The sequence below is a fragment of the Panicum virgatum genome, chromosome 3K, assembly GCF_016808335.1.
Source record: "Panicum virgatum strain AP13 chromosome 3K, P.virgatum_v5, whole genome shotgun sequence".
Classification (NCBI taxonomy): Eukaryota; Viridiplantae; Streptophyta; class Magnoliopsida; order Poales; family Poaceae; genus Panicum; species Panicum virgatum.
The window spans coordinates 57,908,288-57,978,153 of NC_053138.1; the positions used below are offsets into that span (position 1 = coordinate 57,908,288).

At 44.8% G+C, this 69,866-nt stretch overlaps 4 protein-coding genes, 2 long non-coding RNA genes and 1 other non-coding gene across 13 annotated transcripts in view; 2 read left to right on the plus strand and 5 right to left on the minus strand.

Annotated features, from left to right (window-relative positions):
- Window positions 1-2,270: 2,270 nt before the first annotated feature.
- On the minus strand, window positions 2,271-4,795 carry LOC120701573. The gene is made up of 5 exons (XR_005686160.1): window positions 4,660-4,795; window positions 3,880-3,994; window positions 3,483-3,576; window positions 3,109-3,186; window positions 2,271-2,776 (listed from the first exon to the last, which is right to left on the minus strand). It is a non-coding gene; the product is annotated as an uncharacterized LOC120701573 (long non-coding RNA).
- A 26,277-nt stretch (window positions 4,796-31,072) lies between these two features.
- Window positions 31,073-34,856, plus strand: LOC120699875. 4 transcript variants are annotated; one of them, XM_039983971.1, is made up of 6 exons: window positions 31,073-31,183; window positions 31,262-31,432; window positions 32,708-32,896; window positions 33,004-33,227; window positions 33,591-34,192; window positions 34,444-34,856. In XM_039983971.1, exons 2-6 carry the CDS (start codon window positions 31,267-31,269, stop codon window positions 34,448-34,450), a joined length of 1,188 nt encoding a protein of 395 aa, XP_039839905.1. In that variant the 5' UTR covers window positions 31,073-31,183; window positions 31,262-31,266; the 3' UTR covers window positions 34,451-34,856. The 4 variants fall into 4 exon arrangements, with proteins under 4 accessions (XP_039839905.1, XP_039839907.1, XP_039839906.1 ...); XM_039983972.1 differs by having other exon boundaries at window positions 31,124-31,432; window positions 33,591-33,951; window positions 34,036-34,192; XM_039983973.1 differs by having other exon boundaries at window positions 31,123-31,432; window positions 32,795-32,896.
- Window positions 34,857-42,248: 7,392 nt separating this feature from the next.
- On the plus strand, window positions 42,249-45,995 carry LOC120699877. The gene is made up of 5 exons (XR_005685688.1): window positions 42,249-42,397; window positions 43,922-44,110; window positions 44,218-44,441; window positions 44,787-45,395; window positions 45,643-45,995. It is a non-coding gene; the product is annotated as an uncharacterized LOC120699877 (long non-coding RNA).
- Window positions 45,996-47,874: 1,879 nt separating this feature from the next.
- LOC120699878 lies at window positions 47,875-52,048 on the minus strand. 2 transcript variants are annotated; one of them, XM_039983974.1, is made up of 5 exons: window positions 51,519-52,048; window positions 50,240-51,153; window positions 49,085-49,291; window positions 48,855-48,988; window positions 47,875-48,775 (listed from the first exon to the last, which is right to left on the minus strand). In XM_039983974.1, exons 2-5 carry the CDS (start codon window positions 51,066-51,068, stop codon window positions 48,023-48,025), a joined length of 1,923 nt encoding a protein of 640 aa, XP_039839908.1. In that variant the 5' UTR covers window positions 51,069-51,153; window positions 51,519-52,048; the 3' UTR covers window positions 47,875-48,022. The 2 variants fall into 2 exon arrangements, with proteins under 2 accessions (XP_039839908.1, XP_039839909.1); XM_039983975.1 differs by lacking the exon at window positions 51,519-52,048 and adding an exon at window positions 51,286-51,488 and having other exon boundaries at window positions 48,023-48,775.
- Window positions 52,049-54,100: 2,052 nt separating this feature from the next.
- LOC120699879 (probable inactive purple acid phosphatase 1) lies at window positions 54,101-68,685 on the minus strand. 2 transcript variants are annotated; one of them, XM_039983976.1, is made up of 12 exons: window positions 68,459-68,685; window positions 68,284-68,375; window positions 68,121-68,187; window positions 67,910-68,032; window positions 67,717-67,809; window positions 56,182-56,311; window positions 55,989-56,070; window positions 55,744-55,876; window positions 55,438-55,643; window positions 55,223-55,348; window positions 54,781-55,090; window positions 54,101-54,609 (listed from the first exon to the last, which is right to left on the minus strand). In XM_039983976.1, exons 1-12 carry the CDS (start codon window positions 68,627-68,629, stop codon window positions 54,304-54,306), a joined length of 1,839 nt encoding a protein of 612 aa, XP_039839910.1. In that variant the 5' UTR covers window positions 68,630-68,685; the 3' UTR covers window positions 54,101-54,303. The 2 variants fall into 2 exon arrangements, with proteins under 2 accessions (XP_039839910.1, XP_039839911.1); XM_039983977.1 differs by lacking the exons at window positions 67,717-67,809; window positions 67,910-68,032; window positions 68,121-68,187; window positions 68,284-68,375; window positions 68,459-68,685 and adding exons at window positions 56,537-56,629; window positions 56,736-56,858; window positions 56,950-57,016; window positions 57,182-57,273; window positions 57,350-57,806 and having other exon boundaries at window positions 54,127-54,609.
- A 356-nt stretch (window positions 68,686-69,041) lies between these two features.
- TRNAK-CUU lies at window positions 69,042-69,114 on the minus strand. The gene has a single exon. It is a non-coding gene; the product is annotated as a tRNA-Lys (tRNA).
- Window positions 69,115-69,296: 182 nt separating this feature from the next.
- The window catches only part of LOC120699880 (diacylglycerol kinase 1-like), a 4,675-nt gene continuing 4,105 nt past the window's right edge, over window positions 69,297-69,866 (minus strand). For both annotated transcript variants that reach the window (XR_005685690.1, XM_039983978.1), the window contains exons 7-8: window positions 69,864-69,866; window positions 69,297-69,781 (exon numbers count right to left, since the gene is read on the minus strand). The exon at window positions 69,864-69,866 is cut by the window's right edge. Coding sequence is in view for 1 of the 2 variants with exons in the window: in XM_039983978.1 (XP_039839912.1) it covers window positions 69,632-69,781; window positions 69,864-69,866 (153 nt within the window). In the remaining variant the exon portion in view is untranslated. The remainder of the gene's footprint in view (window positions 69,782-69,863) is intronic.

Below are 69,866 nucleotides of genomic sequence, written 5' to 3' on the forward strand. Positions count from 1 at the left end.
TTATGTATGTTTCTGAATTAAAGGTAATATCAGAAACTCCATTTATCAGTCTATGATGAAGCATGGAAAGATTATTACCTGTCGCTCACTCCCATGTATTTGTAATATTAAGCACACTTGATGTATGTTGATTATATTCCCCTCCGAGTCGATTTGCTATTGTAGGTGTCAGTGAACTATGTATTGTTTTCAGTACATCCTCAATTTGTTATATATTGTAATATCAGAAATGTATTTGATTAATCAGCATTGCTTATGTATTGCTTATTTTTGGTTTTCCAATTTTCTTGTGCAAATTAAGGAACAAAGGTTTACTTGTATGTAGTGTACCTGTTATCTTGGATATCAGTCCTGCTATGTGCTGTTTTAGTCTATGTAGCGTCTTGTGCAAACACTCGAGCCACAACCATTATTTGCTCTCGTTCTGTTAAGAGCTACATCTCCAGTTAGTATGTTCTTTGAGCATCTCCAAGAGACACTCCAAAAAAAAAAGCTAAATTTTCATTTAACTAAGATTAACTCTCTATATTGTGACAGAGACTAACTATCCATTTATTTAACTCTCTCCTCCAAACACACTGACATGTGGGTCTCACCCAAATCTTTCTCCCTCACCTTGCCCGCTCTGCTCCGTGCTCCCTCCTCACCCAAGTCTTTCTCCCTCACCTTGCCTGCTCTGCTCCGTGCTCCCTCCTCTGCTCTGTCGCAGGCATGGGTGGATCCAGGGGGGGTGCAGGGGGAGATCAAGCCCCCCTACCCCCTCACAAACCATGGATACCCCCCTAAGCCCCCCCTATTATTTTGAGAGGAAGAAAGGAAGAAGAAGGGGAGAGGAAGAAGAAAGAAGGGGAGAAGAAGAAGAAGAGAGGGGGGGGGAGGAGGAAGAAGAGCCCCCCTAGACTAGAAGTCTGGATTCGCCACTGGTCGCAGGTCCCCGTCGCGGCCCCCACCTCCCGCCGCCGTCGCGAGCATGCACCTCCCGCCGTCGTCGAGCGCGGAGTCGGGGGCCCCGTTGTTGGCGCCCGAAGAGGACGAGCAAGGGGAGGGCACGGGAGCAAGCCGCCACTGCCGGCACGATGCAACATCGGGCATCTCGTCCTCCCGACAGCGGGCGAGGTGCGGTGCGCTGGCGGGGCGAGGCGCTGGGCGAGGTGCGATGTGGCGGCGGGGTGGTGGCGCCGAGGCGAGGCGCTAGGCGAGGTGCAGTGGCGGGATGACGGGGCTAGGTGCGGCGCTGAGCGAGGACCTACGCGTGAGTCTGGAAGAGGAGATGGCGAACAGGACTGGCTAGGCTATTTTGCCTAGCGAGAGGAAGGAAATAGTTAGCAAGATAGCTAGCCGAGCAAAATAGTAATCCGTTAGATTCAGATTTTGGTGAAATTTTTCTTTTTTTATCTAACTCATCTGGAATACAGAGCCTGTAGGAATTGCTCTGACATGTTGCTCAATTTTTAATGATTTATCCATTTTAACCGTCAAATAATTGTTTAACATATGATATGGTACTGAGATGCGCTCGAAGAAGTTCCTGCGTTCCTGCCAAACGGCTGGCCTCGTGCTAACTCCAGAGGTCGTCGGGGACGCGATCGGTGGTTCCTGCCATCTGTTTGCTTCCTTCCTCTTTTAGTGTCACGCTAATCGTCATCAGTGCTTCTTATGGTCGATCTCGGACACCGCTTCCAAGACAAATATCCTATACATAAAAAATTGAAAAAAAAATTAGAAACAAACTTTTTTGACAAAATTTGAAATAGAGATTGGAAAAATGTCCCCGGACAAAAATTTACAAGAAAAAGTTGTGAACAAAAATTTTTAAAACAAAACGTTGTAGGCAAAATGTTTGTGGAAAAAATAAGAATTTTTTTTGAAGATCGGAAACAAATTCTTTGAAAGAAAAATGATGAACAAAATTTGGGAAAAAGTTGGTGCAAACTTTTACTGGAAGAAAAGATGGGGAATAAAAGTTATCCTCGTAGAAAGAAAACTAAAAAGGAAGAAAAAATGGGGAATAAAAGTTATCCTCATAGAAAGAAAACTAAAAAGGAAAAACAATTGGCGCAGCTCGCCGTTGCTCCCACAAGGTGAGGTCGACGACCCTTGTGGGAGCAACGTTTTTCCAATTGTGGGAGCCCCCCCTCCCCCCCTCCCCCGCTTTTCGCCACACTAGAACATTCGGCGCGTGATGCGCGCTCTACTATTTGAACAATAAAATGTAAGCAGCCATACCGTAGTAAAAAGTGGCAATTAAACTATATGCATGGTAAGATGAATTCAATCAAAACCAACGCATCCGATAGCAAGTACATCATCAACCTGTTAACATAGATATTTATCCTAACATTTGAATCAAAAATATAAAAGCACATCCAAGCATCATGCTAGTCTAGCCATCAGGTGTCTGTCCAGCATCTGAATAATGAATATTGAGCACCAAGCTTTCATGTCCATTAGGTGTCTGGCCGACATCTCAATCAGCAACATCACAGTACATCCGATCAACATGGTTACATCCAAGCACCAACTTATCCTATCATCAGGTGTCTGTCCGGCATTTGCAGTGTCAATATTAGAGCATATCCAAGCACCTTAAATCTACATGCACCAACAAGTATGCATAGCTACTAAATAATCTAGCTGGTAGCTTTGAATATAATATGAACTGAAACAAAAAAACTAATCACCATGCTACATGGTTTTACAGGCGGAGGTTGATGCAGACTCCAAATCCCATGCATCGGACTCTTCTTGTCGGAGATGAAAGGCACACAAAAGCCGGCTAGGAAAGCAGGGAAACAGTTTTTTTTAGGAAACCATCACAAATTTTCATTAGACCATAAGGTTAAACCAAATATGTATACAACATAATATATAACTCTTTTCATTTATGATAAAATACTTCTATAGATATTTTCGTGTCAATGTCCAACTGTACTTATATTTGTGACTGGAGCAAGGACTTTTTAGTCCATAGTACAAAGATGCAAAAGAATGTCTTGTTCATGCACCAACTTTAATAACATTCACAAGATTTTCTAGTGGACAAAAGAATTACAGAAGCTGTAGGTATAGTAATCCATATAGTGTTTGACCACTTAAATATAGCCTCACCAGAATATTGTAGTGGTCAGTCATCATCGCAATTAGCCCTGCTGCAGTCGACGATCCCTCCGGTAGAGACAAATAGGCCTGGGCATACACACATGTTAATCTAGCAAAAGGAAGTGTGTATATGAAAATAGTTGTGAAATTAGCAGACAAACATGAATACACGTCAAATTAAGCATTGCTACCTTTGCAATCCATTGCACTGATCTAGGGAAATTTAGGTTATCAAATGAAAATTCGAGTGGTTATATGATGTAAAAGGCCCAATTCTTACTTTTACTTTATTCATGCTGTTAAGAGCCTCCACCATGTCAGATGCCCTATCACGGATAGCACCAGCAATCTTGAAAGTGAAATGGGAAATCAGTGCCGCTTACTTTTACTTTGGGCGCCCTGCAGCGGGCCGTGGCCTGCCGGGCCGCTGCCTCCTCGCGCTATATGGCCGCTGCCCAGCAAAGTGTGTGAAGGAGTCTGCATCGAAATTCAGTTAGAACTATTAAGCAAGGAAACATGCTAGATGACATCAAAAGGAAAACCAAGTTAAAATGTATGGCACACATGACCAACCTGTGTTCTCAACAGATACAGAAGGTATAGGAATTAGAACATGATAAGTTGCAAGGATAGAACATTTCAGAAGCATATTTCTGGAGACTTGCAAGACCAGACACCACTGCTTTCAGATTATCAGATATGGCTGGTCACATGCTTCATACTGCAAGCAACGGGATGCTAATCGCATTAAGTCAGTTCCATCAGAGTTGGGTACATGACCTTCCAAGCAAGAATTCAGGAGCACCAGGAGACACTTGCAAACCATCTCCTCCACTGGTTCCTGTAGCCACCTATACATGGCCATCATCGATCATCGATCCCCTTTTGCTCTTGACTACATATAAGAAAAAAAACATGAATTAATTAGGTGGTGGTTTTATATCTTTAGAGAATTTACTGTACTTCTCTAAGAACTTTTCGGTAAGTAAAAAACACCCAAGTGCTTGTTCACATTCATCTGGACATTTCTGCAATGTTGGCTTATGCATCCCTTGTAGCTTTATTGAGCTTGAGCTTGAAAGGATCTAAAGGAATCGCATAGTTTACATGTTTCTTGGAATTCCACTGAAACTCTGCCTTCTTCCTATTGTGGCAATTGAACATCCAATGATCCATTGATGATTTCATTAAATGAAGAAATGATCGATAATTTATCTGGTAGAAATGACCACTCTGATTGAACTGAAGAAACAAAAAGAGACAAAGCGGGACTAACAATCCAAATTATTTGTGGAGTTTAGATATGTTGAACAAACAAAATGTCCACTAAGCCTTATCCTTCTCTAACTGGATCAGTACATCGAGACAATGCAGGTAAGCAAGGATAAGGTGCCATGGACTTATTTAGCTACAATTGCAAATAAGAAAGCAACTACCTCTATTACAAAAATTGCAGTTTCTAGTAGCTACATGCGACATATGAGGCATATAGAAAATAGCAGAGTCGGAACAAGCCATATACAAACAGAGAAGATGAGCGGGAAGAGATGGAGGCCGCACCGTGCATCTGTCGGATGTTCGCCGCCGGTGAATTGCTCGATGAACAACGGGCAGAGCGCGGCCGAGGCGGGACGACAACGCGATGGAGGTGATCTTGCGCGTCACGTCCAGCTGTGGGAACAGATCCGGCGGCGGCACCGCCTCCGCCTCGCCCAGCACCGTAGCCGGCGGCGTGGCCTCCTCCCCTTCCTTCTCCATGGCGATGCGCCCCTCCCTGTGCAGATCGAGCTAGAGTCAAAGCCGGAGCTCGAGAAGGCGACGCGACCCTCCACACCGGTTCCCGAGGAGCCGGCAAACGCTGTGGTCGACGGGGAGGCGGCGTGCGCCTCTTCGCCGCCGGCGTCCGAGGCGAGCGGGGGCCACGACCGGCGGGAGGCTCCAAGGCCGGAGCAGCAGCAGCAGCAGTAGTAGGAGGAGGAGGCGGCCTTTGAGGATGCTCTCACCGATGAGCAGCTGCAGGAGGTAGGCCGCGACCCGCCGTATCGACGCCGACCCGTGCTGCGCGGAGGAGTGAGGGGTGGGGAGGGGAGCCGGAGAGGAGAGGGGAGGCGGCGGTGCCCGGCGGGGAGCATGGGAGGAGAGGGAGGCGGCGGCGGGGAGGAGCGGGGAGCTGGGGAGGAGAGAGAGAGGCAATGTATGGTTTCTACCGTAAAAGTTTCGCGAGAAGAGAATCTTACTTATATGCATAATTACTAAATGTAGTCTATTTGAAGAATCTTTTCAGGGATGGGTATAACTTTTTACGATGAATCTAATAATGGTAATTAATTCATAATTTGCTAAAGTGATGATACAGTAGCCATCCTCTAATCGTGCGGTCAAAGGTCTCATTAGATTGGTCTCACGAATTTACCAGGAGTCCTGTAGGTGGTTTTGTAATTAGACTTTATTTAATACTCTAAATTAGTGGTCAAAGGTGCAAAAAGTTTTCGCGAAATTTTTTTCGCCGCAAACCAAACATGGCCACAGAGAGAGAGCGGGTTTAGGGTTCGGGGCGGTGGGAGGGGATTACCGCAAAAACACTTTGCGAGGGTTTTCATAAAACGACAAGATTCTTGATTTTTCTCTTGTTTATGTCGAAATAAACTTGAGCTGGAGGGTCTATGTGTAAAATATTTGAACTACGTGTAAAATATTTGAACATTGGTAAGGGCAAGATAGATTTAGTTGTGATTTACATAAAATAGGAGGGCGCTTTCGAAAAATTCCCAAAGCAGCGGCTGTGCACCACGTGCAGCCTTTTTCGCGTGGGATGCGATGGTGAGAGCACAGAGCAGTAGATTTTAACCATTCCTCCGATGTGCGCTTCCTTCTGTCGCCATACTCTCGTGTGTGGAGATAAAAGAAGGGAGGAGAAAGGAAGGGGAAAGAGAGGAAAGGGGAAAGAGGCGCCGGATAAATGATGGGCCTACGGGACTCACCACCCAATGGCCCATCTTTCTTAGGCTGACGCCGTTGCTCACGATGCCGCAGCCGGTCCGCCGTGCTCCTGCCAGCCTCTCCCACTGCTCGTGGCCGCCGGCGATTGAGCCGCCAACCAACCTCTGCGCCAGGGGCAGAGGACCCGGTATGGCGAGGTGTGTGAAAGAGCATCTAGGCCCCTAGTGGGTTTTGGTGGATTGATTAACACCACGATTAAAGGACTAACCATCTTGTTGAGTATATGAGTAGAAATTAATCATCATATCAATTATCTATGTGAAGAGATGGATTAATGGTCAACAAGAAAAGGCTCATACAATAAGACATGTGTTATGCTATAATCAAATAAGAAAATATTGACAAGCAAAGGTATTGTGAATGAGACAAAGTTATATGCTTTTGCATAGTCTCAAATTTGGAGAAGCTTGTTATAAGAAATGTATATGATGTATGTTGATCTAGCAAGCATGGAAAGTAAAAAGGAGTATGGTCTAATTCATATGTGAGGTATCAAAATTGAAGGCTTGTTGATGATCAAATCAATTGAAGAAATAGTTTTCATTCTAATGGCACAAGTCAATGTGAGTTCAAGAGGGCTCTTCTAAATAAATGGATGAGATCGAAAGGCGAGTTTCAAGAGGTTACGTAAGTGGCGGTTTGGCGTGAGCAAAGAAATCAATAATGATCAAGTCCAAGAATTCTAAGAGACAGAGAGAATTTCATATTGAAAGGTGTCATTCATTGGTGAAGAAAATGACTTGTGAATCAAAGTTGGATTTCATTGTTGATTTAAATGTGATACAAGCACATATGAAGCTCTATGTGATGCAAGGATGAAGAGTTGGAATTCAAAAAAGCGTTTCGAGGGACTAAGCTTGGAGAAGGACAATTGGGTTGCGCGGAAGGAACAATGCTAGGGCGAAGAAATGTTCTTTGGATTCAACTTGAGAAATCTTGGTCACGTATGGTGTTCATATTGGCAAAGTATCAAACCTATCTAGAATCATATTGTGAAGGTGGTGATTTGAACTAGAAGTGGATTTCATTCAAAGATAAAGGTTAAAGTCATTAGCTCAAGGAAGATATGCTCAAAGTAAAGGAGCAAAGTTGGATGCAATCCTCAGATTGAGTTTGATCAACGCACGGCATGAGAGACAAATGAGAAGCTCAATGAGTTGAAATGTAACTTATCTTTGATCTTGAGTATAGGTATGTTGTACTATCAAGAGGGATACATCACAATGGTCTTTGGTTTAGTCTCAGTGCTCAAGTAACCTAAGAAAGTTGAGAGAGACACAAAAAGCCTCACGTGCACATTTTGATCTGTCTGCCAGGCCAACCCGGAAGTTTCGGGTTTGGTAATCCGAAAGTTACTGATTTGGTACGCATGGCACTAACGGCTAGTTGGTTTGCAAATCTAGAGATTCCAGGTTGTCGAATCCGGAAGTTCCGGGTTCTAGTGGTTACTAACGGCTAGTTTTTTTTTGGAACCGCCTATTTATACCCTTTCACCCCCTCCTTGGTGGGCTGCTGTTCCAGGCATTGTTCTATTACTTGTTGGTCGTCCTAAGAAGCTTGGGAGCCATAGTTGAGCTCTCCCCAATTTCTCTTTGTGAGATTGTGTGATTCTTGTAATATCCTTGAGTTGGATTTGAGAGATAGATTGCTAGAGAGCACAAAAGAGCACAACAAACCTTGAGCACTTGAGTTTAGCCGAAATCGTGTGTTTCGCATTTGTTACTCTTGGAGCGTGACTCTTAGATGGCTAGGTGTTGCCTGTGAGTACCTAACGGTTGTGGCATATCTCGGGAAGTTTGTACTACCTCTGCATCAAGAAAGAACCCTTGGTAACTCGGGTTACTAAGGCAAGGCTAGATAGCTCAAGAAGAAGGTGTTCTTCTTGGGTGCCTCAACGGAGACTAGGATTCACAAGTGGTGAACGTGGTGAATCTGAACTTGAAACAAATCCTTGTGTCTCCGTTGTTCTACTTTTCACTGCACTCTTTGTGACTTTTGAGTTTTGGTTGATCTATTTGGTTTGTAGCATATTTGTGTGCAGGAACTTTGTAGATCTGCCCAAGGAGCTTCATTGAGCATACTCTACATTTGAGGTTTGAACTTGTATCCATTTACTCGCACTAGAATTATTGTGTTCACTCTACTCTGAGTGAACTCGGAAGTTTTGGGTTGCAAAACTCGGATGTTCCGAGTTCACCTGCTGTCTTGCCCAAATCCGGAAGTTCCGGATTTGAAAACCCTGAAGTTTCGGGTTTGGCAAACAGTGAATTTAATCCACTGTATTTGAGTAAAAATTTGTAGGTGCACCTATTCATCCTCCCTCTAGACGACATCACAGTCCTTTCAGTGTGGCACTCGCCATATTTTAATCTGGCAGCAAACACTCAAAGACGTCAATATTTATGCCATGGCTGCTGGCCTGCTGGCATTGCAGCTTCCGATCTGAAGATACACGAGCAAAGAATGCTGCCGGACAAACTGTTTTGGGGCCACAATCTCACTATCTTGTCTCTTCCCATTAATTCCACGCGCTTGTACTCCCTTATTCCAGCCGGTGACGTGAACAAACTAACCAGTCTACAACATAAATTATTGTCAATAGATAATGCAATTCGCATAACACAAGGAGGAGGAGGAGACCAGCGTGTATCTGGTCAACACACCGGTACGCTAGAATGCGCGGATCGCAACGATCAATCAGCAGCGGGCTTCAGACGGCGACCGGTCAGACCGGCCGCTCCAACCGGTCAGACCGGTTGAAGGCAGAAACACGCGAAGACCTAGAACCTCAAACTCAAGAGGGACCCCATCGGAACTTGAAGATCTAGGGTTGCCTTGAGGTCGGCAGGCCACTCAAGACGCCCTTGAACGCCGTAGAGACGAGCAAAGAACAGCAAAGGGGTTGGAAAAGTTAGGGTTTGAGAGATTGAGTAAAGAGAGTAATTTTTGATTCGATTGTGGTTAGAAACCCTCAATCAGCCGCAGCCTTTATATTTATAGGCCGGGGAGGGCGTACCCCTTCCAAATCGGATTACAATAGGACTCTTAGCACAAAACCCTAACCCTACTCAGATTATAGGCCCAGACCGGTCTGACCGGTCGACCCAACCGGTCAGATCGGTCGGCCTCGATTAGTGCCAATTTTGACCTCCAACATATGCCCCCCTGCCTTTTTGGTGAGCTATGCAAGCCAAAAAGCAAGTACCTAAATATGCTCTAAGAATACAGAATTACAAATCCAGCACTGGCCTAAAAATAATGCTAAGGGCGATATCCAAATACCGGCCGTCTTCATCTTCAAGCGTCTTGCGAAACACTTGGGTAATATTTCTTCAAGTATCTTCCATTCAGCGCCATGTGTAGACATTCTCCTTGCGGCGTCTCCACCATATAAGAATTTCCGAATATAACCTTGACAATCTTGTATGGACCTTCCCAAGCCGGCGACCACTTGGCAAACTTATTGCCCTTTGTCCCAAGAGCCAGAATTGTCTTCCAAACCAGCTCACCAACTTGAAAAGATTTAGGTCTTACCTTCTTGTTGTAAGCTCTAGCCACCCGAAGTTTGTCCTTCTCAATTTTTTTTCAAAGCTTGCAACCGCTTGTCACTTATTTCATCAATATTATGCATCATCAAGTCATGATAATTAACCGCGGAAAGGTCATTTTGTTTAGCCAATCTATAAGCGTCCAGATTCACCTCAACGGGTAAAACGACCTCTTGACCATAAATAAGCTTAAAAGGAGTAACTTTAGTAGCACCATGTCTAGATATGCGATGTGCCCATAATGCTTCAGATAGAATCTCATGCCACCTCCTAAGATTTTCTTCTATCTTCTTCTTGATGAGCTTTATCAAGATCTTGTTGCTAGACTCGGCTTGACCATTGGCCTGAGCATAATATAGAGATGAATTGAGTATCTTAATTTTGTAAGATTCGACAAATTCTCGTACCTCCTTCGAAATAAATGATGAACCTTGATCCGTTGTCAAAGTTTGAGGAATACCGAATCTATGAATGATATGCTCTGTAATGAACTCAATTACCTCTCTATGTGTCATATTCAAAGATACCGCTTCGGTCCACTTGGTAAAATAATCCGTCGCCACCAACACGAAGCGATGCCCCTTTGAAGAAGGAGGGTTAATTTGACCAATGAAATCCAAAACCCAGCCTCTGAATGGCCAAAGTTTAATGATAGGATACAATAACGCAGCGGGCACCAACTGAATATCACCAAACCACTGGCATTCTTCACATCCTTTATAATATCTGAAGCAATCCGAAATCATACTTGGCCAATAAAAACCGGCTCTCCTAAGCAGCCACTTCATTTTAGGAGCCGATTGATGTGTACCAAAGATGCCTTCATGCACTTCTCCCATAGCAACACGAGCCTGATCGGTACCCAATCACTCGAGAAGATCATCATCGGCGGTTCGACGATAAAGCTCATCGTCAACCAAAATATATTTAAACGCCAAGCGCCGAATATTTCTCTCTGCACCACGACCAGGATCCTTTAAATATGATATGATAGGCACCCTCCAATCTCGCACTTCGGCCTCAACCTTTTAGGTAGAAATCTCAGCCGAACTGCTGCTCCCACCACCCTCAGCGGTCAGACCGACCGGTTCGTTCAGAACAAGTGACTCGGCTTTAATTCGCATCGGCTTTCTAATGTTGAAATATTTTTTTGTCACATTATAGCTTGATGCTTGTTGAGCCAGAGCATTAGCCTCTTCATTATCTTCTCTTGGAATATGTCGAATCACAAATTCATCAAAGTAAGAGATAATATCAAGGCACTTATCAAGATATGCATTAAAAGCCCCATTGTAACATTGGCATACCTTGGATACTTGCTGCACCACCAGAAGTGAATCTCCAAAGGCTTCAACATGTTTCACGCCCATGAATTGCAAAAACTCCAAGCCAAATAGAAGTGCTTCATACTCGACTTGATTGTTCGTGCAAAATTCCTCCAATCGGTTTGATAGCTCAAAATCAGCACCACTTGGAGAAATAAGAACATTACTAATGCCAACTCCCCTCCAATCATCACAAACCGATACATCACAACTCCCCTCCAATCATCACAAACCGATCCATCAAAGTATAACTTCCATTGTGTGCAAGTGATATAGCCGACTTCCAAATCATGCTCATCATTAATTCAATGTTCAACAATAAAGTCTGCAACAATTTGGCCTTTTACGGATTTCAAAAATTCATAGGCCAAATCATACTCCACAAGTGCATAAGCCCTTTTGCCGATTCTCCCACTTAAAATCAGCTTTTGTAACATATGCATAATAACATCGGTTTGATAAGTTACTATGCATGTACTAGATAACAAATAATGCCTCAACTTGGTACAAGCATACTATAAAGATAAGCACAACTTTTCAATAAATGTATACCTGGTTTTCGCATCAATGAGCCGTCGGCTTAAATAAGTGATAATATACTCCTTTCTTTCGGTTTCTTGAGTCAAAACAGCACCAACAGTTTTATCTTCTGCAACCACATAAAGTCCGAAAGGAACCCCTCTCCTAGATGCCTTAAGCACCGGCGGCAAAGACAAATAATTTTTAATCTTCTCAAATGACTCTTGCTGCTCTGCCCCCCCCCCAAGTAAATTCGGCTTCATCTTTTAACCGAAGAATAGGAGTAAAAGAATCAATCTTCCCGGACAAATTAAATATAAATCTTCTCAAGTAATTCTCCTTGCCCAAGAATTTCTGCAAATCTTTCTTACAAGTTGGAGCCTCAACACGCTTCATGGCTTCAACTCACTTTGGATCAATCTCTATGCCTTTCTCATGAATAATAAAGCCCAAGAACTTCCCAGCTGATACTCCAAAAGCACATTTAAGTGGATTCATCTTCAAACCATACTGACGCATCCTCTCATGAGCCAATCTTAAATCAGCCAAATGATTACCCAAACCGGCCGATTTAATCATAATATCATCAATATAGACCTCCAATATAACACCAAGTAAATCATGGAAGATCAAATTCATAGCTCTTTGATAAGTAGCACCGGCATTTTTCATACCAAAAGTCATAACAACCCACTCAAATAAGCTGACAAATCCCGGACATCTAAAGGCCGTTTTAGACATATCTTCTTCGGCCATAAATATTTATTTGTAACCGGCGTTACCATCAAGAAAACTAATAACACGATGTCCAAAAGCTTTATTAATCAACATATCGGCAATAGGCATAGGATATTCATCTTTAGGAGTAGCCTTATTAAGATTTCTGAAATCAATGCACACTCTAATCTTACCCGAATCTTTCTTCTCGACGGGCACAATATTAGAGATCCACTCCGCAAACCGATAAGACCGAATAAATCCAGCTTCTAACAAGCAATTAATTTCTTCCTTAATTCGGTCATTCATAGCAAGATTAAATCGCCAAGCAGGTTGCTTATAAGGTCTAAAACTGGCTTTAATCGGCAGCCGATGCTCAACCGAATCACGACTCAAACCAGGCATTTCAGAATAACTCCATGCAAAACAATCCACATACTCTTTTAATAACTTTATTAAGTCGGCTTTATATTCAACCGATAAATTTGCATTTACAAAACTCGGGCTAGGAACACTACCATCTCCAATATCTACCTTTTCCAAAGGATCAGCCAATGTAAACCCCTGGCCTAACTTATCTATGTCTACAGTGTTTTCAATGGCCTCGCATATATCGTTCATCCGCGACCGATAATGCTCAATCCTCTCCATCAACCAGTCTGCGTCAGACCGATCTGACCGGTTAAACTGACTGGTCTGACCGGTCGGCATTGCGTGCCGATCTGAGGACCGGTCTGACCGGTCTCGCCTGAGCCGCTTGCTGCACTTATTTTATTTGCAATAATGCAGCCGATTCTCCATCGGCTTTAGAGTAGTAGGCACGAAACCATCCTTGGTGCAACTGACCAGCTCGAAATAAGACAGATCCAACCCCGAGAGACACTTGATATCATCATGCACGCCAAGAGTGTTGGAATCGGCGGTTGCAATGAAGGATGAAGTGTCACCATGGACTATTTCGATCTCATCGCCGATCCACTGAATGAGAATTTGATGCAAGGTAGAAGGGACATATTGATTGGCATGAATCCAATCTCGTCCAAGTATCAAGTTGGAATTACCTTGCACCTCGGAGACGAAGAAGGCTGTTGCTAGCGTCTTGCTCCCCACGGTTAACTCCATGGAAGCCACCCCTTTAGCACCAATAGGGTCGTCTCCACCCACGCCGCTAACCATCATGTTCGTCTTGATCAACTCTTCATCAGTCCCTCCAAGCTTCTTTTACAATAAATAGGGCATCAAATTTACAATTGCCCCTCCATCAACAAGTATACGGGAAATCGGCCTTCCATTAATATGACCCCTCATGAAAAGGGCCTTCAAGTGATTGTCCAATTCCTTTGGCTTCTGGAATATGGCCTCTCGCGGCCCGAAATCCAGATGAGCTGCTTCCTTCTCCTCCGAAACGGCGTAGTATTCTTCGGAGAAATGCACAACATTTATTTCCATATTGCTTTGCGCTGGAGAAGCCTCGTAGTCCACTAGTTCCTCATCTCCCATAGCTGCAGAAACTGCTGGAACCTCATCACGCGAAGCCGAAGTATTAACTTCGGCCATCTGCTCGACAACAGGCTCCACCGGTTTGACCGGTTGCGCCTGGCGGTCAGACCGGTCCTCCGCACCGGTTAGACCGGTCACGTGGGGTGGTTCAACCGGCCTTGTTGACTGCACCACAGGCTTGGCTCGCCACTCTTTTCCTTGAGGAACCATTGGCCGATACTTATTGAAATGTTCATCCCTGAGCTTTTTGGCCTCTCGCTCTTTCTGCTCCTGGCGCCTCAAGCGCTGCAATCTCCTTTTTTGTGAGTGACTTAAACCCGGCGGGCACCACCTAAGTTGATGATACTTTCTTGCCGAGCCACTGCTGCTGGCTTCATGATCATTGGCCAACACCCGATTTGCCAAACACCATCGGCTTCTTTCCAACATCCCTAATGACCACATTCACATCGCCGACTTTCACAATCTCGTTGGCGGTGGCCTTCCCAGAGTCAACTTGCATGGGCTGATCCTCACCTTCCTTCTTGACATGATATTCCTACTTCGGAGGATGAGATTGGACTGGCCTCTGTTGAGACCGGTCGGGCAGGACCGGTCTGACCGGTGCAGCATGCTGCTGCTGACTAGATTGGCGTGGGCCCAATCGGTCATGCACCGGCATTCTAGAGCCTTTCCCTTGATAGTGTGGAGGATATGGCATGTGGAAGCACTTCATCCAGACTCCTTTGTGTTCCCACATCGGATTTGTAGCATTTGTTGCCGGAGGCATCCAAGGCATGGTAGCATATGCCTTTTGTGGTGGGAATACAGTAACAACATCACCTCTACGCTTGCTAGGTCATTCCCTCATTGGAGAACCACCTTGACGCGGGGGTGACCAAGATCTCTTTCTTAGCGGCTGATCTTGTTGAACGGTCTTGGTGTACTTGTTCAAAAGCTGGCCAAAGGTGGGTTTCTTAGCAACCATCTTCCCCTGAATCTTTGGCACGTTCTGCTTCCAAGTACTCTCTTCCTAGCGCTTGGGCTTGAAAGTCCTTGGTCGGCCCTGGGACTGACTGGTCTGACCGGTCGGTGACACCTGTCAGACCGGTCGGTCCTGGATAGCAGGCCGACTTGCAGCAGCGGAAGAACTTTCTTGCCCCCCGGGCACTTGAGCTTTGACAATAATTTTTATTAGCTCCTTGCCATCAGGAGCATTCTCCAGAACCACCTCCCTGGCCAGAATCTTGTCATTGACATTCTTCGGCCTTGTTTCACCAAACAACACATTCTTGTCTTGCGCTCCTTCGGCTTGTTCTGGCCGAAGCAGCACCTTTGCATTGCTCAGATCAATAGTATGTGTGTTGGTGTGAATAGAAAACGGTGTCTTGTCAACTTTCATCTCAGGAAAGATCAATCGTCCTTCATTCATGGCCGATTGAACCGGACGACGGAAAATATTGCAATCGTTAGTTGCATGAGAATGAGAATTATGAAATTTACAATATGCACACCGCTTTAACTCTTCAAGCGGTGGTATAACATGATTAATCTTAATATGCCCCAAATGCAACAACTCATCAAAAATACGATCACATTTGGAAACATCAAATGTAAATTTCATTTCTTTCTAACCCTTTTGAGTCAGCTTAAGCGATGCACAAGAGCAAGGTTTGGCCGATGATGGCCAAAAAAATTCAGCGGTGCAGGCTTCATTATCCTCATCGGCCGAAGAATCGGAATCATATTCAACAACATGAGTATTAGACCGATGAGACTTATATGCATCTTTTGAATTTTTAATTTTATACTTTTGGTTCATTGCCCGAAGTTGCAAAGCATTAAGATTAAAGTAATCAAACCCTTCGAGCTTCTTTTTCAAATATGAGCGCAAACCATTAAGAGCAACATCTACCAAATCCTTATCAGAAATAGACAAATTGAAGCATTGGTTTTTCACTTCTTTAAATCTCTTGAAGTAATCGGATACCAATTCATCTCTAGTTTGTTTGACCAATGTCAAGTTTGTCAACTTCGCTTCATTATCCCCACTATAAAAATGATCATGAAATTTTTGTTCTAATTCGTTCCTAGAGCGGACCGAATTTGGGGGTAACGCAGAAAACCAAGAAAAAGCCGTTCCAGTTAATGATAAAGAAAATAAACGAACTCGCAAAGAGTTACTAGAACTAGCTTCACCCAATTGAGCAATAAATTGACTTATGTGCTCCCAAGTTGACTGATTATCGTCCCCACTAAATTTAATAAAATTAGGAACGCGCCACCCCGTAGGATAAGGAACCAAATCGTAAGCATCTGTTGACGCTCCTTAGCGCCCCCTATTTATATACCGCAAGCGCACGGTTTCGTGTAGCTTTTCCCTCAGAGTATTCCCCCAAGGTTTATCAATCCACGGAACCAAAGAGACAAGAAACAATCTACTAGCATAGAGATTCCTTTGTGTTGAGATGGTGAAAACGAATCTAATCTACTAAAAACGACAAACACTGAAGGTAGCGAGAGAAAGTTAGAGATAACCAATCTAGATCACCTAGATCATGCATATGTTGTAGTTCCAGCTAGATGAAGTGAAGTAAGGTAGATGTGAATCTCAATGAAAAGCCTCTTTAAACCCAAAATCTCCAATCCGATCCCTCAATACTCCGCCTACTCTGTGGAGACGGCCTGTCACGACGCCCCCCTTTTGAACGAAATACCCTGAAGCAAGTCGAACCCCCTTTGGTAGTTCCACCATGAACCTCTAGCCACCATGACTACAAGATCATGCTAAGCGATCTATCTCGATAATAGATCTAGGATGAAGCAAACCCAAAGAAAAGAACGAAATCGAAAGAGAGAACATGGTCGCTAAACATTCGGAATCACAAATAACTTCACCATGAATGATAGTACATCACAAGATCACAACCGGGGCCCTACCTTGATCTTGATGATCCTAGCTCCAGAACTCCAACGTGGTCTTCCTTGCAAGGTTCCCACGTCGGCTAGGGCAAACCCTAGACAACTAGCACGACCCTCGGCTCTCCGAGAGGTGTCCCTCTATCTTCTCTGCTCTTTGACATCGTCTCCCGAATTGATCTCTGCGTGAACCTTGGGGAGGGGTCTTTAAATAGCCTCTGGGAACCCTCGGTCAAAGGGGAGGTCGAACCGACCTAAAAAAGGGCTGGGCCGGCCGGCCCAATGAGCCTAGGCCAGCCGGCCTGGCTCTTTCCTTCGCCGGCTCGTGTTCATCTTTCTCCCCAAGTCTCCTGGGATCTTCTAGAGTTTATGTCTTTCACGATTGCACCCCATTAGACGTCGTTATCTTCGAGATTTCTTCGAGGAGAATGATAGGATGGAAAATCCTTCCTTAAATATCTCTTTGCTTTGCTTAGCCCCGAAGTATCTTGATCTTATCTTGTGGGCTTTGTCTTTTGGGCTTCATTGGAGGGTGGATGTGCATGAGCGGGCCTCTAATCGTCATGGACTTCGATCCTTTGTTCGGGCTTTGGCCTTTGTCTTTCTTCGTGTCATCGCGTGATCGTGGGCCTCGCCATTTCATGCTTCAAAATTAGTCAAAAACCTGCAAAAACGAAGTACCTCCAAAATATATGTGCAAACGCGAAAACGACCAATAATTGGGCCGAGGTTAGGATGGTTAGTGATTCTGATATTAAATTCATGCCATTATCAAAGTTAAACAGTGGATAAAATGGATACTTAAGGAGCGCCAACATTCCCCCCATGCTTAAACCTTGCTCGTCCTCGAGGAAGTCTTTGATAAAAATCAGCGCTGCCTTTCAGTGTCCAATCCCTGCACTTGATCATACACAAGAAAACATAATGCTCCCAAAAAATTTTTTTGCAGTACAAGTTGTAACCAGCTTTTTCAATGTGGAAGGTAGATACAAGTTAAATGCTTCCCCACAATTATTAAGCACATGCTCTCGAAATTAAACAAGTCTCAGAATTAAGAAAGTAAGTTCCATAAGTAATGGTAAACCAAGATCAATAATGTAAACCTCATTGCAATTTGCTCACGGAAACTCTCAGCTCATCTTGTCTCTCAAACTTGCTAGAACTTTCTCCTTTCTTTCTCTCATATGTATGTGTGAGGCTTTATCTGGAGCTCTGGAAAGGTTAGTCCTAACAAAAGATATTATAATCAAGATATTATCAAAACAAGAAATACTTCTTATGGATTTACCGAGACTCGTCAAAAAGACCATTGGAAAAATAATTTTTATTATGGAGAGGGAGAGAATGGAACACACACTTTAGATGGTGGACATGTGCAAATTGCAACGGTTGATCCCAAGGCACAACTGAAGTCCTTGTTATCGGAATGCACATGGTTGGAATAATTGAGTATAGAGTAATCTTCAAAGTACCTGGAGTTTAATGAAGCTAAAGGAACCGAGAAGCTTTTCATCATCATTCATTTTTTTTCCCTTTTTTTTCTTTCTTTCTTTTTGCTCCTCAGAACCGTTGGCAACACAATGCACTTACTCCACCTCCCCCCCATGCTTGAACGTTTGCTTGTCCTCAAGCAATGAAGTGATGATAACTTGATGGAGTGAGTGCACAAAACTTCTATCAATTCTCTGGACATAACTTTGGAATTCAAGGGAGCATCTCCTCGTGAAAGATTGAAGCCAACAGAGGAGGAAAAGGGGCAGGCCGGCCAGCCTAGGGGTGTTGGGCCAGCCGGCCTACTGCCTGTAGGCCTCCACTTCTTCTGATTTTTCTGCTGCGAACTCTTTGATGCTTCCCAAGCTTATGTTTTACTGAATTTTGCTCTTGATTCCACTGTTTTGCTGTCGAAATAAATATATACTCAATATATAGGTTGTGGTCAAGGAGGTGTTTCACAAAAAGATGTTTTTGGTTAAGGGTGGATATCTAGCGAGGTTTGCGATGTTCCCGGTATAGAAACTCACAATGCATGGATAGAATGGCTAGCAAAAGAGAGGTACGCAAAAATACGGAATGGTCAGCTTCTTAGTCTCGTACCAAAGAAGATAAATCCTGAATTAATGCACCTGAAAATAATTCTTGCTCTATGGTTTGTTATGATATATCATTTAGGCTTGTAGAAGGGTAGAGCAATTGCAAAAGATATCATTGACAAGGTTAGCTCAGAATTAAATCCGAAATAAATTTTCCTTGACAAGCTTAAGTAAGAGAGCAAGAATAAAAGATATGGGTCTTAATTTATCATAACCTCCACAATTGAATTAGCCATCATTTAATTAATTTTTCAGATCATGTTAGAGAGAGAGCATTAGTTTAATCATGCATAAACCAAGCACACGAAAGTAGACAAAGCGGCAACGATCATCATATTTTAACATGGCACAAACTTTCTATCATCATTACTAACCATAACATTAAAGCATGGGTGATGCATTTATTTATCATGGTGATGAAAGCAAAAGAAAACAATTTGCACACATGCTGAAAAATAAAAATAGAAAAATTGCTACGCACACACAAGCTTGCACACATGCTGAAAATAAATGAAAAGAAATAGAAAAATCCAAACCACACGTGCGAGCATTTTATTCATGGTCTTGCCGTCGATCAATCTCCTTGATTGGTTCTTGCATTGTATCCTTGGTCATAATACTGCTGAAATGCTCCTCTATTAAATTGTTCCGGTGGCGCCAGGCCTAGAAGTCCCATTTGATATGCAATTCCCGCAGTTCCATCTTCTAGTTGGGTTGTATGCCTCCGGATGGCGTCTATATCTTCCATGGTTCTTCTCGCATAGGCACCCATGATTCTCATTCCTTGTTCCGGTTGAGGGAGGTCAAAATATTGTGCTCCAAATGACGGGTCGGGCATCTCTCCTTGGTATGACGAGGGTGGGTAGCCGTAGTTGCTAAATGGTGGGGGTGCCGCCGCAGCGTGCCCCCATGCTTGTTCTTGGCTTCCTTCCCATTGACTCGTCCATCCTTGCGGGTATCCCTGTCCACTTGATGCACCTTGAAATTCATTCCTCCAATAAGCGGAACTTGGCGGTGGAAGGTTTACTTCCAAGTCTTCTTATTGTGCCGATGCCGATGTCCCTTCAATTAACCTTCATCTTTTTGATTTCTTCACCTTTTTTCCAATATTTTCAACTCGCCAATCAGTCCTCCCTCTTGCAAATAATTTCAGCCTTTGATCGGGGAGGGAAATATCCATCTCAGAAATAGTGAATCCCTTCTTTTCATCCCCTCCGATATAATGACCTTGACTCAAATGATCAATCCCAATATCTCTTCCCGGGACATAAAATTTTTGGATCACTCGTAACCTCGGATTCATGGCTCGGGCTATCATTGTGAGATAACACCCCGAACCAACTTCTCCCGTGCCGGATGATGCTTCACAAATCCACCTTTCAACCATGATATAGGTGGGATCAATTACTTGCTTCTTTACCAATGCAGCATACATCCAATTTAATTCTTGGTCGGTGACCTTCGATTCTCTCATCCTCCCGAGAATTCTCTTGCTCAACCAAGAGTGGAATATTTGGAGGGTCACATTACTTATATTCTTCCTTTGGGCAGTTGACATCTTTTGCTATTTTTGTCCAAAATTCATCAGGCTCTCCATCTTCAACTTGCACCATTTCATATGCATTACTTTTGAATCTGAGCAAACTTCCTATTTCTCTATAGGTGATTACTTTCTCTTCATTCTTGAGCCTAAATTTCAGACATGGAACTTCTTCATCATCCACCACTTCCGTTGATTTTTCTAATGTCATGAACATCTCAAGAGCCACTTCTTCTTGCATATCTACTGTGACACCGTCGGAAAATAACTTCCAACCGATGTTCTCCAAGAGCTCATATATGTCATGATGGAATCCCAACTTCTCCAATGCTTCATCATCAAAATCATAATTTGCTCGTAGTCTTCCCTTCATGAACTTGAGCCTTTCTTCTTCTTCCTTCGACAAGATAATAAACCCATATTCTGAATTGAAAGGATCTTGATCATGCGATGTCGTAGCCTAGAGGGGGGTGAATAGGCGTTTCTTCAAAATTTGATGTTTAATCCCTGCTGGGACTGCGTGGACCGGTCAGACCGGTCTGTCAGACCGGTCAGACCGGTCTATTCAGGCAGACAGCCCAGTCAGCAGGAACAAGTCCCCTCTCGAGCTTGAACCTATAAGAAACTTGGGATATGTGTCTTGCAGAGTATTTCTAACAATATAAACAAGTCTCTACACACAAGTAGAGCACACCCAAGTAGATTGAGCGGAAGCACAATTCAAACTCAAAACTATAAGTGCAAGGTAAGTAAATCAAACCGACATAAAGATGATGCAATGAAGACACGGTGATTTGTTTGACCAAAGTTCGGATTCACCCCGTGCACCCACGTGTGAATCCTAGTCTCCGTTGAGGAAGCTTGTAGTGACCCCAAGGTCAAGCTATCTCCTCTTCTCCACTATATGACCATGCGCCCTCTTGGCACACGATCGAAGCCGCAACAAACTTGCCGCTGCTCACCATAATCTTGGGAGCTAGCCGGCGATGCCTAGCCGTCTAGGAGCCGATGCTCCAAGAGTAACAAATGCTTCAATCGAGTTGGCCGACGCAACCTCAAGTGCTCAAAGCTCGGGATGTTTCTCTCTTGCTCAAATGACTCTCAAGGAATGGATTCACTCAACCCAACTCAAAGATTCACCTTGAATTAAGCAACTCTCACAAAGAGAGGTTGGGGAGGACTCTCCAAGTGCTCACAAGGCTCTCAAGATGTTCTGAAAAGTTCTAGTATTAGCACCCACGAATGGGTGAAGTCATGGGGTATAAATACCCCTTCTCTCAAAACTAGTCGTTGCCCTGTCAGTGTTATACCGGTCAGACCGGTCCCCTAGACCGGTCAGACCGGTCTGTTTTGAAAACTAGCCGTTGGAGGCACACCCTGCTCAGACCGGTCAGACCGGTCCCTTGGACCGGTCAGATCGGTCCCTCTCTATTTTCTGCAGTTAACTCTCACTCCTTAGGCTAAACTCTCTAGGGACTGGTTTGAGCACTTTTGGTATTGTCTAAACCTACTGATGTTGCATCCCTCTTGATAGTACGGCATACCTATACTCAAGTGCACAAATGAACTATACAATTTCCACGATTACTTGAGCTTCTTCATAATATGATCATGCCGACTTTTCTTCGATCAATACCGTGAGGGCATCAACATCTTCTTTCTTTTGAGCATACCCGCTTTGAGCTAATGACTTTGAATCTTTGAATTGCATAGGAATGAAATCCACCTTAATTCACAAGTCACCTTCTTTTCTTGAAAAATGACACTCTTCAACATAGAGCTCTCCATGACTCTAGGATCTCCGGCCTTTGACCCGTATCGGTTTCTTTGCTCCCCCCAAGCCGTCGCTTGCGTAGCCTCTTGAAACACGCCTTTCGGTCCTCTCTACCTTCATCCTAGCCGTTCATTTTGAACTTCACATTGATTTGTGTCATGCATGAAATCTTCTTTACCAAAATAAATTCACCATTCAATTTTCATATGCAAGCTTTCCAATTTGAGACAACATATGCACATCAACTCATGTCTCATTCACTTTTCTCTTGCTTACTTCCCTTGACAATAATTATTCATCTCATATGACAAGTCTTTCTAATTTGAGACTATGCAACAACATATTATGTCTCATTCTCATAAACTTTACTTGTCATATGAATTCCATCAAAAGTCGAACAAGCCTTTAATTGATATTGGAGCCTTCATGTCAATCATGAGTACCTTGCTCTCAATTTTCTTTTACAACTTTGCTTGCCACTTTGAGTCCCACATTAACTAACAAACTTCAACAATATATTAGAGCCTTTCATATCAAACATGAATACCTTGCTCTTCCATTTTTCTTTCTCATTCTAGTTTGTCACATATAATGATTGCCAATGGGACATACACATTTGCTTGCAATACATGAGCTATATCATTCCACAAATTAAATACCTGCTCATAATCTCATGCCAACAAGTTAGTTCTTTAATCGTGTTGTTAATCAATACACCAAAACCCACTAGGGGCCTAGATGCTCTTTCATGAATTCTTGGGCTTGTATGGTGGTGGTGCGGATGACCTTGTCGAACGTCGTGGAGGAGGTGGCATCCCTTCGGTGAATCGGAGGAGCTTCTCGGGTCTCTCATCCCACCAAGGAGCAACATGTCGCTCCTCGGTGCGGGGTTGTCTTCCTCCATGCTCCGCGGAGACTTGGAGACCGAGTGCCTCCGCCAAGAACTTGCCGATGCGTCGGATGTTGATGAACGCGTCCTTCTCCTCCCGGCGATGAACTTCATGAGGCCACTCATGGTGACTCCTTGCTGCACACACTCAAAAACAAACACACCGGGGGTTTCTTGCTGGCGGGAGAACAATATATCGAAGAGTGGAACAAACTAGGAATTGTGGTGAATTTTCTGGGATTTTTGGAGTAGATTTTGGTGGACGAATTTTTCAGGGCTCTAACTGATGTTTCTGGGCGAAGAACTTGAAGAACATAAGCAAGGAACAGAGTGAGGAGTATACCTTCCAAAGGGGAGCACCAGAGGGGTTAAATAGGGGCCAGGCCGGCCGGCCTAGGGCCTTGGGGCCGGCCAGCCCAGGGGATTCCTGGCTCCTCTCCACTTCAATTTTCTCTGGTGGCTTCCTGGTGCAATTATTCACTTCTGCCCAGTACATCTTGCATGCTTTGCACCGTCCAAATCCTATGAACCACTCCTTCTTTGCCTTTGATGTCCACTTGCAACATTATTTCTCCACTTTGTGTCATTCACCTTGTCCCATGCTTCATCATGCATCACATGGTGCCATCTTTGCTGAAAATCACATGTCCTTCCCATGCATGGCTGCTCCCTCCTTTGAATTATTTGCATGTGGTGGTAGGTAGAGAGCACAACTCTTTCCCGTGAACTCACTTTGATCAATGGATGTTAATCAAGCATAAAAACCCTTTCCAAATCATGCTTAGATGTTTAATCCTCCTCTAACTTTGAAATTTCAGAATTGACTCAAAGCATGCAATGAGTTTGAATGAATAATCAGAGGGGAATTGAAACATCTTTACATTTGTAAGTCAAAAAATATTTCCCGACTACAATAATTTTGATTTCACCGGAACCGTTCACTTTCATGAATTGATAGCGAACAATCTCGAATTCAACCGCGGGTCTTGGGTTTAGGTTCTAATTTTTGCCAAAATGAGGGAGAGAAATTTGAAAAAGAGAATAATTAAGGTTAGAAAAATTCTAATCCTATGGTGATGAAAACTGAAAATTCTCTCTATGTTTGTGCTAACCTACGCGTCAAGAATTTAAGTAATATAAACATAGCGCGGCTCTACTCGTGTGTTTTATCTCAACTTGGTCCGGCCGTCATGGAGAGGACGGTCGCCAAAAATAGGTATGGAATTTTGGATGTGGCTTTCTCAAGAAGAGGCAAATAAATCATAGGATGGCTCATGTCATTGGTTTAGAATAAGAAATAACATCGGAATGACCGAGCGAATAAAATCCAAATCAAATTGTTTGACCGAACGACCAATTGTTCAAAAGTATATCGTGTCCTTGCGTAGCAAAATTCTTGACTCACTTACCTAAACCTTTCTCGGGTTGTCCTCCCGGCAGCTTATTCTTGACTCGACGAACGGGTTGAACTCCCGGCAGGTTTATTCTTGACTCGACGAACGGGTTGCCTCCCGCGAAGCACTTCGTTTATAGTCTATAGCTAGACTTTCTCCTTCTTCACTTCGGACCAACGCTCGGTGATGGCGCTGCAGTCTTGGGTACCCACTTCCGCACAATCTGTGGTGCGGGTTTGTCTTCTAGGTTAGTCGTCTTTTTGGTCTTCACAGGCGGGCTTTTAGCTTTCTTCTTGACGGGTGCAACGATCTTCTTTGTCGCGATGGACGCGATGACTTCTATCTCCTTCTTCGCTTCCTTCTAGTTCGGCTCCTCTTCTTTCTTTAGCTTCTCCTCTGTGACACGGCGGTGAGGCGGAACATATTTGACATTGATCATGTTGCATACCTCGAGGCGTGGACGAAACTTGAATTCGCTTGTGGTGCCATTGATGTCGAACTTTATCTCCCCCTTGCCAACGTCGATGTTTGCCCTTGCGGTCCTGAGGAAAGGCCTCCCAAGTATGAGAGGTGCCTTGCTCCCTTCTCCCATATCGAGAATCACAAAGTCAACAGGGACTAAGTGTTCTCCAATCTTCACGGGCACGTCTTCGGCGATTCCCAAAGGATAGCGAACGGAATTGTCCGCTAACTCTAGGCACATGGCGGTGGGCTCCGGCTCCGGTAAGCGTAGCTTCTCGAACACATTCTTTGGCATGACACTCACACTCACACCGAGATCACAAAGTGCTCTTTTGAACATAAGAGATCCAATGGAACACGGGATGGTAGGACATCCGGGGTCCCTCTTCTTTTCAGGAGCTTCATTAGCGATTGCCGCGCTACATTCCTCGGTTAGCTTGACAGTGCTTGGCGGTATCTCGCGCTTGTTTCCCATGATGTCTTTGAAGTAGCGAGAATACGTCAGAACTTGTAGAGCGTCCAAGAGTGGCATATTGATGTTCAACCTGCGTACCATGTCAACAAATTTGTTGAATTGCTCATCTTCATGTTTACCTTTGCGGTATCGTGGCCTTGGCGGTAGAATCTTGGTGTCTATATCATCTAGCTCAAACTCCGGCTCTTCGGTGACTATCTCTGGCATAGGAGTAGGTGCCTTCTCCTTGATGATGGTCTCCACTTCAACTCTTGGCTTAGGCTTCCTTGCTCCCGCTGCATGTTTGGGTTCTTCGATCTCCTTCCCGAGCGAGTTTGAATTGCCTTAGCCGTCTCCGGACTTTGAGGTTGCCCGGGCAATTTTCTTTCGTTGCTAGATAGGCGTCCGGCGAGCTGGGCTACTTGTGTTTCTAGCATCTTCATCATGTTGAGTACTTGAAGGTTAGAGGTCCCGACCTCCGTCACCTTGCCGTCAACGTTCTCCAAGATCTTGTCCATAGCCTTAAACTTGGTGACGGTGTCCTTGTTGATCTTGCCTTGCTCCTCCATGAGCTCCTTCAATTGTATACGAAGAGGCACCGAGTTTTGAATGGAAGAGCTTGCATTAAATTGGGGTCTACCTTGCCCGTAGCGGAAGTTGGGTGGCGGAATCCATTCTCCCTTCTTCATGTAGTCGAGCATCTTGGCTTCCTCCGGGCAATTCTTTAGGACATGGCCGTACTCTCCACATTCTTCACATGTAGACCTTGCTTCGGCTGCCTTCAAATCAATAGCTTGGGCTTCTCTCTTTTCCACTTCCATCTTCTCCAACCTTCTCATGAGCGAGTCGATCTTCCCTTCTAGCACTTCTTCGCGTTCCACTTGTAATACACTCTTCGCGGCGCCCACGGCTTGGAGTGGTTGTAGGTGCCCCGATGATGCCCATGCGTCATTGTCCGCCACCTTCTTGAATAGCTTAAAAACTTGAGTAGGCGTGAGCTCAATGATATATACGAGATCTAAAAGATAAATATATAAGATCTAAAACATAAAAGCAAAATAAAGAAAACTCTAGATTAGATTGATTTTCGTGGAAAAGAACAGTTTTTTTTTATTTTTTTAGTTAGCTCAGAAAAATAAGAGATCTAAAAAAGGTCAAAAGAAAAATCAAGAAATATTTACGAATGCAAGTAAGATTGGATCTTAAATCGATGGTTCCCCGGCAACGGCACCAGAAAAGCTTGTTGACGCTCCTTAGCGCCCCCGATTTATATACCGCAAGCGCACGGTTTCGTGTAGCTTTTCCCTCAGAGTATTCCCCCAAGGTTTATCAATCCACGTAACCAAAAAGACAAGAAACAATCTACTAGCATAGAGATTCCTTTGTGTTGAGATGGTGAAAACGAATCTAATCTACTAAAAACGACAAACACCGAAGGTAGCGAGAGAAAGTTAGAGATAACCAATCTAGATCACCTAGATCATGCATATGTTGTAGTTCCAGCTAGATGAAGTGAAGTAAGGTAGATGTGAATCTCAATGAAAAGCCTCTTTAAACCCAAAATCTCCAATCCGATCCCTCGATACTCCGCCTACTCTGTGGAGACGGCCTGTCACGATGCCCCCCTTTTGAACGAAATACCCTGAAGCAAGTCGAACCCCCTTTGGTAGTTCCGCCATGAACCTCTAGCCACCATGACTACAAGATCATGCTAAGCGATCTATCTCGATAATAGATCTAGGATGAAGCAAACCCAAAGAAAAGAATGAAATCGAAAGAGAGAACATGGTCGCTAAACATTCGGAATCACAAATAACTTCACCATGAATGATAGTACATCACAAGATCACAACTGGGGCCCTACCTTGATCTTGATGATCCTAACTCCAGAAATCCGACGTGGTCTTCCATGCAAGGTTTCCACGTCGGCTAGGGCAAACCCTAGACAACTAGCACGACCCTCGGCTCTCCGAGAGGTGTCCCTCTATCTTCTCTGCTCCTTGGCGTCGTCTCCCGAATTGATCTCTGCGTGAACCTTGGGGAGGGGTCTTTAAATAGCCTCAGGGAACCCTCGGTCAAAGGGGAGGTCGAACCGACCTAAAAAAGGGCTGGACCGGCCGGCCCAATGAGCCTAGGCCGGCCGGCCTGGCTCTTTCCTTTGCCGGCTCGTGTTCATCTTTCTCCCCAAGTCTCCTGGGATCTTCTAGAGTTTATGTCTTTCACGATTGCACCCCATTAGACGTCGTTATCTTCGAGATTTCTTCGAGGAGAAGGATAGGATGAAAAATCCTTCCTTAAATATCTCTTTGCTTTGCTTAGCCCCGAAGTATATTGATCTTATCTTGTGGGCTTTGTCTTTTGGGCTTCATTGGAGGGTGGATGTGCATGAACGTGCCTCTAATCGTCATGGCCTTCGATCCTATGTTCGGGCTTTGGCCTTTGTCTTTCTTCGTGTCATCGCGTGATCATGGGCCTCGCCATTTCATGCTCCAAAATTGGTCAAAAACCTACAAAAACGAAGTACCTCCAAAATATATGTGCAAACGCGAAAATGACCAATAATTGGGCCGAGGTTAGGATGGTTAGTGATTCTGATATTAAATTCATGCCATTATCAAAGTTAAACAGGGGATAAAATGGATACTTAAGGAGTGCCAATAGCATCGGGGTACGGTCTTTGATACAACCGATTTCTACCAGGATTTATGCCCAACTGACTAAGTTTAGTACCAAGCAAAGTATTCAAATCTGCTCTCATCCTGGCAAGATCGGCCTCGTAGTTCCCGCTACTAGATGTTTGGGCATTGGTCGATAGATGATTAGCTACTGGCTCAGTAGTACTCATCGTCTGTGTAGCATGATGGGGATTATTTTTTGTCAAGTCATCTCAAATATCTTGTGGCATAGCGGGTGGAAAAGGAGGTTCGCCGTATGATCTGGTGGTATACGGCGGTACAAAACCCTCCAATTCATCTGTTCGGCTAGAAGCAGTCAAACTCGGAATTGGCGCGAGCGCCGGAGTAGACGCCAAGCCCATCACCATGGCACCGGTCTGACCGGTCTGAGGGACCCGTCTGGCCGCACCTGCCGCCGAGGCAACGGTCTGACCGGTCGGTGCGACCGGTCTGGCCGGTTCAGCTGCGGTTGGCCGAACGATGTGTGGCGGTGGTGACTGCCCAGCGAAATAATTCGGTGGCATCCCAAATTCCACATTAACTGTAGATGTAGGAGCTGCCGAACTAGGAGTAAGATCTTTAGTAGAATACGTGGTATCTACAGTCTTACCCTTCTCCATCCTATCCATACGCTCAGATAGATCAATCAGGGTATTTTGCGTGGATAGCTGCGCATCGTTGATCTTCTTCCCAAGATCAGATAATAACATGCTGTATAGATCTTGAGGGGAAGAACTTATACTGAAGATTGCAGGAGCAGGCGGCGGAGGTGTAGTAGATGAGATCGACGGCATGACGAACGTCTCCTTCTCGATCACGCCTTGCCGAGACTTCCCATAGCATGCTAGCATCCTTGCCTTGATCTCCTCGTTCTGCCACTTCAAGTCGGCTTCGAACTTCTGGCGCTGCTCCTTGGACAGATCCTCATAACTGATGTTGATGGTATTTGCTGGATCTACCTTGGAAGCGTCTCCCTTCTCACCAGCCATTAGAACCGATGTAGATTGTTTCTTTCTCCCCAGCAGAGTCGCCAAAAAGTATGTTGACGCTAATCTGGTCAATACATCGGTGCGCTAGAACGCGCGGATCGCAACGATCAATCACTAGAGGCCTTCAGACGGCGACCGGTCAGACCGGCCACTCCAACTGGTCAGACCGGTTGAGGGCAGAAACACGCAAAGACCTAGAACCTCGAGCTCGGGAGGGACCCCGTCGGAACTTGAAGATCTAGGGTTGCCTTGAGGTAGGCAGGCCACTCAAGATGCCCTTGAACGCCGTAGAGACGAGCAAAGAATAGCAAAGGAGTTGGAAAAGCTAGAGTTTAAGAGATTGAGAAAAGAGAGTAATTTTTGATTCGATTGTGGTTAGAAACCCTCAATCAGCCGCTGCCTTTATATTTATAGGCCGGGGAGGACGTACCCCTTCCAAATCTGGTTACAATAGGACTCTTAACACAAAACCCTAATCCTACTCGGATTACAGGCCTAGACTGGTCTGACCGGTCGGCCCAACCGGTCAGACCGGTCGGTATCGGTTATTGCCAATTTTGGCCTCCAACACAGCGGACGCCAGCGCAAGGAGGGGTCGTGGCTTTTGACTTCGCCGTACCTTAAATTTTTTCCGTCCTCGCACCCTTCAGGACTCTAGCCTCCACCGTCTCCATCTCCTCCGACGCCTCCCCCGCCGCCTCCGCCCCCACTCAGTCTCCTCCTCCACCATCTCCGCTGCCGCCCTTAACCGCCTCCCTCGCCACCTCCGTCTTCCTCCGCCGTCGGAGCCGCCTCCCCCACCGCCTCGGCCGCCGAAGCTGCCTCCCCCGCCGGCGCTGCCTTCCTCTGCCGCCGGAGCCGCCTCCGCCTTCCTCTGCCGCCTCCTCCGCCTCCGTCGAAGTCTGGCTGGCAGAGCTCACCGGAGAAGAAGCGCAGTGTGTGCGCATTGCTTTTTTGCGTATGCGATGAATACACTCCCCCAACCGGTTGCCCTACCCCACCCCGACCAGCAGCATCGTTGCCACCCCAAACCCATCCTCTAAGTCGTTGACCCCATATCCAACCAGCAACCTCCAACCCTAACTCTTAACCTGATGGCGCCGGCGGCCCGATTTCGGCTTGCTCTGGCGGTGGGGACGAGCCACGCGCGTCGTCTAAAGATTTTGTGTGGTTGTACCTGGCTATACACGCGCGATAACGTAGAAATTTGAGTTTATCCACATGATTATTTTTTGAAAAAAATCCCATTTTACTTTGCACACCCATCCACTTTGTCAACTTAACCCCATGAGCAAAATTTAGACTTAATTTACTTCCACAAGCAATTTCAATTGATCCAATCTGCCTCTATTGATTTTTTTGTTAAATTAAATTTTAAGTCAAATTTGCGAATTGATACATAACATGATGTCTTATGTACATTTTTTAGTTATTTTCTTTTTTTACTTTACTAGCATAGTGCTCATGCATTGCTACAGGTAATATATATATATATATATATATATATATATATATATATATATATATATATATATATATTACTCATACCTGTATGAGACCACTAAGTTTTTGAAAATAACTTCAGTACAACCCATGCTGCGGTTCCGATTATGATTCTCATCAATTTATCCGAATTCTGATTAGTATTCCGATTGACGGAACGTAAAATCATTGATTGTTTTAGAAATAGTATATAGATATAGATATCGATATAGATAGGGGTAGAGATAGAGATAGTGATAGAGATAGAGGTAGAGATTTTTAATTTATGGAAAATACCTTATGGAGTTATGGATGTTTTTCTTTTATTATATATATAAAAAAGGAAATAAAATAGGATACAAATATCTCCTGCCAAACCGGAACGACCAAAGGCCCTGTTTGGTTTTGTGGACTAGGAAGTACTAGGAAATTTTGACCGCTAATTACGGTGTTAAATAAAGCCAATTTACAAAACTAACTCCAGAACCCTGCGCTAGGAACCCTGAAGAATCTAATGAGATCTTTGACCGCGTGATTAGAGGATGGTTACTGTAGTATCACTGTAGCCAATCATCAATTAATTACTGTCATTAGATTCATCACGAAAAGTTATACTATTTCTAAAAAAAAATTTAGCCTTCTATACATGCGAGATTTTTTTTCTCGACTCGCGTGCAGTAGAAACTCTAGTAGGAACCAGGGCCAAATCCTTGGCCTTTCTCCATCGAAGCTCTCTGGGTGGCAGCGCCGGCGCATCAGCGCATCCTCTGCAGATTGCGGCGGGGCTGGGGAGGTATCCGCAAGAGCGGCCGATCCAGCAAGGAAGAGGTCTGATCTAATAAAATAGGCGAACCCACCAGTCAGATTGGAGCCGGACACCACCGTCCTTCCTTCCCCTGCATCTAGAGTTTATGGAGATTGAAGAATCTGGGGCGCCCCCTGGCCCTGGCCGCGGCAAGAAGCGGCCTCCTTCCCCTCCTACTCCGGACGACGACGAGTCTACAACTAGCATCGATGACACCGAATGGTTGGTCAGCGACAGCGGCAGCGAGGAAGGCGAGGACCACGATAATCAGGGTAAGACTCAAATCATCGGCGAGGCTGCAACCTAGGACTTCACATTATGTTTTACTCACTTCTTTCACCGGATGTGCTAGGTTAGTTGATCATGCACAATTCTCTTAAGCTGAAAAAAAAACTTAGGAAAAATAAATCAGCATAATCTGTGATACGGAATGAATTTTCTTCTGGCATTTCTGCTGATTGAATGAGGCTCTAGGTTTCCCCTTGAGGGCATTTTTGCTGGTATTCTTTGGATTGAAATCCTCAATGAACTAAAATTTGAAAATTATTGAAATCCATACTCTTACACCCTTTATATAAATGATGCTACAGTTCAGTTCAATTTGCAAGTTAGAGTCATCTCTACTGGAAAAATAACCATTAGCAAAATCCGGAATAAGGAATGAATTTTCTGCTGGCATCTTCCACTGATTGAAGGCGTTTTAACCCTTCTAGGGGATGTTTGTTTGTATGCTTTGGATCAAAATCATTAAGGAACTAAAAAAATGAAGAATTCCTGCAACAGTCCTCATTCCTACACCCCCCTTAAATGCCTTTCTCATAAATGAATTCTTCTTGATTTGGCTACTTATGCCCTTTATATAATTGCTATTGTAATTTAATTTGATATGCAAGTGGATTCACTTTTTGTTGCCACAAAAAGTGAATCCACTTGCATATCAAATTAAATTACAATAGCAACAAAAAAAAAGTAGACCTAAGGAATGAATCTTCTGCTGGTATACCTGCTGTTTCAACAAATCTCTATATTTTCCTTCTAGGATATGTTTGCTGCTATGCTTTTGATATAAATCCTTAAGGAGAAAAAATTGATAATCCCTGCAATTATTACCTTAATCACCCAACAGGAACGAATGCTTTTTGTGTCGACTACTTATGCCCGGTACATAAATGATACTATACTAAAAAATTGTTACTGTTGCTAAAAATCTTTAGTGAAATCCTTAATGGGGAATGAATTTTCTGCTTGTTATGCACACTGATTGAATAAATATCTTGGTTTCCCCATGTAGGGCATGCTTGCTGGTGTGCTTTCAATTGAAATCCTTAAAAACAGGAAATCCCATCTAAGCACCCCCTTGATCGTCTGACTCATAAATGAATGCTTCTCCATTCAGTTACTTATGTGATTGCTATAAATGATATAATTTAGTATGTGGAACTTGACTGCAATCAATTTCTACATTTTGCTTCCTGAAAAAAGTATGTTGTTTCCATAGCCTGTGCAAAATAGTTTTGGGGGGTTTGATTTGAGTTATTTTATCGCAGGGGCAAACGGCCCTTTTACAGTGGATAAATTTCCAACAGCTACTTGTGATCCTGACGAGCAGATCAATGTGCTCTATATTGATCCAGAGACTAGGCTCCGAGGACCTTTACCAATCAGACGTTATCCTCCATTCAGAGGTGGCTATCATTTCTTCTGTGCAGATTATAAAGTTAACAACGAATCAGAATGTACGTGTGCCTTTTATACACCCCCCCCCCTCCTGTCATCTTGGGCTTTAACTATCATGAATCATATGCCATCAGGTACTTACTAAAAAAATATAATAATTTTGCAGTAACTGTCAGAAGTGCCAGGGATTGCTTTAATGGATGTCAGTGCCATCCAATGCATTTGTTTCAGTTGGTTGATATTAAAATTGCGGGCTACCGACATGACCAGCCTGGACGTGCTAACATCTCTGGCTTTGTCGCTATGCGGGATACAGTCGAGCCCTTGCGCAACTATGTGTATAAGCGTGATGTTAACAATTGTGAAGCTATCTCTGTGAATCGAAAGACGGTAATGCCCTTTTCTTGGAAGTCTGTTGTTGATTTCAATCCCTTCTGCAACCATGGAACTGTTTTCCTTCTAACTAATAGTAGGGGATGAAGGCATTTTGTCATTCAAATTTGCACTTTCGCAGCTATGCCTAGGTCTGGCTATCATTCTTTTTAAAAAAAAACAAATTTGTGAATCAGCTCCAATCTAAAATATAAAAAGTACAAATCTGCACTGTAATTCATTTTTCAAACTTTCTACATCCACCTTGACATTATGGAAGGGAAATGCATTAGAAATTATTTAATACGCATCTAACGCTCTTCTAGTTTTAATAATTCTATTGGTCTCTAATCAATAATTCATAATATTACTGCACTGCAGGGTGTGGCACGTTTGTCATTGACCAGCCCTGCTCGAGTTATTTCAATGGTGAATCGTGTGTTGATTGAGTTTGAGCTCTGTGTCCGGACAGATGCCCTGCCCGAAGATAAACCCAAGGGTGAATGCCTCATTGAAGGATGCACTGAGTTCACCGATTTCCACGAATCCAAGTCAAATGTTCAGCACCGACGCATGTATGGCGAAAGGTGTGCACTGGATGTCAAGTACATGATGCTGATCAATGCGGTGGAGGCCCGAGTTGAGCTCAAGGTTCTCCACCTTGGTGCCATTGCCGGCGGCGTCAACATGAAGCTGCTTGCCAAGACCAGTGGCTTCGATGAGGTGATCCGACTCTTCCGAGGTGCTGCTCCGGAGCCACACTCCATTATGACTTTCGTTGTCGCGGCAGAGAGACGCAAAAACCTTGATCTTTACATTGAAGCAGCTCCGAGAGACGATCCTTTTGTTGGGAAGGAGAAGTCCATGTCATGTTCTTGGCAGGTATACAGCTTTCAGCCTGGCTTCCATGGGACTGATGAAGAAGAGGTGAAGCTGGGCGAGTTTGCAGAACTTTCACTAAAGGTTATTTGGAAATCATACGGGTATGCTGGTCACCAAAAATTTATTTAGTCTACAACTTCAGCTATTGCAGATGTACATCAAGTTGCATTTCATTGATTATAATGAGATTGTGAACCTATTTGCTTGCACAAATTCACGCCATTGAGTATCTTTTACATGTGCTAGTCACTCTTGTTCCCTTAACCTGCTTATAATATTCCTCTGTTTTGTTCTTTTCCCATGCATTTGCTTTTTTTTATTTAAGTTCTATCTGTTTCGCTTTCATGTGCAGGTTCTAGTGAAAAGCAGAGTAGTCGAGAGTTTATGGCTAGCAAAAATCTGCCGATGGATCTGAACTGTTGAGCTCACATCGAACTGTCCAAGATTATTTCAGTACTAGTTGTCGCCAGCGCCGTTTCTGTATTGTGTCACCTATTTTCATTTGTTCATGAGGTCATGTACATTCAGTTAAACTTGCTACTGTTATTCTTGCTTTAAACTATCCGTGCATCTCTGAACCTCGGCCCAGACTGAGCAACGACGTATCCAAGAACAGTGCATTTCTTTTCCTTTTATATGTGGTAACCTGTAATTTTTTGTAGCAAATCCTATGTCGTCCTTGGTATCATTTAAGTTAGTCCTGCAGCTAATCAGCCAAGTTTCCCAGGCATAAGAATCTATTCCTGAAATCATATTGTGACATTAGTGCTTGCGATGATTGGAGAACATGATGATATGGAACTCATTTCCTTTTTATTCCCTTGTTTTAAGACCTACAGCTCTTTTTATTTTGCATCTGAGTCGAGACGTTGGGCTGTCATGGAATGGGAGCATTCTGGACCCCATCATCAGATAATTTCTCTGGCATGTGCTTCTTTATCCTTGAGTTTGAGATTCTGCACACCTGATAATTTCATTTACTACTTAACTAATAATAGCACGAATGTCAAGGAGTGCATTTGAATACCAACAGGTATAAAGCGGTCACCGAGAGTGGCCTAACAAATCTCTGGAGGCTAACTGAATTCTGTTACTTGAGATTACTCATGCAGAGCATCTCTTGTTTACACATCACCCTTCACTTACCACACGCAGTTTGCTGATCAACTAACGATGAGTGCATAGTCACGTGTCTTCTTGAATTCTTGGACAAATTATAGATCAAACTGATTGCTCAAGTCCTGTATCAAACTAAACTCTGGTAGTATCCCCAGTTTAAAACACTAATCAAGCGTAATGACCATTAGTTGAGCACCTCCGACCAGGCGGCGCCGGTGATTGCGAATTTTGGAATCGTGAGCAGGAGCAGAGGACGAGTGTGGGGCCTGGTGGGCTAGGTGGTCGGACGGACCTGGCCCGAGTGCTGAAATGGGCCACGTGGGCTGTCAGGTGAGAGGGATATTGTGCTTTGGGCTGAAGGAGAGAATAAGAGATTGACAGGCCTGTATGCCGGGTTATTTTTGTGAATCATATACATGCAAATTCTTTTAATAAAAATAATATGTATTCAAGTGAAAACTTTTGATTTAAAATAGGTCTGCCCCATCCCAAGTTCCCAACCAACCCAACTCACGAGTCCCGCACGCGGAACGAGAAATGGTACTTGGTACCCAGGGGGTGGCTCCGGGGAAATCTATTTATCGCATATGTGATTTCTCGTCACTACATCGCAGAAGAGCCACCGCCGCGCCTGTTCATCTTCTCCGTTGAGGTAAGCAGCGGCCGGAGCTTGGGGAGGGGGAGGGGGTGCTCGGGGAGGGGTGGCAGGTGGGGGGAGCGGCCGCCGGCGAGGTCGCCGGCGGGCGAGGTGGTGGAGGGCGGTGGCGGAGCTTTAGGTTCCGGGTTACCTGGGTTCGGGGAGCTCCATGGCCGCCGGCGATAGAAGAGGAGGGGCCCCGGGCGGCGAAGGATGGGCAGCGGCGACGGTTCGGCCGGCGGAGGGCGAGGTAGAACCCCCGGTGGGCCGCAGCCGGCGGCGGGGGCGAGAAGAAGCCGGCGGCGCGGTGGCGACGAGCTTGGTTAGGGTTGGCGGCGGTGGAGGCGCCGGAGGCGGCGGTGGAGGCGCCGGAGGCGGCGCCGGAGCTTGGGGAGGCGGCGGATGGCGGAGGAGCGATGGGAGAAGCCTTCTGCGATGTGTTTCTTCCCCCTCGCATATACGGGGAATAGACTCCCCCGTGGCTCCCTCGGTCACGAACCGCTCCCCAATCCCAGCTGGCTCCCATGGACGACGGTGCGCTAGCCGCAGGCTGCCACCTGCCCCCACCCACCCGCCCCAGCGTCGTCGCCCCCAGTGTCAGCGATCGAGTGATCTCTTGGCTAATAATCACTAATAGGGTATGTTTATTTGCGTTCAAAAAAATAATAATAGGATATGTTTAGATTAAGTTTGGAGGAACTAAAGTTGAGTGCTAAATTTTAACATTTATTAGCACTCATATTTTTACTTAAGTAAAATTTTATGTCTTAACTAAACTTTAGCCGACTTTATTAGTACTTCTATTTGAATGCACTAATGCTAAACTTCGGCGGCGGAGCAGGCGGTGCTCCGCAAGAAATTAGAAACAACAAGACCCACGACCTGTTCAGAGCTAGAAAGGGTCAAAACAAAACTGGATGCTCATAGGAGTAGAGTTTGCGTACGTGTATTCATAGGAGTGTGAGTGTGCGTGCGTTGTGAGTATCGAAGTTGTACTGTGTGATCTCAAAAAAAATCTGCGGATTTGGGACCAACATGAGAACCGGCAAGGGGGGAAAGGAGGGAGGCACATGCTCGGCGCGAGGTCGGGTCGGATACGGAACAACTATCCGGTACCCACATTATACCATATAGAACTACTATATATGTGTAAGTTTTAGTGAGTTGTACATATATGATGTATATATGCTAGCTAAAATAATTAATAGGATATGCTATGAGAGGATGTGATGATCAGACACCAAATTAAAAGCAGGCAACTAATCTGATCGAAATTAAACGTCGAGCCCGGGGCTTCATTGTCATATCGGGCATGTAGCTTTTGCAGCGTGCCACACCCGTCCGTCCGTCCCATGGCTACGGCTTGCATTGCTCGGACCCTCGAGCTAGAGCTGAAAAACACAAGCATTTGAAGGGTTATTTCAGGTTTGAGTTTGATGACCTTTGTCTATTTTTCCCTGACATGTGGGTCCAAGACCACACATTAGTGGAATATTAGAGGTCTAATTTAATTCGTATCATTACAATTTTCCGAGTTCACTGATCTGCCATCACAATTCACCTAATAAAAACCGTGCCATTATAATTTTATATCTCTTCCAAACATGCCACTACATCACTACGTACCCCTTCAATGTATTTCTAAAAATTTATGAATCAAAATACACTCGTCTTCTTCCTCCTCTCATCCCCCCCTCTCCTTCCTGCCTCCCTCTCCCATGGAGAAATTTGGATTTTGACCCTGTGTTTGTTGGGCTTCGCGAGTTCGACACTCTCAAAGTTGACTTTGTAAAATTGACACTCTCCTCGTTTACGTCTTGATTTCCTTGACATTTTCATTAGTTTAATGGTTTTTACTCCTTTTTCCACTAAAAGTCTAAAGAATTGACTAATTTGCCCCTAGGATATATTGGTTGCCTCAATTAGGCAATCACGAGCGGCAGTTTGGCATCTCGTCGTATGCGCCGTCGATCAGATGTTCCCGACGTGCAGGCACTCCATTCTCTCTCCAAATTCAGATTGCGCATGAACTTCAAGCTTGCATATGAACTCAATTTGAGGACGAGCTGTGCACGGCGTGCGGCAGCCCCCATGCAGACCACTATCTCAGTGGCAGAGCGCGCGAGAGCCGCGGCCAGCTGGAGGCTCGTGGCCAGGAAGTTCTTGATGCGGCGACGGGTCACAATCGATGGCGTGCTGCCGGACCTGATCGACGACGAGACGCGGGCTGCCGGAGGGATCGACGATGGCGCATGGTTGCCTAATCAAGCCAATCAAGTAAGGCAATATATCATAGGGGTAAATTAGTCAGTTCCTAAGACTTTTAGTGGGAAAAGGAAATATAAACCATTAAAACAATGAAAATGTCAAGGATATCAAGATGTTAACAAGGAGAGTGTCAATTTCACCAAATCAATCTTGAGAGTGTTAAACTCACGAAGCCCAATGAATAGAGTGTTAAAAATCCAAATTTCTCCTCTCCAGGGCACAGGCAGATCTGGCGCCGCCCCCATGGCCAAGCGACGTGGAGGCCACCGCCGTCAGCCTGCAAGCACCCCTCCCTGATCTGTTGTCCCGCTGCTGCTGGCCGACGGCTGCGACATCTCCCCTCTTTTCAGTCGGAGTACCACGAGTCCACGTCCACATGACTAGCCTATGTCCAGGTCTGGCTGTCAGCATCCCGCCACCGCCAGCGCCATCCGCGGCACGCGCCCCCGGCAAGCGCTCGACGCTCGACGCTCGCCCCCGGCCACGGCCCGGCCGGGACAGCGCCATCCGCGCCCGCCATTGCCGGACCTCGCTGAGTGTCCGCCGTCGCTCGCCGGCAGCGCCCTCCTCCATTCTCTGGTGCGCGCCGCCGCTTCGGCCTCCACCTCTGCCGCGGCCGCTGTCCTCCACCTCTGCCGCCGCTCTGCCCGCGCCCGATGACTCAGCTCAGTACCCCGAGGCGGAGGTTCTGTGCTCGTCATGATGGCCGGAGGAATCTACCCTCTGGCGCGGGCTGAGGGGCTCCGCAGCCTCGCCTCGGCTCTCGAGAAGGTGGACGCCAGCTGGGGTGTTGACGCAAGTATTGCAGACTGCTGCTACGATGCGCGGCGGAGCTCGTGAGGGATGACGACGAGGGCGTCAGGCTGGTCGTCGTTCGATTGGTAAGGTGTTGTCGTTTTGTTTGTGTTTTTTTGGAATATATCAGGTGCAATTCGATTTTTTCGTGCAAACCATACAAACTTAAATCTGTAACACCGGATCAATATCCAAAGGGTATGAGAGATTGAATATTTTTATATTTAACCGCCCGCCCATGGATTGTGTAATCACACTTTTGCAAATCCCTCCTTCCACCCTCTGGTGCTTTTCTCCTTGAATGTTGATCTGATGGTTCAGATTAAAGTTTGCATAAAGAGATTAGTTTGCACCTAATATGTTCCCTTTTTGGTGGGGTTGAATGACTTTCAGATTTGAAGTGTTGAGGTAACAAGGGACTATTTGGTTTGAAGCCCCACCCTACCACCACTAAATTTCGGCTTCCACACAAACTTTGGCTGGCTGTTTGGTTTCCATCAAAACTTTGGCCGCCACACTGAAAAAATGTATATATAACTACAATGCTAGTAAAATGAATAAGTGTTACTACATGAAACCAGAGATTTGTAAGGGGCACGGATGGTCTTTTGGTAATAGACATCGCACCCGTTACCTTTACGTTACTATTGACAGGTCAAAGGTAACGGGCGCAGGACCATTACCCATTACACATATTTGTAACACGTACTGAACTAATTCCATTACCAACAGCAGTAACCAGTAACCTAAAATGGCTGTTTTTGGGCCCACGAATAGATTTCGTAACTGATACAGACCAGAGACCGTTACAAAACCACATAACTCGTAACGAGCATTGACTGACGGCCCCAGATCCAACCAGCAACCTCCAACCCTACCCCTAACCTAATGGCGTTGGCGGCTCGACGTGCTCTGGCGGTGGGGATGAGCCACGCGCGTCGTCTAAGGCCTTATTTGTTTCTGCTTTTCTGTACCTCACTATTTTGAGAATCAAGATTTTGAGATAAGTCAACTGTCTGGAGAATCGACTGTCCGAATAAGTTGGGTGTTTGGCAATTCTGATTATTTAAGTCGATTTTATGAGTTGAGTGGTAAAATGTCTGAAATACCCTTAAAACTGACCGTATCTTTTTTTTGTTTAATACGAGTAGACGTCAATAATTCTTATATTATTTATGTATCTTGACTAGATAATTATATTACAATAATATATATATTTTAAAGTTTTTTGAAACCAGAATATACTTTTTCTAATTTTTTTCTACTAATCTTATCAATTCTCTTCCTATTTTTTCGCACTCTATCCTCCTTATCTCTTCTTCAATCTGGGTGGCCGCTGACTCCACGGCCCTGCGCCGATTGCTAGGCTCCATGTCAGCTCCCGTGGCTGGGTGCGCGGGCCAAAGCGGCCTCGGCCCCGGCGCTGCAGCAGCAAGGGATGGTGGCAGCGCGGCAGCAGGGGCGGGTGGACGGCGTCGCGGCAGCAAGGTAGCGAGGGCGGCCGTGCGTCAGCAGGGGCGGCCTTGTGGCGCGGCAACAGCAGGGAGGGCGGCGCCGCAGCAACAGGGGAAGGGCGAGCGGCCCCGCGCAGCAGGGGAAGGGTGAGCGGCCCCGCGGCAGCAGGGAGGCAGGGGCGCGGGGAGGGGCGTCGGGAGAGAGACGGAGGGCAGCAAGGAAAAAAGTCGATCGCTTACCAGTGAAGCGAGCTCGGGGACACGTATGTGGGAATCATGATTGACGTTGTCTCCATGATTTCCACGGAAGCGGCGTTCTAGACAATCGGATTTTAATGGAAGCTTTGAGGGCCTGTTTGTTTCCGCGTTTGCTTTGATTCAGAGCCAAATAAACAGATGAATCCCGCCAAACTGTTCACATTTAACGCACGTTGCTCGGCAGCCGGCAACCGAATAAGCAGGAGTTACAACGTGCAGCCTCAAAATCGCGAGAAGCGAGCTCCGAGCCGCTTAACGATTATGCGCGCCACATTTTTTTGGTACGCCGTCCCAAACAGGACTTGAGTGGGTTTCTCGCTTTTCTCCACCGAAAATTCCCTTATAAGTAGAAACAAACAGGGCATAAAGATTTTGTGTGGTTGTACCGGGGGCATCTATTCATCGCACGTGCGACTAGAAGCTATACTATCACCCACATCGGTTAGAGATATAAAAATAGAAATTATTCCGAAACAAAATAAAATGTTTCAAGAAAGATAAGTTCCGGAACAAATAAAAATGTTTCAAGAAATATCTAGAGATAGAAATTGTTCCGGAACAAATAAAAATATTTTAGAAAAAAATATTATCTAAATATAATCATGTGTGAGAGTATGACTTCTTGTCCTACATGCGATAAATAGACTTCACGGGTTGTACCGGGCTATTGCATGCTGTTTATTAGGCTCGCCAGGACTTAGAAATTTGAGTTTATCCACATGATTATTTTTTGAAAAAAAAATCCCATTTTACTTCGTCACCCATCTGCTTTGTCAATTTAAATCTTTGAGCAAAATTTAGACTCAATTTACTTCCACGAGCAATTTCAATTGATCCAATCTACCTCTATTGATATTTTTCTTTTGCTTAATTAAATTTAAGTCAAATTTTGCGACTGGATACAGAACATGATGTCTTATGTACATTCTTAGGTTATTTTCTCTCTTTTACTTTATTTTTATTTTCTGGAAAATAGCATATGGACGTTTTTCTCTCCAAAAAAAGAAAAGAAAATAGGATACAAATATCCCCTGCCAAACCGAACCGACCAAATCCTTTTCCTTTCTCTGCGTGTCGGCGCCGGCGCATCCTCTGCAGATTGCGGCGGAAGGCGGGCGGGAGCCACCGGAGGCGGGGCTGGTGAGGAATCCGCAGGAGCGGCCGATCCAGCAAGGGAGAGGACCGATCTAGTAAAATAGGCGAACCCACCAGTCAGATTGGAGCCTGACACCACCGTCCTTCCTTCCTCTGCATCTAGGGTTTATGGAGACTGAAGAATTTGGGGCGACCCCTGGCGGACTCAGATTCGGTGACATTGTGAAGCAATGTCACCGAGTACTGTAGTTGTAACATTCACCCCTCTGGAAGCCGTCCATCGGGGATCAATGGTCAGGCCTCGGCGAACAGCATATTTTCTACAGTAACAAACAGTATGCGGGCAACGGTAAATAAAACACTGTAGCGACGGTGCTGTAGTGAAATGCTGTTGCCGGATACTGTATTTACTGTAGCGCACATGCTGTTCACCAAGATCTAACTGTTATTCCCGCGATGGACGGCTTCCAGAGGGGTGAATGTTATAGCTACAGTACTAGGTGACATTGCTTCACAATGTCACCCAATCTGAGTCCACCCTGGCCCTGGCCGCGGCAAGAAGCGGCCGCCTTCCCTTCCTACTACTCCGGACGACGACGAGTCTACAACTAACATCGATGACACGGAATGGTTGGTAAGCGACAGCGGCAGCGAGGAGGGCGAGGACCACGATAATCAGGGTAAGACTCAAATCATCGGCAAGGCTGCAACTTAGGACTTCACATTACGTTTTACTCATTTCTTTCACCGGATGTGCTAGGTTAGTTGATCATGCACAATTCTCTTAAGCTGAAAAAAAAACCCTTAGGAAAAATAACTCAGCATAATCTGTGATACGGAATGAATTTTCTTCTCGAATTTCTGCTGATTGAATAAGGTTCTAGGTTTCCCCTTGAGGGCATTTTTGCTGGTATGCTTTGGATTGAAATCCTCAAAATTACTGGAATAGTAATTAACACAGCCTTAATTTCCTTACTCTTATGCACTTTATATAAAATTATAAATGATGCTACAGTTCAGTTTAATTTGCAAGTTAGAGTCATCTCTACTGCGAGGAAAATAACCATTAGCAAAATCCGGAATAAGGAATGAATTTTCTGCTGGCATCTTCCACTGATTGAAGGTGTTTTAACCCATCTAGGGGATGTTTGTTTGTATGCTTTCGATGAAAATCATTAAGAAACTAAAAAAACTGAAGAATTCCTGCAACAGTCCTCATTCCAACACCCCCCCTTAAATGCCTTTCTCATAAATGAATTCTTCTTGATTCGGCTACTTATGCCCTTTATATAACTGCTATTGTAATTTAATTCGATATGCAAGTGGATTCACTTTTTGTTGCCACAAAAAAAGTAGACCTAAGGTATGAAGGCAACGTATGTTATGCAAACCACCTTCGTATGCAAACTATGGAAACTCCAATTTGAACCACCGGATCAAGATCCAAGGGGGGGCGCAGGGGGAGTAAGAGGGGGGATTTGCAAAAGTGTGATTACCTAATCCAAGGGCGAGCGGTTAATTGTAAAATTACCCCCTCCTCATGCCCCTTGAATCTTGATTCGGTGGTCCAGATTGGAGTTTCCATAGTTTACATACGAAGGTGGTTTGCATAGCATACATTGCCAGGTATGAATCTTCTGCTGGTATACCTGCTGGTTCAACAAATCTCTATGTTTTTCCTTCTAGGATATGTTTGCTGCTATGCTTTTGATATAAATCCTTAAGGAGCAAAAATTGTCAATCCTTGCAATTATTACCTTAATCACCCGGTGCATAAATGATACTATACTAAAAAAATTGTTACTGTTGCTAAAAATCTTTAGCAAAATCCATAATGGGGAATGAATTTTCTGCTTGTTAGGCACACTGATTGAATAAATATCTTGGTTTCCCCATGTAGGGCATGTTTGCTGGTGTGCTTTCAATTGAAACCCTTAAAAACAGGAAATCCCATCTAAGCACTCGCTTGATCGTCTGAATCATAAATGAATGCTTCTCCGTTCAGTTACTTATGTGCTTGTTATAAATGATATAATTTAGCATGTGGAATTTGACTGCAATCAATTTCTACATTTTGCTTCCTGAAAAGAATTATTTACGCATTTTGAACCATTGAGTGATGGCTTTCACATAAAAAAGTATGTTGTTTCCATAGCATGCGCAAAATAGTTTTTGGGGGGTTGATTTGAGTTATTTTATCGCAGGGGCAAACGACCCTTTCACAGTGGATAAATTTCCAACGGCTACTTGTGATCATGAGGAGCAGATCAATGTGCTGTATATTGATCCAGAGACTAGGCTCCGAGGACCTTTACCAATCAGACGTTATCCTCCATTCAGAGGTGGCTATCATTTCTTCTGTGCAGATTATAAAGTTAACAACGAATCAGAATGTACGTGTGCCTTTTATACCCTCCCCCCCTTCCTGTCATCTTGGGCTTTAACTATCATGAATCATATGCCATCAGGTACTTACTAAAAAAATATAATAATTTTGCAGTAACTGTCAGAAGTGCCAGGGATTGCTTTAATGGATGTCAGTGCCGTTCTATGCATTTGTTTCAGTTGGTTGATATTAAAATTGCGGGCTACCGACATGACCAGCCTGGACGTGCTAACATCTATGGCTTTGTTGCTATGCGGGATACAGTCGAGCCCTTGCGCAACTACGTGTATAGGCGTGATGTGAACAATTGTGAAGCTATCTCTGTGAATCGAAAGACGGTAATGCTCTTTTCTTGCAAGTCTGGTGTTGATTTCAATCCCTTCTGCAACCATGGAACTGTTTTCCTTGTAACTAACGGTAGGGGATGAAGGCATTTTGTTGTTCAAATTTGCAGCTACGCCTAGGTCTGGTTTTTTTAACAAATTTGTGAATCAGCTCCAATCTAAAATATAAAAAGTACCAATCTGCATTGTAATTCAATTTTCAAACATTCTACATCCACCTTGACATTATGAAAGGAAAACGCATTAGACATTATTTAATATGCATCTAATGCTCTTCTATTTCGTTTTAATAGTTCTATTGGGCTCTAATCAACAATTCGTAATATTACTGCACTGCAGGGTGTCGCACGTTTGTCATTGACCAGCCCTGCTCGAGTTATTTCAATGGTGAATCGTGTGTTGATTGAGTTTGAGCTCTATGTGCGGACTGATGCCCTGCCCGAAGATAAACCCAAGGGGGAATGCCTCATTGAAGGATGCACTGAGTTCACCGATTTCCATGAATCCAAGTCATTTGTTCAACACCGACGCATGTATGGCAAAAGGTGTGCACTGGATGTCAAGTACATTAGACTGATCAATGCGGTGGCCGGTGGAGGCCCGAGTTGAGGTCAAGGTTCTCCGCCTTGGTGCCATTGCCGGCGGCGTCAACATGAAGCTGCTTGCCAAGACCAGTGGCTTCGATGAGGTGATCCGACTCTTCCGAGGTGCTGCTCCGGAGCCACACTCCATCATGACTTTCGTTGTCGCGGTGGAGAGGCGCAACAACCTTGATCTTTACATTGAAGCAGCTCCGAGAGACGATCCTTTTGTTGGGAAGGAGAAGTCCATGTCATGTTCTTGGCAGGTATACAGCTTTCGGTCTGCCTTCCATGGGACTGATGAAGAAGAGGTGAAGCTGGGCGAGTTTGCAGAACTTTCACTAAAGGTTATTTGGAAATCATACGGGTATGCTGGTCACCAAAAATTTATTTAGTCTACAACTTCAGTTATTGCAGATGTACCTCAAGTTGCATTTCATTGATTATAATGAGATTGTGAACCTATTTGCTTGCACAAACTCATGCCATTATCTTTTACATGTGCTAGTCACTCTTGTTCCCTTAACCTGCTTATAATATTCCTCTGTTTTGTTCTTTTCCCATGCATTTGCTTTTTTTATTTAAGTAATATCTGGTTTCGCTTTCATGTGCAGGTTCTGGTGAAAAGCAGAGTAGTCGAGAGTTTATGGCTAGCAAAAATCTGCCGATGGATCTGAACTGTTGAGCTCACATCGGACTGTCCAAGATTATTTGAGTACTAGTTGTCGCCAGCGCCGTTGCTGTATTCTGTCACCTATTTTCATTTGTTCATGTAGTCATGTACATTCAGTTCAACTCCGTACTGTTATTCTTGCTTTAAACTATCCGTGCATCTCTGAACCTCGGCCCAGACTGAGCAACGACGTGTCCAAGAACAGTGCATTTCTTTTCTTTTTATGTGGTAACCTGAATTCTGGACCCCATCATCAGATAGCTTCTCTGGCATGTGCTTCTTTATCCTTGAGTTTGAGATTTTGCACACCTGATAATTTCATTTACTACTTTGAATACCAACAGGTATAAAGCGGTCACTGAGACTAGCGTGTGTGTGTGCGCGCGCGCGCGTAAGCTGGGCCAGTTAGTTTTCACCGATTGTATCGAGGTCTTGGTTTGGCTGTGTAACCTAATTACTTACCACACACTCATGCTGTTGAGTATAGTTGACATGCCAAGCATCTACAAGTCACTCTTGTTACTCTTTGTGCAGGCTCTGGTGAAAACTTTTCAACCTCTTCCATACAATTTCGATTTTACTGTCCATTCTTTTCAGTGTAGGCTCGGTGTTTATCTTCTTTTTTCTTTTCATAATTTATAAAGTGAAGATAATCTGGAGCACCTTGTGAGAGAAGAGAATCTTTTATGTAGTGGTCATGTTAACTCGCCTTGGTTCAACAGATTCATCTTCGCGTGCTACTCACCCAATGATACCAGCAGCCTATTCTGCTCGCTCATCAGAGTTCAGAATTGCCTGGCCAGTGGCATGAACGACTTCTGAGGCTACTGCTGCAACGAACCCTCACAATCTGGCCTTGTTTAGTTGCAAAATTCAAAATTCCAAATCTATCACATAGAACATGAATCTTACATGCATGGAGTATTAAATCTAGATGAAATAAACAACTAATTGCATAGTTTGCTTATAAATTACGAGGCGAATCTAATGAGCCTAATTAGGTCATGATTAGACACTAAATTGTTATAGTAATTGCTACAATGTACAATTACTAGTGTATGTGTGAATAGTCTTAAGCCTTTGGAGATCTTCTAGAAGATACCACCTTCTCTCTTTCTGCCCCTTCGGATCATTTGGGGCTTTCGGTAAGGAATTCTGACCCCCCAGACTTTCTTATAGATAAATGTACTAAATAAATCCAATTTGTAAGAAAAAATTCCCAAAAATGCTTGTATATGTAACAATGATAAAGCAATGTAAAAATGTTCCTAAAGAATGGCAGAAAATCATCTGTCATGATCAAGTGTGCATGCTACATAGGTTATGTTAATAAAAAATAAACATTTTGATTCTTGGGTGTGTCCTGAAAAAGAAAGAGGAAAAGGAGAGTGTATTTTGAAAAGGCCCAAATGGCCCGATCTGCTTCCGGCTTGCAAAAGGCCCAATACTCCAAACCCCTCTCCTGCGCTGCAAAAAAATAAAAATAAAAATAAAATAGAAAAAAGAAAGAAAAAAGAAAGAAAACTCCCAACATGTGTATTTTTCTGTGCTGATCAATGAGGCCCGCATGTCGAGGTCCTCAGCCTGAGTGCCATTGCCAGCGGCATCAACCTGAAAGGTATACGCCAAGACTAGTTGCTTGAGTGAGGTGATCGGCATCAACCTGAAGGTATCAGCCTGAGTGTTGTGATGAGCTTTGTTGTTGCAGTGGAGACACAACTACCTCGATGTCTACATCGAAGGGTCATCGGAGGACAATCCTGTTATTGGGTGAAAGGTGAAGAAGCCGGTGTCGTGTTCATGGTGGAAGTGCAGCTTCGGTTCTGATTATCATGATATGGACAAAGAAGTAGCAGAGCTGGGCGGAGTTTGCAGTAGTTTCAGTCGATGTCAGTTGGAAATCCTATAGGAAGAATCCTTAAGGGAGTAACTGGAATTTTTTATTAAACATGTAACTGTATAACCAGAACAACAACTAGACGGGACAATGACTAGGAGTGTCTAGTACCAACATTTTGGCAAGCCCTAGCTCCAATCATGCTCAACACTCCTACACTACCAGAAAAAAAATGATGATTACTCATGGTTGAAAAACTCATTTCAAAAAGACTTTTATCTGTATGTTGAAAGGCCGCGTAAAGCTCTCTAAAAAAGTTCACCATGAATTCTTCAATTCACAGCCTTGAAGAGATTGATGCACAGATCAAAAATAATAATAATACATCGTCAGAACTCAGAAGGTTAAAAAATCAATATTTCCCTTTCCTCGATCATTTTACACTGCATGACATCTCAATAGCGATGCTGTATAGTCCAGTGACCTATTGATCCACAGAAAACAGGAGTTTTTGAGCATTAATGAGTACAGGTGAACCTTGTTTAGTTCTCTCTACAATCTGCTGAATCAGCATTTTACTATCGTCATCGGTCTCGTCTTCCGCGTCCCCATCACTCTCTGGAGCTCTGCTAGGATCCACACTCTTCAGAACTTGCTCCCAAGTGGGCACTTCTTTCGGCTTCCTCGAGCTGTCCTCCTCCAGGCCCCAGATCAAGCCACGGTCCGCCAAGAAATCTTCAGTCACCTGAGGTTTCCCATTTGTACTTGTGGTGCAAGGGGAGTCAGCAATTCTCATGAATTCTTCATAAGCTTCGTCATAAGCTTCTAGTGCATCTCCAGATAGGTTTAGACAATAGGGTTCTGCTGTGGAGCTAGTTTCCTGTATGAAGATGGGACTTTCCTGGTTGGATGAACCTGACTCACTGTTCGAGCAGATTCGTTCATCGAAGATTCGATCAGCCACCATCATCTGTAGTTGTACCTGCTTCTGTCTATGGGCAAGTGCTGACTCAAGCTCCTTGATTCGGTCTTCAAGCCTATGTTGAATCACCTTGTGGAGACGAATGCTGAGATCTCTAGGTGAGACAGGATAATTTGCTCCGCGTGTATAATCTGGGGAAGTTTCTCTGCTGTCCCTGCCATGGTCACTTTCACTGCTGTAATCTGTGAGGTCACGAGGGACCATATCAACTTTCAGTTCACCACAAACAATGTCACCAATGAACTCTTGGTCAACCTGCAGATGCAGAATTTCAGTAAATAGAATTGTAGACTACTTCAGGTGTATGTGGAGTGTTTCGGTGAAATATCATTACCTCATTGAAGTCGGATATTTCTTCTTCCAAACATTTTGAGGTGATATTCAGTTCCAGTCTCGCAAGCTCGGCTTCAAGCTCAGCTTCGATTTTGCTCATCGGCTCCGGATCAACATGTATTTTGTTATTATCATCTATTATTAGCAAAAAAATTGACAGTAATACATAAGCTTTTGTTTCGAATAGGTTACAAAATTTCCTCAGAAAATTATTAACAGTCGACACTTTACCATAATGTTTGCCAGAAGTTTCATTAGGCAATTCTTTCACAGTTAAACCCTCTTTCATCTCCAGCTCATCTTGTAAATCCTGAACCAAGTTCTCCATTCGCTTCAGTGTGCCCTTCAACATATCAAATTCCTTCTTGTTTGACAGAGAAGATGCGAGAATACCGATGCTCAACCCAGTGGAGAATAGGAGCAATCGATCACGTAAACCTGCAGATCGAATGTCCTTATTTACGATTTGCTAAATGCTTCAAAGCAGAGAAAAGTCTAAAATAACATGAATTCAGTTAAGAAGCATGCCATTCGTACAGAAAAACCACCATTCCATATAACCTACTACCGGAGAGCGTTTACTTCATTTACAGTCATTAGAATGACAGAGAAAGAGGTTACTGTAAGACATGAGTGTCTGCAAAACATCATCTGAACTATAAGACAAAGGATTGCACCTTGCTCTACGACATCGTTGTCCTCTGGAATTAGACCTCTGAATTGTAGTAAGCAATGTTGCATAGGAAAGCATGAGCAAAAATCACTAGTAGTAATATGAATGAGAAAGTGAACTCAGAGAACTGATAATATAACATTACAAGTAGAGTTTCTTTAAAAAACAACGGAGGTTGTACTAGCGAAGAGGATGACAGTTAACGAAAGGAACAGAAGTTCCCCATGAGTTATCAGTTCTCTACTAGTAGTATTACCTGAACATGGATGTCAAGAGTTGAGTTTGTACAGAGATGACAGATGATAGTTTCAATGTGATGGTGCTTGTGTGCTAGTAACAGGACAAAGGGCTGGATGCTGTGTACTTGACTATGCAATATAACAAAATTCTCAAAATCTTATAGTATTAACTGAAATATTTCCATTTATCTTAGCAGCTAAGCACTTCAATTGAAATGTTTAGTTTTTATTTCAAATTGGATTGGCAGACATAGTAGGCATGTCAAACAAGAATTCATGAAGCATGCCAATCATGATATCATAATACATCAGGGTGTCCAAATGTCCAAGGAACGCAGTATTTGACTAACTTCAATTTGATGTATAGTATATGTATATGATAGGGAAAACATAATGGAAGCAAATTATTTAAAAAGCATGGAATTACTCTGCAATAACTATATAGCAAACATCGAGGAATGATGCTAAAAGTACCTGATTGTCCATATGATTTTCTACTTCTCTGAGAACCAGACAGACCAGGCCTTGCAGGGCGTGATTCTCTGCCCTCTTGTTTGAATTTCTTCAGCTCAGGCAGAGGAGCGATCCCAATCACGCTTCCTGGAATCATAGAGGTGTCTTTAAATTCCTCCTTGTCGAATCCAACATTAAAGGGTACAGGCACTGGTCCATAGCGTGATTTACTAATTATTCTTCTCCCATCTGTTACAACGAATGGCCTAGCAGAAACTGGGGAGGGAACCGGAGCAAATGTGCATTCTTCAGTTTCGAAGTTCTCACAGTAAAGATGTGGAACACAGGGGTTGTCCAACTTGTCCGTCAACACAAGTGGCTTCATCGAATTCCCACAAGATCTGCTCCTAAGAGCACCACAAACTCTTCCAGGCCCCGAAACAAGGCCAGGGCTCCTTGCAGAAACTTCAACAGCTTGAGCATCTCGAAAGCAATCCCCCAGATTCTTGCCTGTACCAAATGCCCTGCTGCCACTGGCATGCATCCTTTCGTTATGGTTCTTTGAGCTGCTTATCTTAAAGATCCAAGGCTGTAAACTCAGTATGGATCCAGGATCCCTCAGAAACTCGCCTGGGCCTGGGCTCACTGAATCAGTGTTGTGGCTGCCGCTAGTAGAAGCAACAGCCCTGCCTGATGAGCCACCAAACGAGGAATGAACAGAGTTTCTTGGAGTATTGTGAGGCACATTCTCCTCGTCGAAACTGATGTCCCTAGCAATCTGATTAGGAATCACCCTGCGAAACACATTGTTATCCACCTCCCCATTCCTGGGGTTGCCATGCTTGTCCATCAGGAGCAGTCAAAGACTCGCCCTAATTCTTCAACAGCAGTACCGAAGGCTCTCCATCTCCACACCTCAATATGATTGAACAATCCTACACGAAGAAAACCTTATTAGACTAGTAGCATTAGCATAACTGCATAAGGCTTGTGGAATATGGGTTCTCTGATAACATATGGGCTCAGTTGAACACCCAAAAAAGCAGTGGAATACCCTACACGCTCACCTTGGACGCCTAGCCTAAGATGTCAACGACCATCCACCACGCGAGCTTAAACATGAGGAGCCTAATCAAAGCGAGCCACGGATTGACGGTTTGTATTAGCTACGCACTACGCAGCACACAAATCCACAACTAACTGACGCAGCGCTACAGAGAAAGATTTGGATTTGACTGCTCCCATTCACAGCAAAGAAACGAGCTTCTAGAACAATCCATTCAAAGCAAGCAAGACTCACCCAGAACCAATCCTCCACAACCAGGTGGATCTCCACTCCACCAGAGTACCAGACCGGGGGGGCGGCGGCGGCGGGCCGAGGATCCCGCAGAGGAAGAGAAGCCCCCCAAACTAGGCAAGCTAGCTCGAACTTCGCCGGCGCCCACCTCACGAATTGGCCCCCAAGAACATCAGAAACAGCGGTAAATGTCCCCCCCCCCCCCCCCCACCCCCCCCCCCCAAAAAAAAAACAGGTGGCCAGGAATCGCCAAGGCCGGCGGCTTGTCTCGCCCCCAAGAAGGGGAAGAGGTTAAGGCGCCGCCCGCGGCCGCCGCCGGCCCCCGCAATGCGGCGACAAGGAAGCCCGAGTGGCGGAGCTAGAGTAGGAGGGGAGCAGCCATCATCGGGCAGCAAGCATTTGGTGGGATTTGGGGTGCTTGGGTTTGGGGTTTGGTCAGGAGGAGGCAAGAAGAACATCCCGAGGAGCCAAACCACCAGGCACAGGACCGCGACAGCACAATAAAAGGATTTTAAAATGGGAACGAAATTGCTGGAATCCAGTTAATTTTCGATCCACGTATAAATGCACACGATAAGATGGTGTACTGTTCAAAAAATTCAGCCACCACACAATGACACGATTGGTCAGACAAAAAAGTTGTGAGACCTGCCTATCTTTCTTTTAGCATACTAGTTTCAAAACGGATGAACACAGATTTGTCCCATGAAAATACTACGGAGTAGAACTATCCAATGAGATAAATTCGTGAAGGTTTTTGCGTGCATCTTTTCGAATGTACACGTATTGATGTCGTTGAATTGGCACCAACTCTTAACTTCTTGCTAATTTGCCTCTCTGAGCATTAATTAGAGGTTATCGGGATGGGTTGTTTCAAAAGTTGTACATAAATCATTTCCTATTTGGTTTGCTGCACCAATCTCATCTAATTCAGTAAAAAAAAAGGTAACCATGTTTTTTACACAATCTTTTTCATCCAAAGATTTGTTTTTTTCTCATGTAATTTATCTAATGCATTGAACTTTTTCTCCTTTCAATGATTGCCGGCCCCGGTCCTTGTGTACAGTGTCCAAGGACTGCACTTTGTTTTCCGGGGAACAGGCAAAAGAGATGCTTAGCCTTTACATCATTGCCAAAGCAAAAGTTAATCGTCTTCGATCCCAGCCGTTAGTGTGTCCTGCTCTGTGGTTTCAGTTCTTGGATGGCATGAATGTGTGCAGGCCCACATCTTGCTCCATGTATGTTCTCGTCAGCTGCACCTGGACTTTGAATTTTTCTTTTGTCTCACAATTATTCATTGCATGATATAAATGCACTCAACTTCATAATTTAAGTCCACATCTCGCATGTCCACATCGACTAGCATGTTTCGATAGTACCTATGCACATCCATCAGAGAACAGATTTTCTCATGTTTTGTTATGGTATACTCTTTCCGTCCAAAAAAAATCATTCTAGGATTTAAAATTTAACCAAAAAACAAGTTATTTTACCTTATTTAGAAAATGAATGTGCATGTAAAAATTAATTAGTGCCAAATATGAATAATAAGTAGGGTAAATATGATCATTTTACTTTCTTGTTAATTTGTTCTAGAATTTTTAGGGCAACTTGTTTTTGGGACAGAGGGAGATTCCGAGTGTTCGAAGCAAATTAACATTGTATAGTTACTGTAACATATTAGCTACTATTTCTAAATGTTGTGAAAAAGTTTCACACAGTTTTGTAGATATACACATTCCAATCTTAAGCCCATTCAGAAATGTAATGCATGCATAACATGACTTCGTGTATGGTAGGATCACATAAACATTTCTTTTGTACGACAAAGAGTTAGTCTAATATTGTGAAAATGGTATGGTGGGTGGATCTTTTTTTTTTGTCCCTAAACTCCTCTTTTTTTATGCATGTAAGCAAATATTTGTGTACCTGTAATTGTGCGTGTAACCTTTGCAATTTGCAAAAACAAAGGAAGGGTCTCAGTCTCTCTGATTTGCACAGGCTTGAGCAATGCTTGGTAGGAATGTCTGATGGAAAGAGAGTTACATCTGATGCTGATGGATCCATGGCATTTTGCGCAGGGGAAAGCATCTCTTGGAAACGCCAACCAGACAACAAATGGGGCTTTTTTCTGTGTGATTTTCACTTTCTTGGACCCTTTTCCTTCCTGGAATTCTCCCCCTCCTCACAAAACAAGATTGGGTAAGGTTTTCATTTGGCCCACACATGTACTGGTGTACATCACACAGCCGGCAAACACAAGCAGGTTGAGAGATAATGTCAAGCGAAGGACAGTTTGGGACAAACCTAGAGAAAAAGACCACACGGAACTCATTACACTGGCAGCTGAACAAAAAGTAGATCCTGAATCCATATGAGCAAGATTTTCTGAATTTTCCTCCTTGTTTTTAATGAACAGTAAGAATTATTCTTTTACCAAAAAATATTTACGACAATAAAAATTGTTCTTGTTTTTTTTTTTTTGAAAGATCAAAAATTGTTCTTGGTTTTGTGAGGCCAAAAGCCTGAACAACGAAGCCCAGCCTATGGCCGAATGTCATGGACTATTTTGCCTCTTGGCCATAAGCTGAAATGGGCAAATCACCGCACCTCACGTATATACCAAACTTATTTCCCGCTGGGTATTCAGGTACAACAAAATAACATAGACAAAAAAATGCTCATTTATTGGTGCACTCCTAAGAAAAAAAAGTTATATATGTACAACTACTAAATTGTTCCAAGAGACCCCATGAACTGAATTCCCTGTCTGAAAACTACTGGGACTTCAGGAAGCCAGTGTAGTCCGGGGGCAGTTGTCGATAGAGCAAGCGAGGATGTCCCGGTAGTCCCGCGAGATCGTGAAATGGTCGTACACGTTGCCGTCGCGGCTCTTCTTGTACTCGAACAGCAGGGATGAATGGTTGAAGGCCGTGAGCTTGACGAACCCATGGTCGAAGTCGGTGAAGTGGCTCCATTGGATCTTTGAGGTGGTGAACTCCGAGAGGCTGGCTCCTGCGCCGCCAACAACAACGTGCGTCGTCGCCTGGAATGGGCCGCTGTAGTGGTTCGATGCATTGACAATGCATTGGCTCTACAAAATTCAGAGGTCACAAAAATTCAGTTTTGTTTCACTGTAGAATTGCGGGCAATACAAACTTGTCAGATGCGATACAATGTAAAAGAAATAAAGAACCTACAAACTATCGTTTGATAATGTGATCTGATGCAGAAGTAAATGGTAGCTGAATAACTGAAGGCGCACCTGATAGACTGGGCATGTCCTCTCATAGCTGTGGACGTGGCCGTAGAAGGCAAGATCGACCTTGTACTTCTGCCAGAGTTCCTGCAGAGCTTCCCTCCCCATCGGTTCCTCGAACGTGCCCTCGGATTCATAGTATGCGCAAGAGGAGTACCCGAGAACACGGTGTGCAAGGAAGATAAGCCATGGCTGCTTCTGCCTGTCGACAGACGACAGGCATTGCTCGATGAACTTGTACTGCTCGGTCCCCGGCCTCCAGTCCTCTTCCGTGTGAGCAATGCAGAACCTGAACATGCCGTAGTCTGTGGCGTACCTGAAGAAGGATAACAGTTCTGTTAGTAAAACTAGGAAATGGCATCTGAAGAAACTGCTAGTGCTATGGTTTACTGAGCTACACTTTTTTTCTTTTTGGAAAAGCAGTTACTGAGCTACACTAAATTTTTACCAGAATTTTGCACGGTTCTCAGCAGGAGTGTAGAACATGGTTTGAGCAGGAACACCGCATTCTCCACCGGAATCAAGGTTCCCATAAAAAGATCCAGTCCCAGGCCAATCCCTTTCATGATTACCACTGCAGAAACGCCCATTCATTTGACCATGAATACAAGGGAAGGTAGAACATATGAAGTACAAGTACTGAAATGAGGCACTCAAACTGACCTGCCAATCATGTATGGCACCGTCGAAGCAATCGGCTCGACCTGTGCAGTGAACTGATCCCACTGTGACAAATATCCATTAGCGTAGCAAATGTCCCCAATGTGGACCACCATGTCAATGTTTTCCAGGTCTCTGATGATCTGGTAAGTAGTGTTCAGTGATCCTGGTTGGAAGTTGTTGAACTCGTTCGAACCATCTGCTTCCGCCTGAAGAAATTTGTCAGAAGAAGATTCAGTACACTTGCAAATGAAAATACCAAATTGTTATCTGTGTGAAGTAGGATAGAAATGGAAGGAAAAAAAATACCTTTCCCATGTCCCCAAATATGACAACTCGTTGCAACGAATCTTGTCCAGGGTAAGGCGATGCCTTGAAGCTGTATGACTTGCTCCAGATACGAGTACCGTTCATTAGCCTATGGCCAAGCCTGTAAGTATACCTGAAATTTTGCAAATCAACATGTTGCTTAGTAGCTGGATCAGCCACAGTTCTACAATAGGTTAACCATAATTGGAATGTACAAACATATATTTGGAAGACAGAACACATACAGGGAATCTGGCCAGAGATCCTTCAGGTAGCTAGTATGAATGTAGCCAGGATGCCGCCAACCAACAGTCCGTGCCGGTGCGCCTGCATGTGCAGGTGAGAATGAGTTGACAGGCATATTGGCATTGTAAACTCTGGGCTGTCACAAGCTTCTTTGTTCATCTATCTAGGGAGATAAGAAAAATAATGACTTACCACACATGCTATTTTTGTCAAATGTTAATGTGCCAGCTGGAGCAAGAAATCGGCGTCCTCCTTTCTCACCCCATTCAACAAAAGGAACTGCTTCTGTAATGTCATAGCCACTTGTCCAGGTGACTGTCATCTGCAATAATAACAATATAATATTTGATATTTCCATCACATTCTTAGGTTTGTAACTGCAGTTAATTTCCAGAGTGAATGTTATCTGTGTTCATTCAGAGCTGAGTTGAGAACCAAATATTACAGTAATTAACTGTACAACCAAACACCCAAACATTGCACACTGTTTTCTAGGATCCATACAACAGAAACGATTATCGCAGTCGTGGATGACAGGAAAGCTTACTTCATTCCAAGACTTCCCTTGCGCCAAACGCGGGTACACTGGTGCCTTTGGATTCATAAATGCCACTTTGTTGGAGACAGCAATCAGCTTAGGCTGTTACAGGAGTGTATTTTCTTTTTCAGATGGAGAACATGAAGGAATGCACCTTCAGTATCATACTGGAGTTGCTGTTTCATAGGATGCAGTGCTTTCCACTTACCGCCAAGAGACCTCCTGAAAAAAGCGCGAACGAGAAATCTTCCCTCTGGTTTATCAGCTGAAGTTTCAAAGATCCCTTTCCAGTCTTATTGTAGTCATCATTTTTGAAATTTGCAAATTGGTACTGAAATGAAGATATGGGGATGAAATCACTCAGGGTTCGATACTATGGGCCTTCAGGAAGTGAGAATAAACTGAACAGGTTGCATGCCAACCTTAATAGGTGCAGTGCAAAGCACTGGGGGATACTGCCTCTGATTCTCAGGCTCACAGATTGCAGCACTGACAATGCCCAAACAAGAAACATCAATTTTGTTTTTTTAGCAAGAGAAACATCGGATTGAATCTTGGCCTTTGCATGCAACATTATAAGCACATTTATCCCCATTAGTTTGAGTTTGCTCTGATCCAATTGATTTGCTTACATCTAGACACCAACACCGTTACCTGAAATCCGCAGGAGAGAACACACCGATCCAATCGTCACCGGATGGGCTCGGATGGAAGAACTGCACATCCACCCACTCAGTGTTCTCACCCTGCATCATCACAATCCACAAAAGTTACCCAGACTGTCAAACAGCATCAGTCAGTCAGGGGGGCATCGAGGCTCACCTTCAGACCAAGAACCAAAGGGGACGCCTTGACGTGCGCCGCGTCGTCGATGGCGTGGACCGTCCTCTCGACGGCGATCCTCGACAGCGGCTGCTCCCCGCCGGCGCCTCTGCCAGGGTTCGCCGCGGCGCAGACGGCCAGCCATGTGGCGGCCGCCCACAGCAGCAGCCTCATGCTCCTCCTCCTCCTCCTCCTTTCTCACAAACTCTGAATCTCTGATGGATTCCTAGCTGCAACTGAAACCCCAGCTCCAAGAACCCCTCCAAGAAAAGGAAAAAAAAAGGCAGCGACTGAATGAAGCCGACGACGATGACGAATTGTGCAGGATTGGCCCAAAAAAGTTGCCTCATATATACCCAATCATTGAGGAGGGCATGAGAACTTGAGAAGAATATTCCCGGTAGCAAAGTGGCGTGTGGAACGGAACGCCGCGAATGCAGAGCGGGAGGTTGGGCCGCCGCCGTTGACTCTGTCAGTCAGTGTCAGTGTGCTGCAGTGTAGACTCTGCAATTTTGTTCAGGGCAAAAACAAATCACAGCACGATAATTTCTGTGCCGTACGTGCAAGTGTGCCGTATGCGTACAAACGAAGTTACACATTGGTGATTGGTGATTGGTGAAGGCCATGGACCCGGATCCAGATCCTCTGCAGTAGAGGATTCTACCTCCGAGGGACGTACCACTACGCATCGCCGTTGCTTCGGCATCCAACGAGCAGGAAGCTTACGCCTAGTCAATCATTGTCCGCATAACCCTGCACGCGAGTCGCGAGTTTAGCAGGCTCCCCCTACGGAGGTTCGTCGTCGACCTCGTCAGCAACAAGGTCGCTGGCAGGCTGCTCCCGCTGCCGTGGAGGGCCGGAGATGACGGCCGCATGCTGGCCGGCTGCGGTGAGGCGACCCTGGCTCGCGGCTGGCGAGCATGCCACAGCAGATGGAAAAGGGGAAGAAGGAGCGTCGCAGTACATGCTGCGCGCCGAGAGGGGCACGCCGGCCGCGCCACCTCTACCGGCTTTGCACCGGGAGGGGCACGCCCAGGCAGCGCCTCCTCTGCCCGGCCGCTCCCCTCGCGGAGGCTGTGCTGCGGTGTGTAACACCCCAGGTGTTAATCACTTATAATCAAGATTAATCACGGGCTTAACTAGTTAATTAGAAATCTAATCCTTCGGGTACAAATCGAGTCACCAAAATCGACTCAAGTTCAGTCCAATTTTCTGGAGCCTGGGAAAACCCGGATATTCCGGAATTACCCGGATACTCTGGCCATTGGCCCGGATACTCCGGGCGTCGAGTTTCTATTTCCCTAATTTGGTCATCTGGGTCCCACAAATATAATAAAAACACACTCTCTCTCTCCCTCACAGCTCACTCTCCCTCACGTTCACTCTCTCCCTTTCACTCCCTTATGAACTCTCCCTCTCCCTCACAAGCTCTCCCCCCTCCATGAGGCCTTAGGGTGCAAATCCCCCATCTAAACGTGATTTCAAAGCCAAGGAAGATTCAAATCGGGTGGGGAACCTTCCTCCCCACGAGTTCCTCCCAAGGGTGCCTTGGATTTCAAGTTCCTCATTCAAGAAAAAGCTCATCCTAGGTATTCAACTTGTGCCGCCCCGATCTATGTTTCTAGGAGGTTCTAAGTGGTTTCCTTTGGTCAATCAACTCTATATGCATCCCTCAACTAGGATCTAAAAGGGTTTTGATTTTGGTGGGTTGGTTTTGTCAAAATCAAGATTTCAGTTTTTGGGGCGAAAATGCTGTCAAGCCCGGAGACTCCGGGTATAAGCCCGGAAACTCCGGGTTTTGAAAACTCCGGGCGAAACTCCGGGTATAACCCCGGAAACTCCGGATTTGGGAATCCGGATATTCCGGATTTAAATCCGGATATTCCGGTTTTGCAGAGTTATGAACGTCGGGTTGTGTGGTTAGTAGTATTTGTAATCGGTTTGGGTTTATTTCAAAGTTTCAATTATATTGCATACATTCTCATATCATATGCATACGTATAGACGCCGCGGCTGAAGGAGTCATATACGAGGTGGTTGCGGAGCCACAGGAGCCGTAGGGGCAAGCCCCGCAGCAGGAGGATCGTGGGGAGCAAGTCCAAGGCCCATCTCACCCTAGCACTGAGCCGTAGACTCAAGGCAAGCCCCGGTGCATGTCCTATTATTTTAAATTATGACTCACTATGTATATGTTTTATCTAGTACTTGTGCATTACGTATTAGGGATTGATTGGAACCCTAGCTGCATAATCCCTAGGTTTCCTTGAGTTTACTAGTAAGTCTAGGTCGATAGCGGTGCTAGACTAAATAAGTCCGGTAGAAGTCGGGTGGCTTCGTGTCACTCGCGAGATATAGGAAAGATTTAGAAGCCGAGTAATTGCCGGTTACTCGCGAGATACATTATTATCTTTGTACTTTAGTATTTGACTTGGAATGGAATGGATATGGAAATGTGAGACCGGGCGGGGATGATGATGTTAGATGGCAGCAGGACAAGGTTCCTGGGTGTCTTAGCCCCGTCCGTGTCGATTAAGGACCGGTCGTTGTGGCAGTGCTGATCGGGGATTGAATTGTACTTACCGCATGCCGGGAGTAGGAGGTAGTCGAAACCGGTAAGCCTAGTACTGCCTCGCTTCGAAAGTACAGAACTGCATCACCACCCCGTAGGGCGAGTCGAGTAGTCGCGGAGAAACGAGATGCATATGTTTACTTTTGGTGGTCTCACGTTGAGCTCGGCTGACTATATGAAGGTGGGGTGGTTCTGTAGTTCGAGGCGGGGAGGGGAATGGTTGGCGTGTATAGTCCGACGGGGCAAATACGTGCCGTGTTGGTTAGGTCCACCTTACAAGGTTAAATCGGATCGATTCGCCCTGTCTCGCGGATATGAGGGCCTTGATCTCTTTGTCACACCGTATCAAATGAGATAGAATATTAGAAACATAAAAATGGATACTATTCTGAAATCTTAATTTTGTATGCCCCAACTTGGGTGTTTAGATAGGCAAACATTAGTAAGAGTCTATCTATCTAAAATATAGGGCTAAAACATGGGAAGTAAGGATACACCTCTAGTTGCTTTTTCTGCAAAACAAACCACCAGCCAAATGTCGTGCATGTCTAGGTACGTGGGCTAAGTTATACCCACTAGTCGGGTAAGTCTTGCTGAGTATTAGTTGCTCAGGGTTTGTTGTTTACCCTATTTCAGGTTTAGGAGCTAACTAGGTGTCATATCGGTGGGCTCGATGTGGCGCCTCGTCTTCACGTATCGGCAGTCCTCGATTTATTTAGTTTATTTTAGTTATTCTCTAGTAAAAATGCTCTGTAAGTTAGATTCTATTCCGCTGCTATCTTTTCTATTGTAAATTTTAGATTTAAAGCTGTTTTGTAAGAAGCCTTGATATTATTTACTATTGTTGTAAGTTTTTATCGTGCTGGTACCTTTTGTGCTCGCCTTCGTGCGAGACTTCTGGTGTGTTTCGGTCGGCCTGTGGGTTGGAAACAGTCTGTCAAGTTACACTTAATTAAGCTATTGCGTCAGGTGATGGCGGTTACGCTTAATTAAGCGTTTTAACTCTGCGGGTCTGTCACAGCTGGTATCAGAGCTGAAATGCACCAGGGGGTACCGGCAATATTATTTTTGGTGTTTTCAAGACTAAAAATGAATTTCAGAAATCTACATTTCTTGCGCTTAAGGGATTAGGAGAGATTAGATCGTAAGCCCTATATAGTGTAGGTTATGTCAGGTGGTTGTAAATATAGTATCAACTAACTCCCAGGCGTTAAGTAGGTGTGAATATATATATTGTGATTCTTCTGCAGGTACACTAACCCCATTTACGTAGGAAAAAGGCGTTAAGTAGGTGTGAATATATATATTTTGTGGTTCTTCTGCAGGTACACTAACCCCATTTACGTAGGAAAGATTAATAGTAAACGGCTAGTATATAGGGAGAGTACGTATTGTGCCACCGAAGGGTATCCGTATATTGCCATAGTTGGATTAGCAAAAATATTTTTCTTTTGTGAGGACGTGCAGGTCATGCATGTATCATGTCATACATTTGTTTTGCTTTGTGTGTCATGTCCATGTAAATTTCCTCACATATTACTGCATCGCTTTTCATCAAATTCTCAACACTAGGAGAAGCCGGTTCATAGTCTATGCCAGTCAAGTTTAGAAATGAAATTTGGTTTATGGTTAATATGGTTGAACTCTGTTTTTGTACAGTTAAGAAAACTTAAAAGCTTTTCTACATTTGCTTGGAATCGCAGTTTGGGAAAGTTGGCTCAAATTTGTGTATTACTTATGGTATTCTAATTTATGCAAATTTTCATCTTGAAGGTAGTTGACTCAGGAAAAGTGAATCTAGTTCTTGATAAAATATATATAAGTATATAGAACCATCTCCATCTATTTACGGTCGATATTTTAAAATTGTTAACAGTATATGACTTGACCTATGTCTCTTATAAAACCATCGAGAAATTTGGAATTTGAACATAGGTATTACTCAAGTAAAACAAAATTAAACAAAATAAACCGTTGAGTTTGACTGGACTTTGAATACCAAAGTTTGAGCCGTTTAGATACACACCCTAAATATGAGAGGTTTTGTGATCACCATTTAGGATGTGCGAATTATTAAATCTTGTTGTCTTGAGAATCAAAATAAGGATGCTAGTCTTAAATAAAACTGTTGGTCGTTTTTCTCGATATACCTTTCTCCACCATAATTAGCTAACCATGTCCTATCTGTCGTTCCATGACCATTCTATTTTTATCCAAATATTGATGTTTTCCACTATTATTGGTCAATGTTAAATTGAGATCGTACATCCTTGTCCCTAGGTCGTTCGTTCAAATGCTCAAAGATCACTCGTCCCGGTTATTCTTGATAACTAAAACCACCCTGTTGTTCTTCTAGTATGAGTATTCGTTATTTCTAATTGCCTTGATTCCTGTACCTAAAATGGTTCCGCTTGCATTCTTGCTCAAATAAATATAAATAAATTAGAAACTTGATCACATTCAGTATAGTCATCTAGCACTAGTAGGGTTCCATATTTGTTGCAGGCAACCACCTTATTGCATCACATCATGTTGCATTGTTGGGTTATGCAAGGTTAGGGAAACTTTGGTGGTAGTTTAACGGACCATACGGATTCATGCCTTTGAACGTATTTTCTGGCTGCTTGCCTCTTTAATCTCTTTGTATTCAATCGTGTTATGTGGTTCTTATATAGTGGAGATTTGTCCCACGAACCATAGCGCCGCGACGGGACCTAGGGCCTCGCGTGTGCGGCCGCCACGCGATTGTGCTCCTGGGAGCGCGCCGGTGCTTAAGTGCGTGTGGATGAAACTACACCATCATTCCTTTTTGTGCAATGTTTGGAATTTATTTCTTCTGCGTTTGTTCTTTAAGGGGGTAGGCTCTCGGAGAGTATGCTAACGGGTTGTTTGATGTTTGAATTTCTGGGGATCGTAATCTATTAATCTGCATAGCAACATGTGCATTTTTGCATCATGTAATTTTTGCATCATGTAACTTAATTAATAAATAAAGTTGAGCAAGAATGTTCTTGAATACAAACTTGCCTTGATGCCCTTTCTTCAGGGATTTCAGGAGCTCCTTGAAACTCATGATGTATAAGTAAGGATTTCTGTTCCAACCCAAGTTGGAAATTCCTCGAGTCCTTCTTTTTCCCACTGTTTTCTTGACCTCAATTGGAATATCTAGCATGGAGTTTAAGCAAGTATGTAAGATTTCATGGCCATGTACGGTTCTTAGAAGTCCATTTTCGGCCTTTCCTTTCCCTTTAAATCTCGGGACGAGATTTCTTTAAGGGGGTAGGATTGTAACACCCCAGGTGTTAATCACCTATAATCAAGATTAATCACGGGCTTAACTAGTTAATTAGAGACCTAATCCTTCGGGTACAAATCGAGTCACCAAAATCGACTCAAGTTCAGTCCAATTTTCTGGAGCCTGGGAAAACCCGGATACTCCGGGTTTGCACCCGGATATTCCGGAATTACCCGGATACTCCGGCCATTGGCCCGGATACTCCGGGCGTCGAGTTTCTATTTCCCTAATTTGGTCATCTGGGTCCCACAAATATAATAAACACACACACACTCTCTCTCTCTCTCTCTCTCCCTCACAGCTCAGTCTCCCTCACGTTCACTCTCTCCCTTTCACTCCCTCATGAACTCTCCCTCTCCCTCACAAGCTCTCCCCCCTCCATGAGGCCCTAGGGTGCAAATCCCCCATCTAAACGTGATTTCAAAGCCAAGGAAGATTCAAATCGGGTGGGGAACCTTCCTCCCCACGAGTTCCTCCCAAGGGTGCCTTGGATTTCAAGTTCCTCATTCAAGAAAAAGCTCATCCTAGGTATTCAACTTGTGCCGCCCCGATCTATGTTTCTAGGAGGTTCTAAGTGGTTTCCTTTGGTCAATCAACTCTATATGCATCCCTCAACTAGGATCTAAAAGGGTTTTGATTTTGGTGGGTTGGTTTTGTCAAAATCAAGATTTCAGTTTTTGGGGCGAAAATGCTGTCAAGCCCGGAGACTCCGGGTATAAGCCCGGAAACTCCGGGTTTTGAAAACTCCGGGCGAAACTCCGGGTATAACCCCGGAAACTCCGGATTTGGGAATCCGGATATTCCGGATTTAAATCCGGATATTCCGGTTTTGCAGAGTTATGAACGTCGGGTTGTGTGGTTAGTAGTATTTGTAATCGGTTTGGGTTTATTTCAAAGTTTCAATTATATTGCATACATTCTCATATCATATGCATACGTATAGACGCCGCGGCTGAAGGAGTCATATACGAGGTGGTTGCGGAGCCACAGGAGCCGCAGGGGCAAGCCCCGCAGCAGGAGGATCGTGGGGAGCAAGTCCAAGGCCCATCTCACCCTAGCACTGAGCCGTAGACTCAAGGCAAGCCCCGGTGCATGTCCTATTATTTTAAATTATGACTCACTATGTATATGTTTTATCTAGTACTTGTGCATTACGTATTAGGGATTGATTGGAACCCTAGCTGCATAATCCCTAGGTTTTCTTGAGTTTACTAGTAAGTCTAGGTCGATAGCGGTGCTAGACTAAATAAGTCCGGTAGAAGTCGGGTGGCTTCGTGTCACTCGCGAGATATATGAAAGCTTTAGAAGCCGAGTAATTGCCGGTTACTCGCGAGATACATTATTATCTTTGTACTTCAGTATTTGACTTGGAATGGAATGGATATGGAAATGTGAGACCGGGCAGGGATGATGATGTTAGATGGCAGCAGGACAGGGTTCCTGGGTGTCTTAGCCCCGTCCGTGTAGATTAAGGACCGGTCGTTGTGGCAGTGCTGATCGGGGATTGAATTGTACTAACCGCATGCCGGGAGTAGGAGGTAGTCGAAACCGGTAAGCCTAGTACTGCCTCGCTTCGAAAGTACAGAACTGCATCACCACCCCGTAGGGCGAGTCGAGTAGTCGCAGAGAAACGGGATGCATATGTTTACTTTTGGTGGTCTCACGTTGAGCTCGGCTGACTATATGAAGGTGGGGTGGTTCTGTAGTTCGAGGCGGGGAGGGGAATGGTTGGCGTGTATAGTCCGACGGGGCAAATACGTGCCGTGTTGGTTAGGTCCACCTTGCAAGGTTAAATCGGATCGATTCGCCGTGTCTCGCGGATATGAGGGCCTTGATCTCTTTGTCACACCGTAGCAAATGAGATAGAATATTAGAAACATAAAAATGGATACTATTCTGAAATCTTAATTTTGTATGCCCCAACTTGGGTGTTTAGATAGGCAAACATTAGTAATAGTCTATCTATCTAAAATATAGGGCTAAAACATGGGAAGTAAGGATACACCTCTAGTTGCTTTTTCTGCAAAACAAACCACCAGCCAAATGTCGTGCATGTCTAGGTACGTGGGCTAAGTTATACCCACTGGTCGTGTAAGTCTTGCTGAGTATTAGTTGCTCAGGGTTTGTTGTTTACCCTATTTCAGGTTTAGGAGCTAACTAGGTGTCATATCGGTGGGCTCGATGTGGCGCCTCGTCTTCACGTATCGGCAGTCCTCGATTTATTTAGTTTATTTTAGTTATTCTCTAGTAAAAATGCTCGGTAAGTTAGATTCTATTCCGCTGCTATCTTTTCTATTGTAAATTTTAGATTTAAAGCTGTTTTGTAAGAAGCCTTGATATTATTTACTATTATTGTAAGTTTTTATCGTGCTGGTACCTTCTGTGCTCGCCTTCGTGCGAGACTTCTGGTGTGTTTCGGTCGGCCTGTGGGTTGGAAACAGCCTGTCAAGTTACACTTAATTAAGCTAATGCACCAGGTGATGGCGGTTAAGCTTAATTAAGCGTTTTAACTCGGCGGGTCTGTCACACGGTGCCCCCTACGTTGGGCTGGTTGCCTCCACTGGCCGCGGCGGGCGCTCCCGGCGAGCAGGCCGCGCCGCATCCGCGGGCCGCTTCCTGCGCACAAGCCGCACAGCCTCCGCCGGCCGCCGCGGACCGCTCTTGTGACGGAACGCTAAATTAAAACTCCAAATTAAGTGTAATGGTCGTCATTTGAACACATCGGGCGCATTAGTTTAATGGTTTAATTTGGCGATCCTTTCTCAATCCACGGCCCAATCAAAACAACACCGGTAGTCCCACGCGAAGGCGGACACAGATGGTACAAGCACAACAAAATACTTGAAAATACAACACGTGACATAATAGGATAAGACACACTTTTACAAACCAACTTCGAATACAATAATTTTACAATCCGGGTTTAAATACCTACTTGATGTACAAGTCTTCCAACTATTAAAACTAGAATTTGTGCCAAGAAAAAGACTATACTACACTGCCCCTAGAGGTCCAGCCTGACACCACCGGTCAGACCGGTGCATCCCACCGGTCAGACCGGTATGCATGGGTTCCCCACGTAGACACCGGTCAGACCGGTCACTCCGACCGGTCAGACCGGTCCCAGCAAAACAGAGGGGCTGCACACTCAGCCCCCAAGGATGCAACCCGCCAAAACTCTAGTCTAGGGGTCTCGCTCCACCACTTCCCAACCCTCTGCATCTCTGCGGATAAATTTAACGCAGATGGGGGCACATTGCCAGATGCGCTGGCAGGGACGACGAGGACGGCGGTGCTTGCGGCGGATCCTGGTGACGACCGGCGAGGGGAGTCCCTTTGCTGCTGGTTGACGGCGGCGGCGCAGATCGGAGGGATCCACGACGCATCCTAGGAGGGCGCAGCCCACGGCGGAGATCAATCTCCCCGGGGGCGGCGCGACGGCAGCGGAAGCGGTGGCGACTAGGTCAGGATCTAAAGCCTAGGCGTCTGATACCATGTAGGAAAGGTAGGATGCGTATAATGTGGTCGATTGTATTGCAATGAGCCCCTTGGGCAGTATATATAGGAGTACAAGGCTTGGAGGGCAAGGCACCTCCCCTAGAGATAAGGAAGGCTATCACGGGATTACATCAATCCTAAACTACCATATCTGGAGTTGCCTAATATACTCTAACACGTTGGATGGGCGATCGACGTCCCAAAGCTTCGGACGTCCCTGGTAGGTAGAATCCTCCTACTGCAGAGGATCTGGTTCCCATGGACCCATGGTCGATTGGATCGAGAGTGGATCTGTACGGCGAGGTGGGACTGTCATGTGACTTTGTTCAGTTCAGTGTTCTGATTCCAAGGTTCTAGATCAGATTGAGTATCAGTAGTGTAATTTTTGGACACAACAAAATTACATCGAGTTCATTGGTGTATACAAATAGTACAAATCATGTTTCTTTCGTGGATGGGAGCTTTACTGCCAAAAGGTCAAAATAGTACAAAGAAAACCAAACTTGCCTTCTGGATTCCAGAGGTTGCTCAAACAGCTACGGTAGTCCGGGGGCAGTTGTCGATGGAGCAGGCCAGGATGTCTCGGTAGTCGCGCGAGATTGTGAAATGGTCATACACATTGCCATCGCGGCTCTTCTTGTACTCAAACAAGAGGAACGAATTGTTGAGAGCTGTGAGCTTGACGAAGCCGAAGTCGAGGTCCCTGAAGAAGCTCCAGTATGGCACGGTGGCTCTGAACGGGGAGAGGCTTGCACCACCCCCACCGACGACGACATGGGTTGTCGCGTTGAAACGCCCGATGTAATTGTTTGATCCATCTTGGACACATCGATTCTGCAAATAGAGAAGGTGCCTTGCCAATTATTTCGTGGCCTATTTTGTTTCTTGTTTGCAAAAATCAAGCACTAGTTCAGAGATAGAAAGATGTATGAAGATGCATAGGCAGTCAAACAACAATCACTCTGTGCATTGCGTTGGCAAAAACAAGTCAAAGTTTGAACTTACTTCATTCCAAGATTTCCCTTGCGCCAGCCGAGGATAGACGGGCGCCTTTGGATTTTCAAACGTCACTTTGTTTGAGACAGAAATCAGCTTCGGCTATTACAGTGCAAAATAAATCATCGTCAAATACCATTCAAACTATTCGGTGTCAGTACACTACACAAAAAAAATTTGAGAAGACATGCTTTAGTCTTACAGCCGAGAGGCCTCCACTGAAGAGCGCAAATGCGAAGTCCGCTCTCTGGTTGATCAGCTGCAGCTTCAAGGACCCCTTCCCACTCTTGTTGTAGGCATGATTCGTGAAGTTTGCATACTGGAACTGCAGGTCCGTACCTCACCAAAATTCAGTCTCTGAATCCATGTCAGTAACGCACAAAGATGGAAGAGCAGTACTGGTGAGTGGTGACCTTTATCGGTGCCGTGCAAAGAAATGGCGGCAGGTCCTCCCAATTCTCAGGCTGGCAGATTTCAGAGCTGAACACGTGAAGAGATGAACATCATCGTCTGAAGAAGAGCCAGAAGAAAAGGGGGACGCAGGCAGCGCATGTCAATGTCATAGTTGCAGCTCACCTGAAGCCCGAAGGAGAGAAGACGCCGATCCAGTCGTCGTTGGAGGGGTTCGGATGGGAGAACTCGACGACCATCCAATCACTGCTCTGACCCTGCAACACAAGCATCACAAAAAATGTGAGCGAATGGGTGCGTCATCACTGAAGAAAAAGCTGAGCAAGCATGAGCGAGAGACCTCTAGGCCAAGGACTGCGGGGCGAGCCTTGACGCTGGCCGAACCAGCCACGGCGGCCGTCGCCCTCCGGATGGCGATCCTCGACAGCGGCTGCTCGCCGGCGTGCAGCACGCCGGCGCGGGCTAGAGCGTGTGCCAGAACCGCCGCCCATAGCGCCACCAGGAGCCCCATTGCTCTTCCTGGAGCACAGCAGCACAGGTTGAATAGGATTTCTGAAGGGGGATTGAAAGAAAGAACTGGACTTGCTTGAGTATCTCCAGGGATAGATGGAAATAAGGGATGAGGAAGCATTGACTGACTGATCACTTCGAGAAACAGCTTTGGTGCAGGGGGAGTAAAGAATTGGTGATCAGCGAAGAGTGGGGCATCGGAAGCCGCCAACACAGGCCGGCACTTCAGCCACTAGGCCAAGGCCAACAAGTGGGCATAGTTGGGATTACGAAGCTTCCCCAGTGACTTGATGAATCTGTTGGCTGCAAAATGAAACCAAGAAATTTTAGAACATTGTTTTGGGAACAAAGGACTTGAGCTAACAGGGGAGAACATGAGGGGGGAAAAAAATGAAGATGAAAAAAAAAATAAACGCCCACCGTGGGGCTCGAACCCACGACCACAAGGTTAAGAGCCTTGCGCTCTACCGACTGAGCTAGACGGGCTTTTTGATTGCCTGTACTTGTTTACTATCTTCAATGTTCTTGTAACACAAGGCCATCACCTGACATCACTATAAACTGTCAATAATCGAAGCCATTATATCCACTTTATTGATACGAGTATAAGACAGACAAGAGAGAACACCTCTGCAAAATTTGTGCCCAAAAAAAAATTGGAATCCAGATAAACAAAAAGGTTGAAAATTTGTAGTTTTAAGTTTCAACAACCAAGAAATGATATCACGTTTTCTAGCCTCACCAAGGGCAACAGAGTACACACAATGCTCTGGCAGGGCCCTAACCAACTATGCTCAACCCAATAGGGCGTACAAAATTTTACACAAAATTATACACAGCCACAATCCAAATCAGGTGTAAAATACCACGACTGTATGTACAAACGTCCAGGCATAGTTCCCTACTAGACCGGAAGGAAGCCTCTGGCACTGGCAGCGGAAAACAAGAGAATAAGCTATAGGGTGAGCACTACACAACTACAAGCGCAAGCGTTAGAACTGTCCTACAAAAGCCTAGAAGCTATCTCCTGAAGCAGAGTCCTCTTCTGCATGGCCGAAATGATGCCACTGTTCTCGGCATTTTCCAGGATGTCGGCCATGACAGAAGCGGCGTGACCGAGAGGTTCTTCGGAAACTCTCTTCAGCATGAAGGCCTGCAAGTGAGAGACCCTTGCTGTAAGTCAGGGAGGAAGCGGATGCGGTAGAACTGATAAACTAAAGGAGAGTGAGAGGAACCTG

Bases quoted from the DNA above. Each gene is read 5' to 3' on its own strand.
- LOC120699875 (XM_039983971.1), top strand. From the start codon at position 31,267: ATGGAGATTGAAGAATCTGGGGCGCCCCCTGGCCCTGGCCGCGGCAAG. The intron at 31,433-32,707 runs GTAAGACTCAAA...ATTTTATCGCAG, and splicing joins CGAGGACCACGATAATCAGG to GGGCAAACGGCCCTTTTACA. The intron at 32,897-33,003 runs GTACGTGTGCCT...ATAATTTTGCAG, and splicing joins AGTTAACAACGAATCAGAAT to TAACTGTCAGAAGTGCCAGG.
- LOC120699878 (XM_039983974.1), bottom strand. From the start codon at position 51,068: ATGGACAAGCATGGCAACCCCAGGAATGGGGAGGTGGATAACAATGTG. The intron at 48,989-49,084 runs GTAAAGTGTCGA...TGCTAATAATAG, and splicing joins AACTTCTGGCAAACATTATG to ATGATAATAACAAAATACAT. The intron at 48,776-48,854 runs GTAATGATATTT...CTGCATCTGCAG, and splicing joins AAATATCCGACTTCAATGAG to GTTGACCAAGAGTTCATTGG.
- LOC120699879 (XM_039983977.1), bottom strand. From the start codon at position 57,523: ATGAGGCTGCTGCTGTGGGCGGCCGCCACATGGCTGGCCGTCTGCGCC. The intron at 55,877-55,988 runs GTATGTGTTCTG...GCAAAATTTCAG, and splicing joins GATCTCTGGCCAGATTCCCT to GTATACTTACAGGCTTGGCC. The intron at 55,349-55,437 runs GTCAGTTTGAGT...GCGTTTCTGCAG, and splicing joins GTGCCATACATGATTGGCAG to TGGTAATCATGAAAGGGATT.